Consider the following 72,089-nt stretch of genomic DNA (forward strand, 5'->3'; position numbering starts at 1 on the left):
TATCCCCCCAGCACTCTGACCCCTCTACACCCCAGATATCCCCCCAGCACTCTGACCCCTCTACACCCCAGGTGTCCCCCCCACCACTCTGACCCCTCTACACCCCAGATATCCCCCCAGCACTCTGACCCCTCTACACCCCAGATATCCCCCCAGCACTCTGACCCCTCTACACCCCAGATATCCCCCCAGCACTCTGACCCCTCTACACCCCAGATATCCCCCCAGCACTCTGACCCCTCTACACACCAGATATCCCCCCAGCACTCTGACCCCTCTACACACCAGATATCCCCCCAGCACTCTGACCCCTCTACACGCCAGATATCCCCCCAGCACTCTGACCCCTCTACATTCCAGATATCCCCCCAGCACTCTGACCTCTCTACACCCCAGATATCCCTCCAGCACTCTGACCCCTCTACACCCCTGATGTCCCCCCAGCACTCTGACCCCTCTACACCCCAGATATCCCTCCAGCACTCTGACCCCTCTACACCCCTGATGTCCCCCCAGGTCACTGACCCCTCTACACCCCTGATGTCCCTCCAGCACTCTGACCCCTCTACACTCTAGATATTCCCCCCAGCACTGTAATCATATACCATAAGACACCCCTTGTATTGTGACCCCACTACATCCCTGATACAGCCTACACTGTGGCCTCTCTACATCCCTTCCTTTGAGTCCAGAGCATTCAAGCTGCATGGGGCGGGGTCAGAGCATCCCTGGCGCTCCGGCCCAGCCCCTCCCTGCTGGCTGTGAAATAATAGGCATCATTCTGTACAGCACGGCGCACTGCTGCCAGCCTGCCTCCCCTGTGTATCGATCACTCTCAGTGCCATCATGGGGCCCCCGAATTCGGGGCATCGTGGGCTCAAGGACCTAGCTGCTTTGGGCAAAACTTGCGGCATTTGATGGGGCAAACTTGCGGCATTTCATGGGGCAAACTGGCTGCATTTCATGGGGCAAACTGGTGGCAATTGATGGGCAAAGTGGCTGCGTTTGATGGGCACAGTGGTGGCAATTGATGGGCACAGTAGCTGCATTTGATGTGCCCAGTGGCTGCAATTAATGTTTTTTTTTTTCAGTTTGTTTGCGCCCCCCCCCCAAAAAAAATTGAGCACCAGCCTCCACTGTCCAACCCACTTAGTGGCAGAGTCACCAGAGGGCTCCTGTGCAAATGGGCTGTTAACACACCACAATGGAACCTAGCAACATAGGTGGAGCTACTAGACAAGTTTACTCAAATTGGGAAGTCTTTGAGAAAACCGGGGAAGCCAATTTATTACGAATGGGCTGCCAACACATTACAATGGAACATAGTGGGTGGAGCTACTTAGTGAGTTTACCCAAATTGGGAAGTTTTTGAAAAAACTGGATAAGCTTAATTATTATGAATGAGCTGCCAACACACCAGAATGTAACACTGGAACATAGGTGGAGCTACTGTGCGAGTTTACCCAAACTGGGAAGTTTTTGAAAAAACTGGGGAAGCTCATTTATTATGAATGAGCTGCCATCACACCAGAATGTAACATTGGAACATAGGTGGAGCTACTGTGCGAGTTTACCCAAATTGGGAAGTTTGTGAAAAAACTGGGGAATCCAATTTATTATGAATGGGCTGCCAACACATTACAATGGAACATAGTGGGTGGAGCTACTTAGTGAGCTTACCCAAATTGGGAAGCCTTTGAGAAAATGCAAGAAGCCCATTTATTATGAATGGACTGCTAACACACCACAATGGAACCTAGGAACATAGCTGGAGCTACTATGCAAGTTTACTCGAATCTGGAAGTCTTTGAGAAAACTAGGGAAGCCAATTTATTATGAATGGGCTGCTAACACACCACGATAAAACAGGAACATAGGCGGAGCGTGAATGAGTGTGAGTTTACCCAAATCGGGAAGGCTTTGAGAAAACCGGGGAAGCCCACTTTTTATGAATGGGCTGCCAATGCAACACAATGGATGACAAAAACCTACATGACAGTACTGTGTGTGCGTTGTGGTTCTCCTGTAAAATATATTGAGGTGCCATTCACAATGAGTTGCACCACAACGCACTATATAAAGCAGGGATATCGCCAGGGCTGGACTGGGACAGAAATTTGGCCCTGGACTTCATCCAGACTGGCCCACTTTGACAGGTCTCTCCCATGGCGGCCGGACAACTCCCGCACCCCCCCCCGGCCACCCAAGCCCCCTCTCCCCCTTCACTAGCCACTAGCCGTTCAACTTTATTAGAGTAGAACGGCTGGTACTGGTACTCTTATAGGCAGTACCAGTGGGGAAGCTAGACATTATTTCACCCGGGGCAAAAAATCAGTTCTGTGCCCCCCTTATGGGACAAGATTAGGCAGAAGTGAGAAACTCCCAGGCCATAGCTGTTGAGTCAGCTGTCTGTCCCCTCCCCCCATGCTCCTCTGTAGTCCCCCCTGCTCCTCTGGTCCTCCCCCTGCTTCTTTGTTACCCCCCAGGTGAGCGCTGCAGGGGGGGAGAGACAGAGGAGCGGAGGGGGGCGGCAGTCCGCTGTCACTGAAGCTGGCCCACTGAGCCATCGGCCCACCCGGAAACTCCCTGTAGTCCCAATGGCCAGTCCATCCCTGAATATCACCATGTTTTGTAGCAAAGGACATTTAGGCCCAGATTCTCGTAGAATCGCGCAAAACTGTGCGGGCGTAAAGTATCTCATTTACGTTACGCCGCCGCAAGTTTTACAGGCAAGTGCTTTATTCACAAAGCACTTGCGTGTAAAGTTGCGGCGGCGTAGCGTTAATCACCCGGCGCAAGCCCGCCTAATTTAAATTAGGCCGGTAGGGGGCGAGTAGTATTTAAATTAAGCGCGTTCCCGCGCCGAACGTACTGCGCGTGCGCCCTCCATAAAATATCCCAGGGTGCATTGCTCCAAATGACGTCGCAAGGACGTCATTGGTTTCGACGTGAACGTAAATGGCGTCCAGCCCCATTCACGGACGACTTACGCAAACGACGTAAATTTTTAAATTTCGACGCGGGAACGACGGCCATACTTAACATTGGTTGCCCCTCATACAGCAGGGGCAACTTTACGCCGGGCAAACCTAACGTAAACGTCGTGACTTCACTGCGTCGACCGCGCGTACGTTCGGGAATTTGCGTATCTAGCTAATTTAAAGCGCTGCGCAAATTGTTGGCGCTATATAAATCCTGTATAATAATAATAATAATAATTTGCATACTCGACGGGGAAACCGACGGAGGCGACACCTAGCGGACAAAAAAAAAATTGCATTTAAGATCCGACGGCGTAAGAGCCTTACGCCTGTAGTATCTAATGGATATCTATGCGTAACTGATGCATAGATACGACGGCCCAGATTAGGACTTACGACGGCGTACATGGCGTTGCGCCGTCGTTAGCCCTTTGAGAATCTGGGCCTAACATTTTAGCACATGTGCCGTTAGGAACCGTCATCGATCGTTACCTAATAGCTTGAGAAACATGCATGCTTAATCAACCCCCCCCCCCACCCAAACGCCATCGTCCGTTTCATAAGAGCGTTTCACCCCCGAGACCTACCAGCTTGACTTACACATAGATTTTTCCCTTATTGGCTTAATACTTCTCCTAACCAGATATTACAGATTGACTGAGGCAGCTGCTCACATCGCGGCACACGCCGTTTAGACACCGAACAGAAAAATGGAAGAAAAAAGCACAAAAAAAAAAAAAAAGCACTTTCTTATTGTACCTGAAACACTACGATATGTACTAAATATTATGACTAGTCTGAGCCCTGAAATAATTGATTCACCCACACAGCCGTTTAAGTCGGAGCGCTGTGCGTTTTACAAATTCTATAATCTTTTAGAAATTCTTTCACTGCCGAAAAAGATTGTTGCTGGCCTTAAATTCATTACGGTGATTGAATCTTCTTGAATAGAGATCTGTTTAAAAAAAAAAAAAAACGGCGAGCCTGCGAGTCAAACGAAGGCGCGATAGGTTAAGAGCTTGTCTAGGGTGGCATAATTCAACACTTCACTGCCAAAACAACCACATCTTATTCTGACCTTCATAGGATACAAAAAGACGCGAGTGAGAAGATGGGATTTTTTTTTCTCCCTTTAAGCGCTGTCAGATTTTTTTTTTTTATTTTAATACCCAATATCAGGAGCTCCGTGAATTCCTAATTAAATAGCCAATTAATAATGTAGACTCGGAAAGTGGGGGGAAAAAAAAGCTATTTTTTTTTTGTTACAAAGACTAAATTATAATTAGAGCAAGGGTAGGCTAGCTTGTCTTTGTATCCGCACTTTATGGAGGAGAGATATTTAAATATATTGCAATAGCTCGGCCATCAATCACAGTTATGGCTTAAAACATTCAGAGTTTTCCTTTGGCTGTTTGTATAGGTGAACGGGGTGGACTGAATGACAAAGCTGCTAAAAAGCGGCGGCTCAAAGGGGACCTGTCACCTGGTTTGATACTAATTACAAAATGTTCTAGTAGACGTTGTTTTGCAAAATTATTATTTTTGGAATAACTGCTTTTTTGCAGAAGAAAAAGCTGAGAGCCATTGTAATACTCTCAAGTAGTTGGCAACTGTCCCAGATTGACCGGGACAGTCCCACATCTTGGTCCTCTGTCCCGTTGATGTTGTGTAATACTCTGCAATAGATGCCAACTGTCCCAGATTGACCGGGACATTCCCACATCTTTGTCCTCTGTCCTGTTGATGCTGTGTAATACGCTCCAATAGATGCCAACTGTCCCAGATTTGCCAGGACAGTCCCACATCTTGGTCCTCTGTCCCGTTGATGCTGTTTAATACTCTCAAATAGATGGCAACTGTCTCAGATTGACCGGGACAGTCCAGCATCTTGGTCCTCTTTCCCGTTGATACTGTGTAATACGCTCCAATAGATGGCAACTGTCACAGATTTGCCAGGACAGTCCCACATCTAGGTCCTCTGTCCCGTTGATGCTGTGTAATACTCTCCAGTCTCCAATAGATGCCGACTGTGCCAAATTGACCGGGACATTCCCACATCTTGGTCCTCTGTCCCGTTGATGCTGTGTAATACTCTCCAGTCTCCAATAGATGCCGACTGTGCCAGATTGGCCGGGACAGTCCCACGTCTTGGTCCTCTGTCCTGTTGATGCTGTGTAATATGCTCCAATAGATGCCGACTGTCCCAGATTGGCCGGGACAGTCCCACATCTTGGTCCTCTGTCCCGTTGATGCTGTGTAATACTCTCCAATAGATGCCGACTGTCCCAGATTGACCGGGACATTCCCACATCTTGGTCCTCTGTCCCGTTGATGCTGTGTAATACTCTCCAATAGATGCCAACTGTCCCAGATTGACCAGGACAGTCCCACATCTTGGTCCTCTGTCCTGTTGATGCTGTGTACTGCGCTCCAATAGATGCCAACTGTCCCAGATTGACCGGGACATTCCCACATCTTGGTCCTCTGTCCCGTTGATGCTGTGTAATACGCTCCAATAGATGCCGACTGTCCCAGATTGACCGGGACAGTCCCACATCTTGGTCCTCTGTCCCGTTGATGTTGTGTAATACTCTCCAGCAGATGCCAACTGTCCCGGATTGGCCAGGACAGTCCCACATCTTGGTCCTCTGTCCCGTTGATGCTGTGTAATAATCTCCAATAGATGCCAACTGTCCCAGATTGGCAAGGACAGTCTCACATCTTAGTCCTCTGTCCTGTTGATGCTGTGTAATACTCTCCAGCAGATGCCAACTGTCCCAGATTGTCTGTTACAGTCCCGCATCTTGGTCCTCTGTCCCCGTTGATTCTGTGTCCTGGGATCAAAGCATCACTATTATTTGAGTTACTGCACAAGTAGAAACTCATAAAGGCTTTGATTTTTGAGACCAGGCCCACGAGTAGGTAGTCCTCACATACACTATATTGCAAAAAGTATTGGGATGGCAGTCCCACATCTTGGTCCTCTGTCCTGTTGATGCTGTGTAATACGCTCCAATAGATGCCAACTGTCCCAGATTGACCGGGACATTCCCACATCTTGGTCCTCTGTCCCGTTGATGTTGTGTAATACTCTCCGGCAGATGCCAACTGTCCCGGATTGGCCGGGACAGTCCCGCATCTTGGTCCTCTGTCCTGTTGATGCTATGTAATAATCTCCAATAGATGCCAACTGTCCCAGATTGGCAAGGACAGTCCCACATCTTAGTCCTCTGTCCTGTTGATGCTGTGTAATACTCTCAGGCAGATGCCAACTGTCCCGGATTGTCTGTTACAGTCCCGCATCTTGGTCCTCTGTCCCCGTTGATTCTGTGTCCTGGGCCATGTCCTGGGATCAAAGCATCACTATTATTTGAGTTACTGCACAAGTAGAAACTCATAAAAGCTTTGATTTTGTGGACCAGGCCCACGAGTAGCTAGTCCTCACATACACTATATTGCCAAAAGTATTGGGACGCCTGTCTTTACACGCACATGAACTTTAATGACATCCCAGTCTTAGTCCGTAGGGTTCAATATTGAGTTGGCCCCGCCCTTTGCAGCTATAACACCTTCAACTCTTCTGGGAAGGCCGTCCACAAGGTTTAGGAGTGTGTCTATGGGAAAGTTTGACCATTCTTCCAGAAGCGCATTTGTTACAAAGCCTAAATTATAATTAGAGCAAGGGTAGGCTAGCTTGTCTTTGTATCCGCGCTTTATGGAGGAGATATATTTAAATATATTGCAATAGCTCGGCCATCAATCACAGTTATGGCTTAAAACATTCAGAGCTTTTCCTTTGGCTGTTTGTATAGGTGAACGGGGTGGACTGAATGACAAAGCTGGCAAAAGGAGCCGGCTCAAAGGGGACCTGTCACCTGGTTTGATACTAATTACAAAACGTTCTAGTAGACATTGTTTTGCAAAATTATTATTTTTGGAATAACTGCTTTTTGCAGAAGAAAAACCTGAGAGCCATTGTAATACTCTCAAGTAGATGCCAACTGTCCGGGCTTGGCCATGACAGTCCCACATCTTGGTTCTCTGTCCCGTTGATGCTGTGTAATACTCTTCAGCAGATGCCAACCGTCCCGGATTGGCCGGGGCAGTCCCATGTCTTGGTCCTCTGTCCTGTTGATGCTGGGTAATACGCTGTCAGATGCCAACTGTCCCTGATTGCATTGCATGAATGTATGTTATTATTGCCAGCTGCCGCTGGTCTATTCAAGGTGGCCGGACATTGAGCGCCGACCACCTGAATAACGGCAGCTGGTTGGCTGTGCGGAAGTGCCTATCAGAGCCAGCCCTCCGGCTCCCGGATATCTTATCCAGGGAACGTACGGGGTGCGTTCCTTGGATAAGACTGACAGCCGTCTCAGCCAATCAGGTTCGCCGATTCTGGTTATCGGTAACCTGATTGGCTGAAGCGTCACCAAGGCGGGAGAAGACATCGAGGGACGTCGAAGGATTAAGGTAAGTGCATTTTACAGGGCACAGAGGCGACAAAAAGGGCACAGTGGCATCAATGGTCACAGTAGTGACAATGGGCACAGTGGCATCAATGGGCACAGTGGCATCAATGGGCACAGTAGTGACATCAATGGGCACAGTGGCGACAATTAAAGGGCACAGTGGTGACAATTGGCACAGTGGCGACAATTGAGGGGCCTAGTGGTGACAATCGGCACAGCGGCGACAATTGAGGGGCACAGTGGCTGCGTTTGATGGCATGGCACAGTGGTGACAATTGATGCCACAGTGGCTGCATTTGATGGGCACAGTGAGGCTGCAACTGTATGTCAATTTTATACTAAAGACCTGTATCGGGTCATGCGGCCCAACTCTTTTTATCTGTGTATTGAATTAGCCCCTTCATAGCTCAGCAAATAACCCCCACCCCCCCGCCCCCGTCTTATACCCGTGAATTGCCATTGCTGTACAGCCAATTATTAGCACGCCGCGCACAGACAGAAATAAGGTCATATTCTGGTTGCTTTTGCAATAGTGTATTTTGTAATGCGAGTTGCCTTGGTTAGCAAATCAATGACACTGCCTTCTGCTTCTTAGTAAAATATTAGATTATTGATTTGAATTCCTCGCCGTTTAATGGTTATTCAGAAGTGGCTGCCTTCAAACTATTCCCAATCTTTGATTAAAATAAATAGCACATCCCGGAGAATTTTACTGCAGTGCTGTTAAATCTGCATCGAGCTAGAAATGGAATTGTCTGCGCAGAACGGAGGGTCGTTGGGCTTTGTTATGGGGGGGGGGGGGGGGACGGACGACATGGAAATATAGATGTAGATAGGCCTATAAAGGACCGAAGCGTAGATATTTCAACTTTATTCAGAAAAATAAATTATCTTAAAGCAGATGAAATCCCGCTAAAATCTCTTCTAAGCTTCTAAATATGTTGATGTAACTTCAAATATTTTTGTTTCCATTATTTCATATTAATTTAACCACTTCGATACCGGGGGGCACTTATACACCTTCCTGCCCAGACCAATTTTCAGCTATCAGCGCTGTTGCACTTTGAATGACAATTGCGCGGTCGTGCTACACTGTACCCAAACTACATTTTATCATTTTGTACCCACAAATAGAGCTTTCTTTTGGTGGTATTTGATCACCTCTGGGATTTTTATTTCCTGCAAAAAAAAAAATTAAAAAATGACCGAAAATTTAGAAAAAAAAAAGGTATTTTTTTTGTTTCTGTTATAAAACATAAGTATGTTTTCTCCTTCACTGATGGGCACTGATGGTACTGCACTGACGGTCACTGATAAGGCAGCACTGATGGGCACCGATGAGGTGGCACTGAAGTGGTGGCATTGATGGGCACTGATGATGGGCACTAATATGCGGCACTGATAGGCGGCACGGATGGGCACTGATAGGCGGTATGGATGGGCATGGATAGGTGGCATGGATGGGCACGGATAGGTGGCACGGATGGGCACGGATGGGCACAGATAGGTGGCACGGATGAGCACGGATAGGCAGCACGGATGGGCACTGATAGGCGGCACGGATGGGCACTGATAGGCAGCATGGATGGGCACTGATAGGTGGCACGGATGAGCATAGATGGGCACTGATAGGTGGCACTAACGTATGTGTTGTACTAATGGATGCCAATCAGTGCCAAACAATGCCTGCCAATCAGTGATGCCCATTGTGGACACTGATTGGCATCCATTGTGGGCGCTGATTGGCATTCATTATTTGTGATTGTCATCCCTGGTGGTCTAGGGTGGCATACCTGTGTTTTGCATCCCTGGTGGTCCAGTGGCATCCCTGGTGGTCCAGTGTGGGCATCCTCGGGGGGGCTGTGCTGATAATCGATCAGCACAAACCCCTTCTGTCAGAGGAGCAGCCGATCGGCACCCAGATTAGGGGGCCGGATGCATTGATAGGGGGGGAGCCACGCCCCTTATTTGCGGGCCGCCGCTGCATCTGCGTTTCCCTTACCTGAGTGTACTCACTTGCTCAGGGGCAGGACAGAGAAGAGAGGGAGGGGGAAAGGCACTTGGTGGTTGTGGTTCTTGGTTAAGGGGGAGCATAGGTGTGTGCAACCCAGGCAACAGGGGGAATCTGCGCCACACTGGGTGAATAGGGTGTGCCCAGGCACGCCTAAGTTGGAGGGGGTTGCAGCACAGTCTGAGTAATGTGTCCGGGTTTCAGACAGTCTGATACCAGGACACATGATTCAAAACCCGGATTGTCTGGGTGAATCCCGGACACGTGTCAAGCCTAGTGAGAGGTGATAAATACCATGCATGTAACTAACATGGAAAAATATATCTGATGCTAGGTCTACTTTAATGACTGTTGAAATAAGCAAATATCCATAGACATACAATATTTATCCACATATATCATCCCCGTCCTTGCATATAAAAAGACTGTGAGCTCAGACATACCTGATTTCTGTAGACATCTGATAGATTCATCCATTTTTTTTTTTTTTTGGTGTTCATTCCTTTGCATCAAAAGTCTGTTCTCTCTTCAGCTCCTGCGATCGGAGAGTTTGCTCCTGTGGGATGAGCACAAAGCCACTTCTTAAAAAACTTTAGAATCCTGAGAAATAAACAGAAATTCCAGGTTTTTTTTTCCTGCATCATCTCTCAGTTTCTGCTCTGTGCTAAAATACAAATTTGTATTATTTAGTTTAAATCTCAGCTCAAAGATCATTAGCCCCCAAATCCAGTGCCTTAAGGTAACCCATAGGCTGCCTATTAGGGAGATCAAGCCAGCCCACCTCGTTGTGCCGACACCTACATGTGTGAACATGTTGGTGCAGGGGTGTAACTACGGGGGCCGTAGGGGTTGTGTAACGGTCACCACCGTTTACAACCTTCCATCACATCCAAGACAGCTTATCGACACTCCAACCAACAGGACCCGATCCATCCCATTTGCCCAGAATCAAGACGAGACACGCAGCTCTGTACTTGTTCCAAATGTAATGACAACTTTAATGGTACACTTAGCTTGCTTATATGCAGTACACAAGTTACAGAAATCACAGGAACAATCAAACTGTCCCCACCCACACATCACACCTTGGGGGGCTTCAATCACATTCTTTGAGCTAATTACTAAACATTCTAGACATGTCGGCGCCGGCTTATAATTATCATGATCTAATCACTGCACATTCCTTCATTAACAGAACTCAAACAAAACACCATCACACAATGATCTCCTCCTTCCAATCCACATCCCCAGACAGACGCTCTATCTCCGACAAGTACATTCCACACATAAACAGTATTTAGCATACATAATTAGAGGTCTGGGAGCAGACCTGGATTAACACCTTTACACAAGGACAATGAAATGTCTTCCAGGCCCTGACTCAATTAGCATGTCACTAGTCAGGGCTAATCATAGAATGAGTCACTATTGACTGGTTGAGTCACAATTAACCAACATCTTGCAGTATCTCAAAATCCTGCAATATGAACTATCAGTGATGTCCTCTGTCCTGTAATTTAGGACATAATTTCTCAGTCACCCTATGGCCCTATCGGACATAAGGTACACACCTGTACACAGTTTAGCAGGGCCAGTGACAGCTGGTGTGAGGAACGGGACAGCGAAGGCCTCAAGGTGTAGACAGGATGATATCACCCGGTCTCCATAGTGCGAGCGAGAGGCCCTGGAGATAGAGGCCGCGGGAAAGGAGAGCGGCAAGCCAAGATGCCAGGAACAAGACGCCAGGAACAGTGGGCACAGCATCCCAGGCGCCTCCCAGAGCCTGGAACCCCTGGACTCCTTAAACCTCCTTGCCAGCTGCTGGCCATCATGGACATTCTACTGGCATGCAAGGTACCATACTGAGCATGCATTGCACACACCACTGGGACATAGGGGCACTAGAAAGAGGGACTGCAGACAGGGCTAGGGGTCTCTCTCTCTCACCCCCCTCTCACCCCCCATCATCCCCCTCTGTCACCCCACTCTGTCTCTCTCTCTCACCCCCAACATGTATGCAGTCTCTTGGGCCATGTATGCAGCTTCTGATCATCTCTTGTGCCATGTCTGTAGTCTTTTACAGTCTCTTGTGCCATGTATGCAGTCTCTGTCTCCTGTACCATGTCCACAGTCTCTGACTGTCTCCCGTATTATGTCTGCAGTCTCTGACCATCTCCTGTACTACCTCTGCAGTCTCTGATCCTCTCCTGTACTCCTGTACTACCTCTACAGTCTCTGACCATCTCCTGTACTACCTCTACAGTCTCTGATCCTCTCCTGTACTACCTCTACAGTCTCTGACCATCTCCTGTACTACCTCTGCAGTAGATAATGTGATAATGACTTTATCAAAAAGGAGCCAAGCATGGGTGACCTTAAAATGATGCCCCCCCAAAGAAATAAATTTTGAGGATGCCCATGGAACCAATGCCCTTAATTTTCCTCCTGCAGCCACACAAAGCCTGCTTTTCTCCTACCCCTCCCACAGGCATTTAGAGGCGGCAGGAGGAAAACGGAGAGGATTGGCTCCTCTGTATGCCGCCTCCACCATCCCTCCTATGCAGGTTACTTGTACCTGCTGAAAATCAATAAATAAAATGGTAAAAAATAATAATAATAATAATAGCAAGCGTTCCCCAAGACCTGAATATTATTTTAGAGTCTCTTCTGGGGTAAAAAAAGGTTGAGAAAGACTGGTTTAGGGAATCTGAAGTGACATCATCACTAGGGTTTGAATGCTTACTGTGTGAAAAGTCAGATATGATCAGGATCAATGAATCAATGAATTGGCAATGAACAATAGCTCATTATTGGCCAGATTCAGGTAGAGATACGCTGGCGTAACTCAGAATCTGCGCCGTCGTATATTTAAGTGTATTCTTAAATTGAGATACGCTTAAATGTTTCTAAGATACGACCGCCGGCGCCGTCGTATCTTAGCTGTCTATTTACGCTGGCCGCTAGGGGCGTGTACGCTGATTTACGCCTAGAATGCGTAAATCAGCGAGATACGCCTATTCACGAACGTACGCTTGCCCGTCGCAGTAAAGATACGCCGTTTACGTAAGGCATTTTTAGGCATAAAGATAAACCACCAAAAAGATGGCCCAGCCAATGTTAAGTATGGACGTCGGAACCGCGTCAAATTTTTTAATTTTTACGTCGTGTGCGTAAGTCGTCCGTGAATGGGGCTGGCCGTAATTTTACGTACACCTCGAAAGCAATAAATCTTTGCGGCGTAATTTGGAGCATGCGCACTGGGTTACGTCCACGGACGGTGAATGCGCCGTTTGTTCAAAACTTCATTTACGTGGGATCATGCTTAATTTACATAAAACACGCCCACTTCTTCCACATTTGAATTAGGCGCGCTTACGCCGGCACATTTACACTACGCCGCCGTAACTTAGGACGCAAGTTGTTTGTGAATACTGTACTTGCCTCTCTAACTTACGGCGGCGTAGCGTATATGAGATACGCTACGCCTGCCTAAAGTTACGCACGTCTACCTGAATCTGGCTATATGATTGTTTGTTTAGAGCACTTTCTGGTGCAACAGGGGTTTGTTTAGAGTGGACTTTCTTAAAGCAGTATTGAATCCAAATACAACTTTATTATTTTGCTGTTTACCAATCCATAGATGTGGTAGCTACTCTAGTTTTCTTTTATAGGGCTTTTCCCCCCTTTATCTTCACCTGGTGATTCAGCCAGTAACAAGTCTTATAAAAAAAACGATGGCAGTTGTTTATGATACAAAATGCTTCAGCAGACCAAATGGAATTCAACTAAAGTCCACTTTGAGGTATTATTTTAGTGCCAAAGTTATGTTTCCAAGTAAGGGGCAGTACGTTTTTGCAGTGCTTTATTTTTCAGGACATAAGGTGGAACAATATAACTTTAACTTGTTTGCGGCACTGGAAACCGGACTCCAAAAACTTCCATCTCACCGGACTCTCTCATTCTTACTATTGCAGAATTCCAAGGTGTTGCAAACCTCAAAACTGGTTTACAAAGAGACCTGAGATCGGGGTCTACGGGGTTTACAAAGAGACCTGAGATCTTGGTCTACCAGGGTTAACAAGAGGAGACATGAGATCTGATCTACCAGGTTTACAAAGAGACCTTAGATCTGATCTACCAGGTTTACAAAGAGACCTTAGATCTTTGTCTACCGGGTTTACAAAGGTACCTGAGATCTGGGTCTACCGGGTTTACAAAGGTACCTGAGATCTGGGTCTACCAGGTTTACAAAGAGACCTGAGATCCGGGTCTACCCGGTTTACAAAGTGACCTGAGATCCCGGTCTACCCAGTTTAAAAAGAGCCCTGAGATCCGGGTCTACTTAGTTTACAAAGAGACCTGAGAACCATGTCTACCCAGTTTACAAAGAGACCTGAGATCTGGGTCTACCAGGTTTACAAAGAGCCCTGAGATCCGGGTCTACTTAGTTTACAAAGAGACCTGAGATCTGGGTCTACAAGGTTTACCAATAGACCTGGGTCTAGCAGGTTTACAAAGAGCCCTAAAATCCGGGTTTACTTAGTTTACAAAGAGACCTGAGATCTGGGTCTACAAGGTTTACCAATAGACCTGGGTCTAGCAGGTTTACAAAGGTACCTGAGATCTAGGTCTACCAGGTTTTTTAAGAGACCTGAGATCCAAGTCTACCTGCTTTACAAAGAGACATGAGATCTTGGTCTACCTGGTTTACAAAGGGACCAGAGATCTGGGTCTACTCAGTTTACAAAGAGACTTGAGAACCATGTCTACCCAGTTTACAAAGAGACCTAAGATCTGGGTCTACAAGGTTTACAAAGAGACCTGAGATCTGGGTCTACCAGTTTACAAAGGAACCTAAGATCCAGGTCTACCCAGTTTAAAAAAGAGACCTGGGATCTGGGTCTACTCAGTTTACAAAGAGACCTGAGATCTGGGTCTACTCAGTTTACAAAGAGACCTGAGATCTGGGTCTACAAGGTTTACCAAGAGACCTGAGAGCTGGGTTTACAAGGTTTACAAAGAGACCTGAGATCTGGGTCTACCAGGTTTACAAAGAGATCTGAGATCCAGGTCTACCCAGTTTACAAAGAGACCTGAGATCTGGGTCTACTCAGTTTACAAAGAGACCTGAGAACCATGTCTACCTGGTTTACAAAGAGACTTGAGATCTGGGTCTACCAGGTTTACAAAGAGATCTGAGATCCAGGTCTACAAGGTTTACCAAGAGACCTGAGACCTGGGTCTAGCAGGTTTACAAAGGTACCTGAGATCTGGGTCTACCAGTTTTTTTAAGAGACCTGAGATCTAAGTCTACCTGCTTTACAAAGAGACCTGAGATCTGGGTCTACCTGCTTTACAAAGAGACCTGAGATCTGGGTCTACCTGGTTTACAAAGGGACCAGAGATCTGGGTCTACTCAGTTTACAAAGAGACCTGAGAACCATTTCTACCCAGTTTACAAAGAGACCTAAGATCTGGGTCTACAAGGTTTACAAAGAGACCCGAGATCCGGGTCTACCAGTTTACAAAGGAACCTAAGATCCAGGTCTACCCAGTTTAAAAAAGAGACCTGAGAACTGGGTCTCCTCAGTTTACAAAGAGACCTGAGATCTGGGTCTACAAGGTTTACCAAGAGACCTGAGATCTGGGTCTACCAGGTTTACAAAGATATGTGAGATTAAGGTCTACCCAGTTGAAAAAGAGACCTGAGATCCGGATCTACTCAGTTTACAAAGAGACCTGAGAACCATGTCTACTAAGTTTACAAAGAGACTTGAGATCTGGGTCTACGAGGTTTACCAAGAGACCTGAGACCTGGGTCTAGCAGGTTTACAAAGGTACCTGAGATCTGGGTCTACCAGGTTTATTAAGAGACCTGAGAATGATACTTGGTTCTGTATTCTCTAAAATGGGTGGAGGTCGGTAGGAGGTGGAACCAGGGAACGGTGCTCAGGGGCGGGTAGGGAGCAGAAACAAAGAGTGAAGGTCAGAGTTCCTGCACCTACTCTCTGAGAAATAATGCCCTGATTACTATTCAAGCACAGGTCTCAGTTTGGACGTTATTCTGCTCAGCTGTCATTGGTGGCAGTGATGGGATGGGGGGTAGGTGTTCCTACAGTGGGAAGAGACATTAGCCAATAGACTTGCGGGGTCTGCCCTCGCCCACTAGCCCAAATATTGTACAAACAGTAATGCTTATCCAGCAAATGCAAAAATAAGCGTTTAGGCTTACTATAGCCTTTTCAGATCCGAAGGCGGCGTGGATCTACGGGCGAAATCCGCCACCCATCTGAAAGAGGCCTCCGGGAATGATTTATACCCCATTTCCATCCTACTAGAAAGAAATTGGCAACACAAAAGTCTCGCTGAAGTGACATCATGATTCAAAAAGAGAGTTTTGCTTTCAAAGAAAAACGTTTTGCCCTCGCCTCGAGTGCCGAGATTGTCTGCAATTCTTCCATCGGCGGCACGGGGGAAGCTGATTGGGCAGATAGATTGCTCTGTTTAAAGGTAGCTGGGAGCCTTGCCAGCCGCTCAGTCATAAGGCAGTAAAAGAATTTTAAAATCAATAGACTGCTGCACCAAAGTCAATAAAGATTATGCAGGAGCAGACTAATACCAGGCAGCGGATAGTGATGTGAAAGAGGCGAGACATTGGCATTCTGAACTGCGAGGAACTAACGGGGCAGCTGGTCAGGTTTGAATTATGGCAGCGGAGCTCCGGGAGCGCCGGGGCGCCGGATACAGAGGCGGCAGGGGCAGCGGACGCTTTCTACGAAGCTGGGCTGCCTAAAGCTAACCACACACACACATTACCCTATTTTCTTTATTTTGTTTTGTCAAGCGATGCCAATACAAATCATTAGGTGCCCAGTGACTGGTCCAATCCCTGAATTACTACACATTTGTATTTTGCATGCTAATGTGCGCTGCAATAAAGCAGACAATTCCTATTTTAATGGATATGCACTATTTTTTTTTCTGACGCAGCGGACCACAATACACAGCAGCCCCTGGTTTGGAGGGGGGGGAGATGTGGGCTAAGGTCCCCCCAGAATTTAGATGCACCCCCCCTCAGGTCTCTGAGAGTACATTCATGGATCAGTGAGCCAGTCTGATTGGGCCAATTGTTTTACGACTGTATTCTGATGGGTACACTTAATGTGAGGGAGGAGTCTTAAGGGGACAGTTGATGTAATGAGGCACTCTGATAGGAACAGTTGAAGTAAGAGGGGCTCTGCTGGGGACTGTTAATGTAAGGGGGGACTCTGATGGGGACAGTTGATATAAGGATCACTCTGATGGGGACAGTTGGTGTAAGGGGGCACTCTGATGGGGACAGTTGATGTAAGGGAGCACTCTGATGGGGACAGTTGATGTAAACGGGCACTCTGCTGGGGACAGTTGATGTAAGGAGCATGGGCGTCCGCTGCTTTACCGATAACGTGGCCAGCTGGCAGTGTGAAATAGCTTTTGAAATAATTCAGGTTCACTCCATGCCCATATAAATAAAGCCTAGAGAATGTACAGACCCTTTCAGCACAGATGGAGCCCCCCTTCAGCACAGACCCCCCCATTCTGCACAGACACCTCCATTCCACACAGACGCCTCCATTCAGCACAGACCCCCCTTCAGCACAGATGGACCCCCTTCAGCACAGATGGACCCCCTTCAGCACAGATTTCCCCCCCCCCTTCAGCACAGATGGACCCCCCATTCAGCACAAATCCCCCCTTCAGCACACACGGACCCCCCTCCCCTCATCCCATTCAGTACCTCAGATCAGCCATCAGCGCGGCACAGGCACAGCAGGTTCCCTCCCCCTGTGTACACATAAACACTGGAGGGGAGGCGGCTTCACTCTGCTTGCTGTGCCTGTGTGACATCCGGCCCGGGACCGCTCAGACAGCCCGTGGCTGCGAGACTCTTCAACACCTTCTTGATTTTCCAGGGGGGGGTCAATTGCCCCCCCTTGCCCTATGGAGCGGACGCCCATGGTAAGGAGCACTCTGATGGGGACAGTTGATGTAAGGGGGCACTCTGCTGGGGACAGTTGATGTAAGGAGCACTCGGATGGGGACAGTTTTTTTCGCTTTGCTAACACACAGCTGAGTGAACAGCAAACGCCCAGCATGGCGCCCGCTGATAACTGCTCTAATCAGGTGCTTCCAAAAAACACTCCTGCCGGTGAAATTCAGGTGCCCGACACCAGAAAATGGGCCGGGCACCTGAATAGGGGGTGTCAGCAGCGACCATAGATAGATTCATGCAATACATCAATCTATCTGTGATGGTAGAGCTGTGCCAGGAGAGAAGGGGCACCGCTCCTGCACCCTTTATGGACGCACCGCCACTGAGCCCTCCAGATGTGAGATATAAATAATTAGATTAATGTAGGGCTAGGTTTACACGTTGCATTTGGGGGGGGCAGTAAAAACACAACCGCCTCCAAATTTCAATCCAGCGGGTTCACTTTAAGAGCACGCCAGGCCTTTTCTCGCACTCCACCTTCTCGCTGATCCAAGGACTCCATGAAAGTCCTTGATGTGTGATGAAGCTTTTCTTCTGTTCCTGCTGGAAGAAGGAAGTACCTCATTGCCACGTTGCTAAGTGTATCCTTAATTATACCCAAGTGACCAAATAGAGATGAGGTCATCGCGGCTCAGTAATTAGAGGGGATGTTTAGTCATCTGATAAGCCCAGGTGTTTAATTCCACTCAAGCTGAGAGTAGGAGGGCGCGCTGGGAGCAGCGAGGCGAAAACGCCATGACCATCGATGACATTGGGGGGTTCTTTTCACCCTCTCGGTGAACGCTGGTCGCTATAGGCAGCTGCTTAAAGAGAGGCACCACCCGAAATGAAGTTGGGTTTTGGGTGGCCACTAGAGGCTTGAAACCCCCCCCCCCCCCCCCCCCATATCTGGATTCTTGCATCTAGTGACCCCAATGGAGAATTCCAAGGGAGTGGTATTCTCAAGTTACCAAAAGAAACACAGAAACATAGAACATTGACAGAAGAAAAAAGACCAAATGGTCCATCAAGTCTGCCCTGTATATATATATATTATATACCGTATATACTCGAGTATAAGCCGACCCGAATATAAGCCGAGGCACCTAATTTTACCACAAAAAAATGGGAAAATGTATTGACTCGAGTGTAAGCCTAGGGTGTCCATCTGCATGCCTCACTGTGCCTCACTTTGCCTCACTGTGTCCATGTTAATGCCTCACTGTGCCCATGCCTAACTGTGCTCATGCCTCACTGTGCCCATGCCTCACTGTGTCCATGCCTCACTATGCCCATGCCTCACTGTGCCCATGCCTCACTGTGCCCATGCCTAACTGTGCCTCACTGTGCCCATGCCTCACTGTGTCCATGCCTCACTGTGCCCATTCCTAGACTGATGTTTAACATTGGAGTCTATGGAAGGGGTGCCCGGCTTTGAAAAATCAGTGCTCCCCAGCCATAGGTCCCCCAGACAACAAACTTTCCACACTTGTATAGGAAGAGTGGGGCTATATGTGTGCCAAGGTTGGGGTCCAGGGGACCTACGGTCGGCCGGTACCGGGTCCCCAAATTTACCAGAGAAATTACCGTTTAACATGGGAGTCTATGGAAGGGGTGCCCGACTTTGAAAAATCGGTGCTCCCCGGCTGTAGGTCCCCCGGACAGTGGCGGCTGGTGCTCAAAATTTTTGGGGGGCGCAAACGAAAAAAAAACAAAAAACAATTGCAGCCTCACTGTGCCCATCAGATGCAGCCACTGTGCCATCAATTGTCACCACTGTGCCATGCCATCAAACGCAGCCACTGTGCCATCAATTGTCAGCACTGTGCCATGCCATCAAACGCAGCCACTGTGCCATGCCATCAAACGCAGCCACTGTGCCATCAATAGTCACCACTGTGCCATGCCATCAAACGCAGCCACTGTGCCATGCCATCAAACGCAGCCACTGTGCCATCAATTGTCAACACTGTGCCATGCCATCAAACGCAGCCACTGTGCCACACCATCAAACGCAGCCACTGTGCCCATTAATTGTCACCACTGTGCCATGCCATCAAACGCAGTCACTGTGCTATGCCATCAAATGCAGCCACTGTGCCAATTGTCGCCACTGTGCCCTTTAATTGTCACCACTGTGCCCTTTAATTGATGCCACTGTGCCAATTGATGCCACTGTGCCCATTGTCGCCACTGTGCCCATTGATGCCACTGTGCCCATTGTCGCCACTGTGCCCATTGATGCCACTGTGCCAATTTATGCCACTGTCCCCATTGTCGCCACTGTGCCAATTGATGCCACTGTCCCCATTGTCGCCACTGTGCCAATTGATGCCGCTGTGCCCTGTAAAATACCCCCCCCCCCCCCGCCCGGCACTTACCTTTCTTGGGTCGGCCATCCTCCTTCCACGTCCCTCGATGTCTTCTCCCGCCTTCAATGACACTTCAGCCAATCAGGTTACCGGTAACCAGAACCGGTGAACCCGATTGGCTGAGACGCCTGTAAGTCTTATCCAAGGAACGCACCCCCTGTACGTCCCCTGGATAAGCATCCGGAAGTCTGAGGGCTGTACTCAGAAAGCCTATCAGAGTTTTTTTTTAAAACACAGATTTTTCCATACTGTCCCTTGTTTTACTGAGGCTGGCAACCCTGATGGGGCCCCCTAGTGGCATGGAGGCCCTCGGGCAGTGCCCGATTGCCGGAATGGTCAGTCCGCCCCTGCCCATCATTTGAATGTTGTAGCTGACATCGAGACTCATCAGACCAGGCAACGTTTTTCCAATCTCCTATTGTCCAATTTTGTGTGCCAATTGTAGCCTCAGTTTCCTGTTCTTAGCTGACAGGAGTGGCATCCGGTGTGGTCTTCTGCTGCTGTAGCCCATCTGCTTCAAGGTTCGATGTGTTGTGCGCTCAGAGATAGTCTTCTGCATACCTTGGATGTAACGAGTGGTTATTTGAGTTACTGTTGCCTTTCTACCATATCTGCCCATTCTCCTCTGACATTAACAAGGCATTTTCCTCTACACAACCGCCTCTCACTGGAAATTTTCTTTTTCGGACCATTCGAGATGGTTGTGTGAGGAAGCTTTTGAAAAACTCAGACCAGCCCGTCTGCACTGCATGCAGAAGATTTTTTAGCCTAATGCAGGGAATGCATTAAGGTAAAAAGAAAAAAAAGAAAAACCTTCTGCCTTTAGAACTACTGAAGTCATTTTTGTTCTTTAAGTTTTAAAGTAGAGAGGGATTAGAACACCTGTCAGGCTTTTATCGATCGTCATTTATTAATGCCTAAGAGAGCTGCACAGCCAACGGAGACAATGTACCAATCCATAAACAGCACATCTGGATTTTACTGGGGGTTGTATCCCTGTTTGGAAGGGGGGGGGGAGAGAGAGATATAAGGAAGAAAAGGAAGGGAGGGAGGGAAATTAAGGAAGAAAGGAAATGAAAGAAAGGGAAGAAAGGAAGGAAAGGAACAGTAAGGGAAGAAGGAAAGGAAAGGGAAGGAAAGAAAAAAGAGGAGAAAGGAAAGGAAAGGAAAGGAAAGGAAGAAAGGATCGGAAAGGGAAGAAGGAAAGAAAGGAAGAGAAGGAAAGGAAAGGATGAAAGGGAAGGGAAAAGAAGGAACAGGAAGGAGTGGAAAGAATGGGAAGTGAAGGGAGGGGAAGGAAAGGAAGGAGAAAAAGAAAGAAAGGGGGGTAGAATTAAAGGGGGGGACGACAGTAAGAAAGAGGATGGGGGTGGGGGTAGAAAGAAAGTAAGAAAGAGAGAGAGAGAAAAAAAAGGAAGAAATGGGGGGGGGGAAGGAAGAGGGGTGAAGAAAGGGGAAGAAAAAAAGGAAAGAAAAGAAAGGGGGAGAAAGAAGTTACGTCGGTCGGATGAAGCCTATTTTCAGGCGTATCTTAGTTTCAGAGTCCGGCGCATAGATACGACGGCACATATTTGCACTTACACGGCGTATCTGGAGATACGTCGGCGTAAGTGCTTTGTGAATCCGGGCCTTAGTCTTTTAGAAAAGAAACAATAAAAGAACACGGTTCCACTCTAAAGTCACTTCCATCGCTATAAATACAGACAAAGACTGTTAACCAAACACAAGAAATGGCAGTTGTGTGTGGCAGTTGTGCGTGGCAGTTGTGCGTGGCAGTTGTGCGTGGCAGTTGTGTGTGGCAGTTGTGTGTGGCAGTTGTGTGTGGCAGTTGTGTGTGGCAGTTGTGTGTGGCAGTTGTGTGTGATAGTTGTATGTGGCAGTTGTGTGTGGCAGTTGTGTATGGCAGTTGTGTGTGGCAGTTGTGTGTGACAGTTGTGTGTGGCAGTTGTGTGTGATAGTTGTGTGTAGCAGTTGTGTGTGGCAGTTGTGTGTGGCAGTTGTGTGTGATAGTTGTGTGTGGCAGTTGTGTGTGGCAGTTGTGTATGGCAGTTGTGTGTGGCAGTTGTGTGTGGCAGTTGTGTGTGACAGTTGTGTGTGGCAGTTGTGTGTGATAGTTGTGTGTAGCAGTTGTGTGTGGCAATTGTGTGTGGCAGTTGTGTGTGGCAGTTGTGTGTGGCAGTTGTGTATGGCAGTTGTGTATGGTAGTTGTGTATGGCAGTTGTGTATGGCAGTTGTGTGTGGCAGTTGTGTGCGGCAGTTGTGTGTGGCAGTTGTGTGTGGCAGTTGTGTATGGCAGTTGTGTGTGGCAGTTGTGTGAAGGTGACGCTCTCACCTTAAGCAGATTGTTTGATATATTCGAATCCATTGGAGGGGGTGACACCAGAATAAATCTTATTTGTGTAATGATAAAACAGCGTGTTTATTGCTCGGCCTGTTTATGTTGATCAGCTGTTAGAGAAAGCATCTTAGTGATTTTAATAATTATGTAGGAAGCCAGGCACTGATGAGCGGGTCTCGCTGACCCGGCATCGGGGATATTACTTTGTCACAACAAAGAGGCTGAATTATCTCCCGAGCAACGGCGGGAAAGGTCGCAGGTATTGTTTGATGTTGGATATGGAAATGTGTTTATAGCGCAGCACAAATGGCATGTAATAAAGCAGAAGGGGGAGACACACAGATGTTTAGAGCTTAGAGGGAGCCGTGTAAACAGAAGAGAGGTGGGGGGAGCCGGGCTCAATCCTAGGTGGATTGGGGAGAGACGACCAATCACATTTGCTTTTAATAATAAATATATTTCATGTCAATTCTACCAAGATTCTGGTTTTATAAAAAAATATATATATTTTAATTACCTTTTTTGATACATTTTACTATTCTTTGTGCAGCGGAGGACACCATTTTGAATAATTGAAGTCTGAAAAATAGCGAGGGTGTCAATATTTATGTAGTTAACCAGAACAGTTTGTAACCACAAAGAAAAGAGTGAGATGGAAGAGCAGAAGAGATATTCTTACAGTGTAGGAGTTTAAAGCAGAGGTAAGTAACCCACCGATCGAGGGCATGTGATGGGTAGATCGTGACCGAGGACACCGTGTGACCAGCTTCTGACCCCTTTACCACCTTTCAGGCCTCAAATCAGAGCTGCATTATGAATGCTCTGCATTGCAACTGAACTCTGCATTACTACTTACCCCTGCATGCTACATTACTACTGACCTCTGCACTCTACATTACTACTGAACTCTGCATTACTACTAACCCTTGCACTCTGCATTACTACTTAACTTTACATTTCTACTGCCCTCTATATTATAACTAACCTCTGTACTCTGCATTACTATTGAACTCTGACTTGTGCATAGCGAACTCCTCTTTAAGCACTCCTCACATCTTACATGCCACATATTTTTTTTTGGGGGGGGGGGGGGAGTGGGTACTCTCTTTTTAGATGGACTTCCTGTCCCACTTCCTCCTTCCATTTCTCGGCCACCTAGGCAACTCCTCCTTTCCCCCTAGGCGGCTACTCCCTCCCAGCAATCTTCTGGGACACGTCACAGGACCCGGAAAAAAATTAAATCAAAACTCTGGCCTCTTCGAAGACTCCCTGATGACCCAGCCCCTTGTGATGTCATCAATCCAACATGTCCCGGTCGGTAACGCCACAAGGGACAGAGTCATCCGCTGTTTAGGGCACATGGCCTTGTATAGTCCAGGAAGGGGGGGGTGCTCGCTTGTCCCTCCCCCTTTCCTGGCATGCCAGGCTGCATGCTCGGATAAGGGTCTGGTATGAATTTTGGGGGGGACCCCCACAATGTTTTTTATTTTATTTCGGCATGGGGTTCCCCTTAAAAACCATACTAGACCCAAAGAGGCCTGGTGGATTTTTTTCCCCCAGACTTTTCTATTGCCGGTGTTCTGTCAAATTAGCCAACTCGTCCGAAACTCCAACCACCTCACTTCCAGCTTCTTTAAACCAGCAGTAAATGGAGACTTCAACAAACTTCTGTTTGGAAACTAAACCGGCAACCGAATACTGTCCGCTGCATGATATTATGAGCAGAGATTTTTATTTGTTTCGATACTAACCAACAAAATGGGCGCTTCTGAGGCGGCGACAACTTTGTCTTTGTTAGCCGCTGTAGTGTCAAAGCAGAAAAATCTTCCTGTACCAGACTGTATTCGGTTGCTGGCGTTATGTCCAAACAGCAATTCGTCTAAATCTACAACTACTGGTGCTTTAAAGAAACTGGACGTGAGGTGGTTGGAGTTTCTGACAAGTTGGCTAATTTGCCAGAACACCTGCATTGTTTTGTTTACATTTCAGGTCTTAATTGGGATGCCCGCTGACAGCTGATGAGTCATTGGTTGTTAAGTATGAGGCGGCTGGCTTCCCGCTCCTTAACAACCAGCTATTCTTCAAACAGGATTAGAATCGGTCGATTATTTTTCGACCAATCCACATTTGAATCGTTGCGAAAAATTGGCATAGGACACACCCCTTGCCACGCTCCCTTAAAGGAGAATTGTACAAAAAAAAAGATTGGTTAAATCCACAAGTGCTTATTTTTACCACTACTATTCCATTATATTGGCTTTTGGAATTTTCAAATGCAGCAATTTAGAAATCAGATGAAAGGTTTAGTGCTGAGAAACACTTTTTGATAGATAAAAAGTGCATTTTATATACAACTGTATAGATCAGACCAACATGAGGGACAAATGAGGAGGAATGAGGGACATTGCTCCAAATCAGGGACAGTCCCACAAAATCAGGGACAGTTGGGAGCTATGATGTCGACCAAGGCGAAGGCAGAGAGCAACTGAGCTGGAAGGCTTAGGGCTCTTTCACACGGGCGGACCGTATGTCCGCTTTTTCATCCATCCGTGTAGGTATGAAAAAGGGACATACATTGGTCCCTATGAGATCGCGGGGTGTCAGAGGATGAACATCCGCTGACACCCGATCTTACCCGGTGCCACAATCCTTTGATTCTGCAGACGGAGGAAAACCCTATTTTTCCATCCGTCTGCAGATCGATGAACACATCCGATCCCCCCATAGAGGAGAGCGGAGAAAAGACAGGGCGGTCATCCGGCAGCTTAGCGGGGATCAACGGAGCGATCCCCACTGAGCAAGCGGAGGTTCATGGGGCAGATCATCACTGATCCGCCCCGTGTGAAAGAGACCTTAAATAGGCAGGACTAACGAGCAGGATCATCAACAGGTGAGTCACTGTGGAGAGATAGGGGCTGGCAATTAGCCGACAGCTGAGCGGCCAGCTCAGAGAAGTAAGGGCTCTTTCACACAGGCGGCCCGTTCAGGTCCACCTGCCAGTTTTTTAGGCGGACCTGAACGGGCGCTCCGTGCTCCTCTATGGAGCCGCGGATGTCAGCGGTGACATGCCCGCTGACATCCGACCCGCTCCGATCCACCAAAGTGTGACGGAGGAAAAACCTACTTTTCCATCCGTCTGGCGGATCGGATCGGGTGAACACGGACATATGGTCCGTGTTCATCCGATCCCCCCATAGAGGAGAGCGGAGAAAAGACAGGGCGGTCCCTGCACAGTGTCTGCCCTGTCATCCGCCGGCTCAGCGGGGATCAACGGCGCGATCCCCGCTGAGCAAGCGGAAGTTCACGGGACGGGTCATTACTGATCCGCCCCGTGTGAAAGGGGCCTAACAGACACTCTCAGCTTAGACAACTGCAGCCAGCAACTCCGCCGGGAAGCCATAGTCCAGTCTGAATAACGTGTCCGGTTTCAGGCAGTCTGAAACCCGTACACGTGATTCCAAATCCGAACTGTCTGGGTGAATCCTGGACAGGTGGCAACCCTAATCCCAGCACCCCTAGTGGTGCCTGAACTACGTTCCCCCCCTCGTTCCCTCTGAAGAAAAGTCCTGGTTTTCTATAATGAATAATTGCCTTATAATTCGGAGAAAGAATCTCGGAGTGCGCACCCACACACCAGTCCCAAAATAAGGCCATAGCCTGTTCGGATGGCTTTGCCATCTGCAGCTTGTTCTCCAGTCTCTCCGCGTGACATTGGCTGTCCTTGACGTGGTGGCATACATGTCACATGTCTATCATATCACTTTATCTCCTCGCCCTGCCAACCGACTCCTTCTATTCCCTCTCGCCCCGCTCCGGCCAGGCTGGCTCTCTCTCTCTCTCTCTCCATTTGTTCAGATTGACATATTTCCACGATTCTATTTCAGCTGGACATATGTCGGAATGCCATTTTTTTTTTTTTTTTCATTCCTGCGCCAAATTATTAGGCTTGCTAAAAGATATTGAAACATGACCCGTTAAATTCAAATAAATGTTAATTATAACTCGACACTTTTTTTCTTTTTTTTTTTAAAGATATAAATTATATTGAAATGCCGGAGAAGTAATATAATGTTCCCGGATCAGTAATAAGAAGCGCAAATTAAAATTAATAATCCATTTATCGTGATTGTTTTGTGCAGTTGCCTCTGGGCGCAAAGATGCTCATTCCCCACTTTATAAATAAGAAAGTACCTAGAGCAGATTGGGAGACGAGTGATTTAACCGCTCAGAAAAAAAAGAAATGCATCGGGCGAGGGCCTGGGCTATCAGAAGGAGGATTTTCGACTTAAAATAAAAGTTTAATAAACGCGGATAGCGAGGCGTAATGGATTTTGCTGGGGCGGCCTATTTAGGAGGCCGGTTTTTCGGCTCTTGACGGCGTCGATTTTTTAGATTAGTGTCGCGAAACGTCGGTGGCCGTGTCACGTCATGACAGATGACCCCTAAGGGGACCATCCGGGAAAACATGAAAATTTTACATTGCTACTCAGTCAGGGGACGTGGCCTACCGGCTGACTGGCTCTTATTTTCATAGAGACATTCGTCATGTGCGGCGGCGGCTGAGGGAGACCTTACCCATTTGTTGGCTGAGATATGGCCCAGTATGGCCAGTTCACCAGCCGCTGATATACTGGTCATCCTGCTGGGTCCCTATTTATTAAAACAATTTTTTGCTCCTTTTTTATTTTACTTTCAATATTTCTTTATTGTGTAGCACTACCCCCGAAGGAGCTGCTGGTTTATTTTGGGCGGCATGTTACCTCTATTTCTCCGCCATCTAGGGTACTGGATGAGAGCTGACGTAAAGTCAATTAGGTAGATTCACACACAATAGCCTAAACTTGCGGCGGCGTAGCTTAGCGTGTTTAGGCTACGCCGCCGTAAGTTAGCTAGGCAAGTACATGATTCTCAATGCACTTGCCTGCTATGTTACGGCCGCGTAGCCTAAAGCGGGCGGGCGTAAGGGCGCCAAATTCAAATGTGTGTTAGGGGGGCATGTTGTATGCTAATTGTGCTTGACCTTACGTTTTTTACGTTTTTTTTATCTGTGAATGCGCCGGGCGCCTACATTTCCCATTGTGCATTGCGGCTAAGTACGCCGTACGGGCCTATTGATTTCGACGTGGATGTAAACGACGTAAATCGATATTCGCGGACGACTTACGCAAACGACGTAAAAAAATTCTAATTTCGACGCGGGAACAGCGGCCATACTTGACATTACTATTCCACTAGGGCCTAGCTCTAACTTTAAGCGCCCTATCTCTTCCGTAAACGGCATAAAAGTACTGCGTCGGCCGGGCGTATGTTCGTGAATCGGCGTATCTCCTCATTTACATATTCTACGTTCGTGAATCGGCGTATCTCCTCATTTACATATTCTATTGCCACCTAGCGGCAATCCGAAATATTGCAACCTACAATAGGACGAATGGACGTCGCGCTGGACGTCATATGCCCCCCCCCTGCCCCCCTGTATGGACAGGACACCACCTTTCAGGAGGCTGGGGGGGGGGGGGGCGGACAAGCACAAAAAGGACCTCAAAAAGGAATTGGGTGGGAGTTTTAACTGAATTGATTTAAAACGAAATAAAAAGTTACAACATTGGCCCAGATTCAAGAAGCTATTGCGCCCGCGCAACCATAGGTTGCGCGACGCAATAGCTGTTTTGCTCCCGCGTAGCGAATGCCCCTGATTCAGGAACATCGCTACGCGGACTGCAGCCTAGGATATGACAGACATAAGCCTCCTTATGCCTTCATATATCAGGCTGCATTCTTGCGTTGTCCGCTAGGGGGCGCGGCTATTGTGATCGGCGTATAGTATGCAAATTGCATACTACCACCGATTCACAAAAGTTGCGCGGGCCCTGCGCACGCAAGGTACGGAGTTTCCGTACGGCGACTTTAGCGCAAGGTTGCTCCTGCTAATAGCAGGGGCAGCCAATGCTAAAGTATAGCCGCCCTTCCCGCTCGTGAAATTTAAATTTCACGTCGTTTACGTAAGTGATTCGTGAATGGCGCTGGACGCCATTCACGTTCACTTAGAAGCAAATGACGTCCTTGCGACGTCATTTGCCGCAATGCACGTCGGGAAAGTTTCCCGACGGAGCATGCGCTGTTCGCTCGGCGCGGGAGCGCGCCTAATTTAAATGATTCCCGCCCCCGGCGGGATCATTTACATTAGGCGCCCTTACGCCGGGCTAATTAGCATAGCGCCCGCGCAATTTACGGAGCTACTGCTCCGTGAATCGCGGGCAAATCGAAATATTTGCGTGGGCGCAGAGCAAAAATCGTTGCCCTTTGCCCACGCAAATATTGCACGGATCTACCTGAATCTGGGCCAATATTACTATTTACAATACTCACTAACCAGTCTCCTGTTTGCTTTCCCTGTATAAAATAAGAGCCGGCTTGCCATTGGATGACGACAGCTAGTCTGTTTGCTGTCGCTGCGCTCCGTCTATCTCTGTACATCTCACTTTATTTGCTCAGCTCTCAATCATCCCCAGCGCTTAACGTTAAACGATAAACCATAGAACCCCCCCCACATACATCATCAGTATTATTACCAAACAACACCCCCCCGCACACACACTATCTATTATTCATTAAGTGTAACCAATATATAATTTAAAACAGTGTTTTTTTTTTTTTTTTTCTCCACGTCAAATAAAGTTGCGGTCAGCACATTCTGCGCATATAACTAATATCTATAGCATCTTTGCAATAGTCAGCGTGATTTAAATATGCATTTACAGCTCTCGCAGTATATATGAGCCGGGTCTCGATATCCAATATTCAACCACTACAAATTTTATGCTGACATCAATGGCAAACTATTAAAGACAGTATTTCATTATTGCGTTTTCATCCCGAAATGTTATTTACAACGCGAACGCGGCCTAAGCAAGAGATATTAAAGGCAGAGCTATTTAAATGAGGCGCTGCCGCCGCCTTTTAACAATACGTCTGTCAGGGCTTCCAGATTGTATTTAAAGATTTTATCGAGAATTTTTTTTTTTTTTTTTTTTTTTTTTTTTTTTTTTTTTTATATATTTTTTTTTTTTTTTTTTTTTTGCGTCGCGAGGTTATGTTTTGTCCATGAAATATGCATTTCATATCTCTTTCATTTCATTAACATAATTTAATTTGTACTTTGCATTTTGTGCATAATACATATTTGATTTACAAAACAAATATTTCCATTACGAAATGAATTTCATGCAGGCAAAAAAGCAGAACCGAATGATGTATTGGGAGGAAAATAAGAAGAAATGGAATGCATTTTCTCAGTCTATTAAAAAATCTATGGCATTGACAGAAAGAGCACTCACAGCTACATTTAAAAAATAGCACATATGTCAATGTATTAACAAATAGAAGAAGAGTGTGTGGGGGGGGGGGGGGGGGGGAGGAATACAAATACGCGGCCCGGATCAAGCCAAGAATCTCTTTATTTTAATTAAATTGAGTTAAATGTCCCCACTACAATTTCATTTTTATTTTCGGGACGTCGGAGTAACTCATGCCACTGCCGATAGGTAGGACGGGGAGGTAATATAGAAAGTGATTTGACCTTAGAAGGCTCTATAAATTATGTCCGATGGCTTTGGAGCTGCAAAAACATTTATTTTAATGGTTGTCCTGAAAGTTTAAGAGGAAACATGTCCGTTTCTGAACGGGAGAAAATGGTTTGTTAGGGAAAGTCATGTACAGAAGAAAAAAAAAAAAAATTGGGGAGATGTTGCACATGGCCACCATTTTCATAAAAAAAAAAATCATATCAAGAGTAATACCTAACCTGGCCTACTAACTACTGTACACTTTCTTTATATTTATGTAGTCAGAGGCGGCTCTTTAAAGCGGGGGTTCACCCGAAAAAAAAAAAAAATTAACATTAGATTGAGGCTAATTACAGGAAGCAGAATCGGGTGTTTTTTTTTAAAATCAATGCAGTACTTACCGTTTTAGAGATAGATGTTCTCCACCGCTTCCGGGTATGGTCTTCGGGACTGGGCGTTCCTATTTGATTGACAGGCTTCCGACGGTCGCATACATCCGTGTCACGAGTAGCCGAAAGAAGCCGAACGTCGGTGCGGCTCTATACGGTGCCTGCTCACCGACGTTCGACTACTTTCGGAAAATCGTGACGCGATGTATGCGACGGTCGGAAGGCTGTCAATCAAATAGAAACGCCCAGTCCCGCAGCCCATACCCGGAAGAGGTGGAGAACATCACCCGATTCTGCTTCCCGTAATTAGCTTCAATCTAATGTTAAAAATTGATTTTTTTGGGTGAACCTCCACTTTAATTAGGCGGTCAATGACGTCACAAGGGGGCGGGTTCAGCAGGTGACATCACCGGGTGGCCCCCGCCCCTTGGTTATTAAAGAGCAGGATCTGGGGGCCACCTTGTTAAAGGAGGCTTTCAGATTCCGATAAGCCCCCTGCCTGCAGACCCCTACAACCACCGGCCAGGGTTGTGGGGAAGAGGCTCTTGTCCTTGAATTATTTCTCCCATCTTGGGTGTGAGTGGGGCCCCATGTCAAGTTTTCCCTAAGGCCTCACAAAGCCTGGAGCCGCCTCTGCATGTAGTACCCAAGGTCTGGTCTTGCTGCTATATGCTGCCCATATACTCTCTGGTCTATAGCTCTGAGGCCCCGTACACACGACTGAATTTCTCGGCAGAATTCAGCCAGAAACTCGATCGGAGCCGTATTCTGCCGAGAAACCCGGCCGTGTATACACTTTTGGCCGAGGAAACCGATGAGGAACTCGTCGAGCCAAATAGAGAACATGTTCTCTATTTCCTCGTTAGTCAATGGGGAAACTTGGCTCGCCAAGTCCCTCGGCGGCTTCACAAGGAACTCGACGAGCAAAACGATGTGTTTTGCCCGTCGAGTTTCTCGGACGTGTGTACGGGGCCTGAGGCTGACTATACATTCCTAGGTGTCTAGTGTTTGCCTATATTCTCCCTGGAGTTCAGTATGTACAGCCGTGGCCAAAAGTTTTGAGAATGACACAAATATACATTTTCACAAAATCTGCTGCTTCAGTGTTTTTTGATCTTCTTGTCAGATGTTACTATGGCATACTGAAGTATAATTACAAGCATTTCATAAATGTGAAAGGCTTTTATTAACAATGACATGAAGTTTATACAAAGAGTCAATATTTGCAGTGTTGACCCTTCTTTTTTAAGACCTCTGCAATTCCCCCCGGCATGCTGTCAATCAACTTCTGGGCCACATACTGGCCGCCCATTCTTACATCATGCTTGGAGTTTGTCAGAATGCGTGGTGTTTTTTTTTTGTTCATCCGCCTCTTGAGAATTGACTACGGCCCGGATTCACATACATTGGCGCATATTTATGCCGACGTCGCGCAGAGAGGCAAGCACAGAATTCACAAAGCACTTGCCTCCCAAACTGCGCTGGGCTCCCTCGGCGTAAGCCGTCGTAGGTGGAAGTGGGCGTGAGCCATGCTAATGAGGCGTGACCCCATGCAAACGATGGGCCGAGTGCCATACAAGTACTTAAAACAAACGGCGCATGCGCCGTCCCGTGGATGTATCCCAGTGCGCATGCTCAGAATCACGTCGGAACTACTCCCTAAGAAAGGACGGATCACTGCCCACCAGGGCTCAAGTCCTGCGGGAACGCTTGGGAACGGAGTTCCTGCACTTTTTTCACAGCAGGAACTCAGTTCCCTTTGCAGGACTAGAGCAGCCGAGCTGCCCGAGCCAATCCTTCACTAAGCGGCAATGTCCAGCTCGAGCCACTGTCAGGGGCAGGCCAACCTTAGTAATCCTTTATGTTACTGCCCGCTTCCTGTATATGGATTAATTGGGTAGTGTGCGGGTATTCCGTCACTTCCTCGATGCCACAATGTCTCCTGGGAGCTTTTGTCATTGTTCCCAGGAGACATTGCGGAGGTCTGCCGCGAGTTATCGCTGGATTTAGAAAGAACTTGCTGTTTACTAAACATGCGGTTTAGTAATTATACATATGAGCGTATCATTTTTTTTTTTGGTGGGGGGTTGGATCTTGGGTGGAAGTTCCCACACTTTTTTCCCCAGGACTTGACCCCTGCTGCCTACGACGTGAACGTAACCTACGCCCATCCCTATTCACGTACTACGTAAAATACATGTATGGGGAATAACTTTACGCCGGACGTGCGACTTACGCAAACCGCGTATATTATGCGCCGGGCGCAAGTACGTTCGTGAATCGACGTATCTCCCTCATTACCATATTTGAATAGGGAATCAGTTCGAGCGCCACTTGCGGCCAGCGTAAATGTGCGCCCACCATACGCCGGCGTTGGAAAGTTACGTCGGTGGGATGAAGCCTATTTTCAGGCCTATCTTATTTTATGGGCACGGCGCATAGATACGACGGTGCATATTTACACTTACGCGGCGTATCTCGAGATACGTCGGCGTAAGTGCTTTGTGAATCCGGGCCTCCAAGTTCTCAATGGGATTAAGGTCTGGGGAGTTAGCTGGCCATGGACAAAAATTGTCCAAGTTTTGTTCCCTAAGCCACTTAGTTATCACTTTTTCCTTATGGCAAGGTGCTCCATCATGCTGGAAAAGGCATTGGTCCTCACCAAACTGGTCTTGGATGGTTGGGAGAAGTTGCTCTCAGAAGATGTTTTTGTACCATTCCTTATCAAGGCGGTGTTCTTAGGCAAGATTGTGAGCCCCCCACTCCCTTGGCCAACCCCACACATGAATGGTCTCAGGATGCTTTACTGTTGGCATGACACAGGACTGATAGTAGTGTTCACCTTTTCTTCCCCTGACAAGGTTTTTTTTCAGGGTGTCCCAAACAATTGGAAAGGGGATTCATTAGAGAACATTACTTTACCCCCCCCCCCCCCAGTCCTCAGCAGTCCAATCCCTGTACCTTTTGTAGAATATCAGTCTGTCCCGGATGTTTTCCCTGAGAGAAGTGGCTTCTTTGCTGCCCTTCTTGACACCAGGCCGTCCCCCAAAAGTCTTCTCCTCACTGTGCATGCCGATTCACTCACACCTGCCTGCTGCCATCCCTGAGCTATCCTGTGGTCTATCACATAAAATCCCAATAAAATATAAAATAAGCCGAGTTTTTCAGCACATTTTTGCTGAAAATGCCCCCCTCGGCTTATACTCGAGTCACCTTTTTGCGCCTGATCTCCCGGACTTTGGGGACCCGGTACCGGCCAGCACACATGTAGCCCCACTCAAAGTTTGTTGTCCGGGGGACCTACAGCCGGGGAGCACCGATTTTTCAAAGCAGGGCACCCCTTCCATAGACTCTCATGTTAAATGGTAATTTCTCCGGTGAATTTGGGGACCCGGTACCAGCCGGTCGTAGGTCCCCTGGACCCAGAACTTGGCACATATGTAGCTCCATTTCTCCTCTACGGGTATACAACGTTTTTTGTCTGGGGAGCACTGATTTTTCAAATCCAGACACCCCTTCCTTAGACTTCCATGTTAAACGTCAGTCTAGTCATGGACACAGTGAGGCATGGGCATAGTGAGGCATGGGCACAGTGAGGCATGGACACAGTGAGGCATGGGCATAGTAAGGCATGGGCACAGTGAGGCATGGACACAGTGAGGCATGGACACAGTGAGGAACGGACACAGTGAGGCATAGGCACAGTGAGGCATGGGCACAGTGAGGCATGGGCACAGTGAGGCATGGACACAGTGAGGCATGGGCACAGTGAGGCATGGACACAGTGAGGCATGCACATGGACAAATTATTGACTGGGAGGATCCGCTCTACCATTTATGTTCTTGAGTACTAGGCCTGTGGCAGAGGTCTCATCACTAATCCTAATTCTAATAGAGCCAAGTCGGTGGCAGAGACTTGTTCCTTCCAGAAGTTCTAAGTGGCGCTCTGGCTGCCAGGCCTGTGAGAGGGACCTGTCCAGGGGCACTTTACCCACTTCGGCTGAAGTGGCGACGAAGTAAAAGTTGCTATTGGAAGCAGGACTGCTTCTGTTTATCCATAGGCCTGAATCTGCAAGTTCTCCAACCTGCTTCTATCTACCTCAGTTTGACTGTTGGTCATGTTGGACCAGTAATAAAGCACAGAAAACTTCACCCTGCTATCTGGACATTCCGTTATTGCTTTCCACCATCATCATCATCCCTAGACACATCACAGAGGTAACATAATTATGCCGATCCCAAATCTAACCAGCGGCTCCTGAGGGGGTAGCGCTACACATGCAATGCATGTGTAGCGCCCCCCTGGGTCTACTGGGAGCAAGGAGGTACCTCCATAGGCAGGGAGCGAGCTCACATTCACCCCAGAGTCCATGGATATAATGGGAAGTTAGAACAGAATTTGGGCACCAGTCACTTATACATTTTCAATGCTTTAACCACTTGCCGACCGCCGCACGCAGATGCACGTCGACACAATGGCACGGGCAGGCACATTAGAGTACCTGTATGTCCCTTTAAATTTGCCGCCCAGCGGGCACGCGTGCGCCCGCCGCGTGCCTCGTGAACGTGCTCGCGGGTGCCGGGAATGCGATGGCCCGCGATTGCGGTCGGCAAAGGCAGAACAGGGGGATGCCTTTGTAATGATGGCTGTTCCCCTTGATCGGGAACGGTCATCAGTGACGTGTCATGTGTAGCCACGCCCCCTAACTGTAAGAATCACTCCCTAGTACTGACTTAACCCCTGCAGCGCCACCTAGTGGTTAACCCCTTCACTGCCATGGTAATTTTTACCGTAATCAGTGCATTTTTATAACACTGTTCACTGTACACATGCATTTGAGAAAAGTGGACAAAGTCCCTGGAAACGCGTCATGCACACCCCCTCTCCCAACATCCACCAGGCATTTTGATAGCTGTCATCCTTGTGTGCAGCTTAGAATGCCGCCACTAATATCCAAACTTTGAGATGGCTGGCACCCTGTTATCTTCGGTCTCTGTTTGCTTGGTGATGCCTACAGCCTCACACTGATCACAGCTGCTTGGTCTCAGGTGTTCCCTATCCATGCTGTTCCATGCTAACTTCAATCTAAAGCCCCGTACACACGGTCGGACTTTTGCCCAACCAACTTCAAAATCCGGCACTTTTCGTATTTGTCCGACCGTGTGTACGTTCCATCGGACCAACTTTTTTGGCTTCAATCGGACAAAAAGTTGGGTCTGTGAACGGACCAACTTTCTGTTCCGAAAAGTCCGATTGTGCAAAGTGCGACCGTGTGTACAGCAAACCATCGGACTTTTGGAAAAAGTACAAATGCGCATGCTCAGAACCAATGTTAAACTCAACCAACAATAGCAGAAGTTAACCAAAGGGTGGCGGTAAAGAGCAAGTAAAACCACGTGATGTTGGGAAAGTGTTAGAAAAGTTTGCAGAAAAGTCCGAGCGTGTGTATGCTATGGGTGTGATCGGACAAATCAATTAAGACAAAAATCCAAGGGAAATTTTGTTGGATGTCCTACCGTGTGTATGAGCCTTAAGTGTGCTGCTAACTTTAATAAAATGTTTTTTTATTTGATACTGACCTCAGCGCCCTGCTGTTTGTTTTCTTCTACATTGGAGTGATCCTACCCAGATCTTCTGCGGGAGATGCAGAGGTTTCCGTCTCGGTTCCTTTCTCCGGTTCAGCCATCCATCCATCCAGTTGCCTCATCTATTCCTTTTCCTTGTTGATGGTCTACAGATACAGATGAATGAATGGACCAAGGGACTCTGCACTTCTCCTAGGAACGTCGTATGTACTGCGTACTTGTACACTCGTGCATTAAGAGCGCACGGCGCCGCCCCCTCTCTCCAGCCACCCCCTCTATGGATAGATTCATTACGTGAATCTAATAGGCGTCACAAACGGTGACCTGCGAGCGCCATGCTTGGCGCTTGCAGTTCACTCAGCTGAATGAATATTCGCTTTCCTAACACTGAACCGCCTCTCCGCCAATCAGGTGCTCAGGTCTGTTACCTGTCACCTGATTGTCAGGGAACCCTACTGCGCATTGCGCGAGGCCCACTCCTCACTCCTATTAGCCCGGCGGCAAGGGGAGGAGAAGGAGAGAGCCCCACGGTGACGTCGCGGCCGGACTCCCGGAACCTGTGGTTTCAGCCAATCAGGTGCTTGGGTCTGTTACCTGTCACCTGATTGGCTGAAACCACAGGTCCCGGGAGTCCAGCCGCGGCCGTGACGTCACCGTGGGGCTCCCTCCTCCTCCTCCCCTTGCCGCTGGGCTATTAGGAGAGAGGAGCGGGCCTCGCGCAATGCGCAGTAGGGTTCCCTGCGTGAAGCCGAAAGGCTACACTGGCGGCTTCCCTTACCCGCAATGGCGACGGCAGCACCCAACAGCTGATGGGAAACATCAGCTGCGGCGCCGACATCAAGGAACTGCAGGACAGATAAGTCTCTATTTATTAAAAGCCAGCAGCTGCAATATGTGTAGCTGCTGGCTTTAAAAAAAAAAAATTCCCCCGGAACACCCCTTTAAGTGGTTAAAGGGGATGTAAAGGTACCATTTTTTCCCCATAAATAGCTTCCTTTACCTTAGTGCAGTCCTCCTTCACTTACCTCATCCTTCAATTTTGCTTTTAAATGACCTTATTTCTTCTGAGAAATCCTCACTTCCTGTTCTTCTGTCTGTAACTCCACACAGTAATGCAAGGCTTTCTCCCTGGTGTGGAGTGTGGTGCTCGCCCCCTCCCTTGGACTACAGGAGAGTCAGGACGCTCTCTACGTTGCAGATAGAGAAAGGAGCTGTGTGTTAGTGGGCGTTAGTGGGACTCCAAGATGAAAAACAGTAGAGCCCAGTACCCCTTGCAGGCCACCCCCAGGAATGGCGCTGTCACACAATGCGCCCGTCACTTTCATTCTTACAAACTCTTCAAGCTTTTAAAAATGGCTGCTAACGCGTTCCATCCAACTGCATGGCTTCTATCAAGCTGAAGGCCTATGGGGAATACTTCGCTACTTGACGCTTATGACTCCATTGGCTCATTGAGCGTTAAACAAAATATCTGTATTATTATCAAAGCATCATTTATAATGAAAATGACTGATTTGGGATAAGAAAATATTTTGGCAGCCTCCTATCATTAGACTGCCCATCTGTAAGCTTACCGAAAGGTGCGTTTTAAAAAGACTTTCATACGCTTTAATGGTTTTTCTTTCTTTTGCCTCAACGTAACTTAGCAGATGTTCTTAGAGCAGAAAAAAAAAGTTAGTACAAAAGACATCCAGATGCGAAATTCTAAGACCTATGTTAATTTTTTTTTATTTATTTTTTTACTTTTGTTTCTTTTTCTTTCTTTTTATTTTTTTTTTTTCTTTAAGTGAGCAAATTATTCATTGCAGCTTGAAATTATTAATCATCAGCACTGGTGATTTCTTAAATAGCTAAGGATTATTTAGAAGTAGTAATCAACGTATTAAATTAAACATATTTGACACCAAAGATACTCATTTAGAATAACAATGGGAAGAGACGTCTACAAAGGAAGGATTTGAAAAAAATAAAATAAAAATGTGAATGTTGTCGATGACAAACATTTCATTTATGGAAAAAAAAAAATGGAACTGAGAACAGCCTTTTCTAAACGCTTCTCTCAAATATTTTTTATTTTTTTCCGCTTTTGTTTTTCTTTTTTTTTTATTGAAACAAACGTCCATCTGTTAAAAAAAAAAAGCTCATCTTTGGTCTATTATTTTTTTTAATATGAATCAAGATTCTCTATGAATAGCGTATATTCTTATAAAACAACTTTTATATTCAACCAAACAGTACAATTCATCTCGATAGGAATTTAGTAATCTTCATCCGTTATGTTAATTTTAAAACAAGAAAAAAAAAAAAGGAATAAATTGACCCTGCGAAGACAGGGGCCTAGATTCACGTACGGCCGATCTACGTGGCGCGGGCGTAGCGTACCGTATTTACGCTACGCCGCCGCAACTTAGAGAGGCAAGTGCTGTATTCACAAAGCACTTGCCTCCTAAGTTACGGCGGCGTAGCGTAAATGGGCCGGCATAAGCGCGCCTAATTCAAAGTAGGCTGTAGGGGGCGTGTTGTATTTAAATGAGGCTTGTCCCCATGTAGATGCATGGCCGAACGAACGGCGCATGTGCGCATGCTCAGTATCACATCGTATTTACGCCCAAAGATACGTCGGCTCAATGCCTGTGATGTGAACGGAATTTACGCACAGCCCTAATCGCGTACGACTTACGCAAACCACGTAAAAAGATATGCTTGTTCCGACGTCCATATTTTGCATGGGATGCGCCACCTAGAGACCAGCTTTATCTTTACGCCGGCGTATCTCTAACGTAAACGGCGTAACTAATTGCAACGGGCGCGCGTACTTTCGTGAATCAGCGTATCTAGTAATTTGCATATTCTACGCCAAACTCAACGGAAGCGCCACCTAGCGACCAGCGTAAATATGCACCCTAAGATACGACGGCGTAGGAGACTTACGCCGCTCGTATCTTAGCCTAATTTAAGCGTATCTGGTTTCCAGAATATTTTTAAATTTACGACAGCGTAGATTCAGAGTTACAACGGCGTATCTACTGATACCCCGGCGTAACTGTACCTGAATCCACCTAAGGAACTTTTTCTTCTTTTATTTTTTTTAAACAAAGGGAAACTTTTATTTTATTTTATTTTTTATTATTATTTTATTTTCTAAAACCAACATACAGGCCAACAATTCATTTATGGAAAAAAAAAGAGGAACTGAGAACAGCCTTTTATAAACGCTTCTCTCAAATATTTTTTATTTTTTTTCCGCTTTTGTTTTTCTTTTTTTTTTATTGAAACAAACATCCATCTGTTAAAAAAAAAAAAAAAAGAAGAAGAAAAAAAATCTTTGGTCTATTATTTTTTTTAATATAAATCAAGATTCTCTATGAATAGCGTACATTCTTATAAAACAACTTTTATATTCAGCCAAACAGTACAATTCATCTCGATAGGAATTTTGTAATCTTCATCCATTATGTTAATTTTTAAACAAGAAAAAAAAAAAAAGGAATAAATTGACCCTGCGAAGACAGGAACTTTTTTTTTTTTTTTTTTTAAACAAAGGGACACTTTTTTTTTGTATTTCTTTTTTATTATTATTTTATTTTCTAAAACCAACTGTAGCGGGATCATGCCATCATAGACTATTGATGGCGATTATTGAAACAAACATCCATCTGTTAAAAAAAAAAAAAGAAGAAGAAAAAAAAATGCTCATCTTTAGTCTATTATATTTTAAATATGAATCAAGATTCTCTATGAATAGCGTACATTCTTATAAAACAACTTTTATATTCAACCAAATTAATCTCGATAGGAATTTAGTAATCTTCATCCGTTATGTTAATTTTTAAACAAGAAAAAAAAGGAATAAATTGACCCTGCGAAGACAGGAACTTTTTCTTCTTTTTTTTTTTTTTTTATAAACAAAAGGGACACTTTTTTTTTTTCTTTATTTTATTATTTTATTTTCTAAAACCAACATACAGGCCAGCCTTGGACTTGCGTTAGTTTATTGTTAGCAGCTGATAACGTTTAATGGAAATAGTACCACGGTGCCAAAGAATTTTAATTATTTCTGTGATAAAGTTATATGTTTCGGCCTTGAAAAAAAAAAAAAAAGAAAAAAAAAAGCGTAGATAATGCTGGGATTCATTATTATTCCCAGTGTGTTTAAACAGACGACGCAGAACGCAAACAAAAGCAGATGAAATTTGAAAAGTATTATCAATACGCTAGATAGCAGATGCCCTTTCCAATCAGAACAAGCATATCTTCCACTGCAACTTTATGCTTGAGTAGCTTATTCATTTCTATTAGAAGGTTGTTCGTTTTCAAAAATATGTAGATGCTATCTAGAAAACCAACCAACCAGCAGGCCTATTTTGCTTGTTTAGCTAAATTTATTATTGCATGCATGGCGGCTGGAGGAGTAGAGGTGCATTAAACTAAAAAAAAAAAAAAATGTAGCTTTTTTTTTTATTATTTTTTTATTTTTTTTATGTCAAGGCCTGTCTCCTCTATGACCTTTGGTGGATATCTACCGTGCTTTTTAAATAGGCTTCAGATAAAAAAAAAAATAATCGAATTTGTGTTATTATTTAAGGCACGACAATGAGCCAATCAAGTAATGGCTTAACTTAAGCACAAGACACTAATTACAAAAAAAAAAAGACATTTTTAGTAGGGTGTGTAAAATTTCTGATTTTCTCCACCATGTAAAAATAGTCGCTTTTTAAAAGGCTGCTTAGTAGCGGAAATGCTTATCCACGGGTTTACAATTTAAATTTATGTACAATGCTAGCAATTGTGTATTTATTATGCTTTGGGTTGAAACGAAGGTCATCTTTAGTGTTTTCTTTTGCTGTAGCTCTCGCAAAAAGTGCTTCGGTGTAGACGGAGTAAAAAAAAAAAATAAAAATCATATTTAGCTTATCGTGGGAAAAATATGGATCACCGCTTCTGAAAATGCTTGTCCCCTGGCCGTTAGCATGACCCCATTGGCTTAATATTTTGGGTCACTGACCTCAGGGCTGCTGATAAGGTAGTACAGCCAGCCCTCCTGTAACGGGCCCATGCCCTATTCGTTTAATTGGGGGACACCTGCTGAGCAGGAGGATTGGTGTCAGCAATAAGACAGTACAGCCGACCCTCCTGTACCGGGCCCATGCCCCATTAGTTCAAGGAGGGCCGGCTCAACAGGTGCCCAGGCCCACACCCCATCAGTCTAAATAGGGGGCCCGGGCACCTGTTGAGCAGGAGGATCGGTGTCAGCAATAAGACAGTACAGCCGGCCCTCCTGTACCGGGCCCATGCCCCATCAGTTCAAGGAGGGCCGGCTCAACAGGTGCCCAGGCCCACACCCCATCAGTCTAAATAGGGGGCCCGGGCACCTGTTGAGCAGGAGGATCGGTGTCAGCAATAAGACAGTACAGCCGGCCCTCCTGCTCAACAGGTGCCCGGGCCCACGCCACAACAGGTGCCCGGGTCCCCCATTTGAACTGATGTGGCATGGGCCTGGGCACCCATTGAGCAGAAGGGTCGGCTGTACTTTCTTATTGCTGACACCAATCCTCCTGCTCAACCGGTGCCTGGGCCCATGCCCCATCAATTCAAATGGGTACACCCTAATCACTCCGTTATCATGACCCCATTGGCTTAATATTTTGGGTCGCTGACCTCAGGGCTGCTGATAAGGTAGTACAGCCAGCCCTCCTGTAACGGGCCCATGCCCCATTCGTTTAATCGGGGGACACCTGCTGAGCAGGAGGATCGGTGCCAGCAATAAGACAGTACAGCCGGCCCTCCTGTACCGGGCCCATGCCCCATTAGTTCAAGGAGGGCCGGCTCAACAGGTGCCCAGGCCCACACCCCATCAGTCTAAATAGGGGGCCCGGGCACCTGTTGAGCAGGAGGATCGGTGTCAGCAATAAGACAGTACAGCCGGCCCTCCTGTACCGGGCCCATGCCCCATTAGTTCAAGGAGGGCCGGCTCAACAGGTGCCCAGGCCCACACCCCATCAGTCTAAATAAGGGGCCCGGGCACCTGTTGAGCAGGAGGATTGGTGTCAGCAATAAGACAGTACAGCCGACCCTCCTGCTCAACAGGTGCCCGGGCCCATGCCACAACAGGTGTCCGGGTCCCCCATTTGAACTGATGAGACGTGGGCCCAGGCACCTGTTGAGCAGGAGGATCGGAGTCAGCAATAAGACAGTACAGCCGGCCCTCCTGTACAGGGCCCATGCCCCATCAGTTCAAGGAGGGCCAGCTCAACAGGTGCCCAGGCCCACACCCCATCAGTCTAAATAGGGGGCCCGGGCACCTGTTGAGCAGGAGGATCGGTATCAGCAATAAGACAGTACAGCTGGCCCTCCTGCTCAACAGGTGCCCGGGCCCATTCCACAACAGGTGCCCGGGTCCCCCATTTGAACTGATGTGGCATGGGCCTGGGCACCCATTGAGCAGGAGGGCCGGCTGTACTGTCTTATTGCTGACACCAATCCTCCTGCTCAACCGGTGCCCGGGCACATGCCCCATCAATTCAAATGGGTACACCCTAATCACTCCGTTATCATGACCCCATTGGCTTAATATTTTGGGTCGCTGACCTCAGGGCTGCTGATAAGGTAGTACAGCCAGTCCTCCTGTACCGGGCCCATGCCCCATTCGTTTAATTGGGGGACACCTGCTGAGCAGGAGGATCGGTATCAGCAATAAGACAGTACAGCCGGCCATCCTGTACCGGGGCCCATGCCCCATTAGTTCAAAGAGGGCCAGGTCAACAGGTGCCCAGGCCCACACCCCATCAGTTTAAATAGGGGGCCCGGGCACCTGCTGAGCAGGAGGATTGGTGTCAGGAATAAGACAGTACAGCCGGCCCTCCTGTAACGGGCCCATGCCCCATTAGTTTAATTGAGGGACACCTGCAGAGCAGGAGGATTGGTGTCAGCAATAAGACAGTACAGCCGGCCCTCCTGTACAGGGCCCATGCCCCATCAGTTCAAGGAGGGCCGGCTCAACAGGTGCCCAGGCCCACACCCCATCAGTTTAAATAGGGGGCACAGGCACCTGTTGAGCAGGAGGATCGGTGTCAGCTATAAGACAGTACAGCCGGCCCTCCTGCTCAACAGGTGCCCGGGCCCCCCTTTTGAACTGATGGGGTGTGGGTCCGGGCACCTGTTGAGCAGGAGGATCGGTATCAGCAATAAGACAGTACAGCCAGCACTCAGCAGCCACTGAAAACTAGGACCCTTGTGTCAGGATGAGGAGCAGCCCATCCCCCGAGCACTGCCAGAAGGAGGGGAGAACTATGGCACTTCGGCGCCCCCCACCTCTGCAGGCGTCGGGGTGCAAAGCACCCTGCCTAGGATCGGCCCTGTGTGCATGCTCTCAAACTTTCCAGCAACAAATGTGTTACGACGGATGACCCGATCGTGTGTACACAGGTCCATCGGACTAAAATCCAAAGTACAAACACGCATGCTCGGAACCAATGCTAAACATCAGACAACAATAGCAGAAGTTGCCCAAAGGGTGGCAGTAAAGAGCTGAAAAAACATGTGGTTTGGTGAATGTTGGCTGAAAAATTAATTTTTTTCCCCGGCTTTCACTCTACTTCCATCAATCCACCAATCATACTCACCTTTACCTGTTTTGTCCATTCACTCTCACTTGAAAGCTCTGTAGAGTACGTTTTTTTTATTCATATTGTTTCATGTATTTGTTCCGGGCCGGATTCATCATTAGGCACAGTTGGCCCACTTAAAGATGGCAGAGGGAAAGAGATGGATTTTCTCCGTATAGCTATTAGCTACAGATTTTTTTTCCATCATCAACAGAAATGTAGCAATTTTATATCCGCTTATTAACAGCAGTAAAACAAGAAATCTTTGAAAAAGCAATGTTGATCATAGGCTTCAGTGATGGGAATCCAGGTCTGTATTTGTTATAATGCCACGTTGTGTAAAGAGGCGATGAGTCTTTTTTACAGGTGTGTGTATGTGTGCGATAGTGTGTGGAAGGCTTAGATCTTTCTGCGGGAATTTGTCCCATCTTAGATTGGGGGCTCAAGTTTGGAGTAACACGGCAAGAGAATCAAATGCAGTAAAACCAGGGGCCCCGGGTACATGGGGGGCCCCCACAATAATCTTGCATTACATCATACTTGCCAACTGTCCCGGATTTGCTGGGACAGTCACACTTTTTACTAAACTGTCCCGATATGGTCGTGTCCCAGGAAGCGTCCCAGAACCTATACTGTGCCCTTCTGACCCCCCCCCTGTACTGTGCCCTCCTGATCCCAGTTTTGTTCCCTCCTGACCCCCCCTGTACTGTGCCCTCCTGATCCCAGTATTGTTCCCTCCTGACCCCCCCTGTACTGTGTCCTCCTGATCCCAGTATTGTTCCCTCCTGACCCCCCCTGTACTGTGCCCTCCTGATCCCAGTATTGTTTCCTTCTGACCCCCCCTGTAATGTGCCCTCCTGATCCCAGTATTGTTCCCTCCTGACCCCCCCCCCTGTACTGTGCGCTTCTGCATCCCCCTCTGTACTGTGCCCTTCTGCATCCCCCCCTGTACTGTGCCCTTCTGCATTCCCCCCTGTACTGTGCCCTTCTGCATTCCCCCCTGTACTGTGCCCTTCTGCATTCCCCCCTGTACTGTGCCCTTCTGCATCCCCCCCTGTACTGTGCCCTTCTGCATTCCCCCTGTACTGTGCCCTTCTGCATTCCCCCTGTACTGTGCCCTTCTGCATTTCCCCCCTGTACTGTGGCCTTCTGCATTCCCCCCTGTACTGTGCCCTTCTGCATCCCCCCCCTGTACTGTGCCCTTCTGCATCCCCCCTGTACTGTGCCCTTCTGCATTCCCCCCTGTACTGTGCCCTTCTGCATTCCCCCCTGTACTGTGCCCTTCTGCATCCCCCCCTGTACTGTGCCCTTCTGCATTCCCCCTGTACTGTGCCCTTCTGCATTTCCCCCCTGTACTGTGCCCTTCTGCATTCCCCCCTGTACTGTGCCCTTCTGCATTCCCCCCTGTACTGTGCCCTTCTGCATTCCCCCCTGTACTGTGCCCTTTGTGTTGACTAGTCTTTGATTTATGGAATGTTTTCCTTTTGTAAAATCGATTTTATTGAAAGTACTAATGAATATATGTATAATTCTATCAACTATTTATACTTTATTTCTTGAAAGTAGGTGTGTAAATTGGGGCAAGCTGGTAGGGGCCCCAGGGCATTACTTTGCCCAGGGGCCCATGATGCTATTAAGATGGCCCTGAGTAAAACCATAGTATTGTATTTCTGATGGGTGGGACCATAGCTGGTGATGGACGGCAACACACCAAGGTGGAAGTAGACACTCCTAGGTGAAAAGGAACAGGAGTCAGGAATAATGCCAAGGAGAATTCCTTTTTGGAGTTTGAAAGTTGAAAAGAAGACATGGCTGTCTTAGCCCACTGGCTTCAACTATAACTAAAACGTTGCATTTGGGTGGACTGACACTTTAACCGCTTGTCGACCACCGCACAACCATTTACTTCGACAGAATGGCACGGGCAGGCAGATTGGCGTACGAACAGGTACATCCCTTTAAATCTGCCAGCCAGCGGGCGCGCACACCGCCGCGTGCCTCGCGAGTGCGTCCGCGGGTCCCGGGAATGTCCCCGGGAGTCCTGCGATTGCAGTCGGCAAGGGCAGAACAGGGGTATGCCTTTGTAAACAAGGCATTCCCCTATTCTGCCTAGTGACACTGTCACTGATGACCGTTCCCCGTGATCGGGAACGGTCATCAGTGACGTGTCACGTGTAGCCACGCCCCCTAACAGCACAAATCACTTCCTAGGGAACACTTAACCCTTGCAGCGCCACCTAGTGGTTAACACCTTTACTGCCAGTGACACTGGTCGCTGTAAAAATTACAATGGTCCCAAAATGGTGTCAAAAATGTCCGATGTGTCCGTCATAAAGTCGCGCTCCCGATAAAAATTGCTGATCGCCGGCATAACTAGTAAAAAAAAAAAATTATTAATAAAAATGCCATAAAACAGTCCCCTATTTTGTAGTTGCTATAACTTTTGCGCAAACCAATCAGTCAATCACGCTTATTGTGATTTTTTCTTACCAAAAATATGTAGAAGAATAAGTATCGGTCTAAACTGTGGAAATTTTTTTTTTTATATATTTTTGGGGGATATTTATTATAGCAAAAATTAAAAAATATTGCTTTTTTTTCAAAAGTGTCGCTCTATTTTTGTTTATAGCGCAAAAAATAAAAAACCGCAGAGGTGAACAATGGCATGGCACAGTGGCTGTGTTTGGCATGGCACAGTGGCGACAATTGATGGGTACAGTGGCGACAATGGCATGGCACAGTGGCGACAATTGATGGTATGGCACAGTGGCGACAATTGATGGGAACAGTGGCGACAATGGCATGGCACAGTGTGGCTGCGTTTGGCATGGCACAGTGGCGACAATTGATGGGCACAGTGGCAACAATGGCATGGCACAGTGGCGACAATTGATGGTATGGCACAGTGGCGACAATTGATGGTATGGCACATTGGCGACAATTGATGGGCACAGTGGCGACAATTGATGGCACAGTGGCTGCGTTTGATGGCATGGCACAGTGGCGACAATTGATGGGAACAGTGGCTGCGTTTGATGGCATGGCACAGTGGCGACAATTTTATGGCACAGCCGCGACAATTTTATGGCACAGTGGCTGCGTTTGATTGGCACAGTGGCTGCGTTTGATGGGCACAGTGGAGGCAATTGATGGGCACAGTGAGGCTGCAATTGATGTTTTTTTTTTTTTCGTTTGTTTGCGCCCCCCCCAAAAAATTTGGAGCACCAGCCGCCACTGCTCCCTACAATAACAAGTGGGCAGAGCTGGGAGCCCGGGTGCAAAGACCACACACACCACCGGGTTTCCCTATAAATTTTACAAGCCGGTGAATTATTCATTTTAAAAAATCTCCTAAAGTAAGCTCTACGAACGTCCCATTATATTTACAGTTGGGAAAAAGTAAGCTGTTATTGCCCCAGAGGATTCTGGTCCGCCTGTAATTTAAACAGCAGAAGCTTGACAACCATCCAGACCCCATCCAAACCATAATCCCCCTGATCCTGTATATTCAGCCTGCCCGGTCATCTGCACTGATATCGTTAGCATGAATAACATTCTCCAATCCTGCGATTTTTCCTTCTTTTTACTGTCCTACGTTCCATTGTTGTGTGTTCTTTTATGAAATATTAAAATCACATAATAAGCTTCTGGAAAAGAGTCTGAAGACAAGGTCACAACATTAAATTTAGACTTGTGTGAAAACCGTTCACCGGATCTACAGAAAGTGTTCGAAAAATGTTTGAATTTACAAAGAAGGGAAAAATTGGCAACATGGCTCTGTAGAAAAATGTACAATGGACCTGGAATCGGATATACACTCCCCGGCCACTTTATCAGATACACCCGTTCAACTGCTTGGTGACGTAGGAAAGACGACTCTCTGAAGCAGGGCCACCATCAGGAATTATGGGGCCCCTTACACAGCTTCAGGCATGGGCCACCTGGAGCAGAGAACCATGGGGAGGGGGGTGCTGCCGCCTGAAATTGAGAAGTGCGGGGGGGCCCTTTACAAAGAAAAGAAATAAAAAAAATATATATATATATAAAAAGGGGGGGGGGGGTAGCCATCCGGGGCCCTGGGGACCTCTGAACCCTTAAATAAAAAGAAAATAAAAGAAATACATAAACAAAAAAAATTAAATAGTCATTTATAAAAAAAAAAAGGGGGGTGGGGTTTGCCACATGGGGCCCTGGGGACCTCTGAGCCCTTTAATAATAAAAATATATATATATATATACATAAAAAATAAAAAATAAATAAAATAATATAAAAAAAATGTATTTAAAAAAAGGGGGGTTGCCATCCGGGGGCCCTGGAGACCTCTGGGCCCTTTAATAATAATAATAATTTTATATATATATATATATATATATATATATATATATATATATATATATATATATATATATATATATATATATATAAAAATAAAAAAATATATTAAAAATAAAAAAATTATAAAAAAAGGGGGGTTGTCATCCGGGGCCCTGTGGACCTCAGGACCCCTAAAAAAAAAATGGCCCTTTAATAAAAAATAAAATAAAAATATATTAAAAAAATATATATATTTTTATAAATAACAAATAAAAAAAAGGGGGATTGCCCCCTAAAAAAAAACGGGTGTTGCCATTCTGGCCCCTGGGGACCTCCGGGCCCCTCACAGGTGTACTGCCTATACCCCCCTGATGGCGACCCTGCTCTGAAGTTCAAACCGAGCATCAGAATGGGGAAGAAATGGGGGTTTTAGTGACTTTGGACGTGGCATGGTTGTTGGTGCCAGACGGGCTGGTCTGAGTATTTCAAAAACTGCTGATCTACTGGGTTTTTCACGCACAACCATCACTTAGGTTTACAGAGAATGGTCCGAAAAAGAGAAAATATCCAGTAAGCGGCAGTTGTGTGGAGGAAAATGCCATGTTGATGTCAGGGGTCAGAGGAGAATGGGCAGACTGGTTCCAGGTGATAGAAAGGCAACAGTAACTCAAATAACCCCTCATTAAAATAAAGGTATGCAGAATACCATCTCTAAACATACAACACATTGAACCTTGAAGCAGATGGGCTACAGCAGCAGAAGACCCCACCGGATGCCACTCCTGTCAGCTAAGAACAGGATACTTTTATTGAGTGGATATTATGTACCTTGTTGAAGGCAAAGATTAGGGCTTCCCTTACACTCTGAGACACTCCAGACATCCCTGAAGTATAGTACAGGGCGGGAGAAGGCACAGAGTGGCACAGGTGCCAGAGGTTCAGCCCACGGAAGCTCCCTTCTGGAGGCAGTCTTGCCTGTGAGGTGCTTCTGGAGATCAAAAGCAAGGTCCCTGGAAAGAGGTAGACTGGAAGGCAGGAGGCCAGGACACTGGAACACGCAGAAGGCTGGAATCGTGGCCTGCAGAGGTGGCCGAGGACACAAACAGCAGGCAAGTAGCAGAAAGAGTCAAGAGCAGGAGGCAAGCAGAGGTCAAACCAGAGGGTCAGCAGAGACATGGTCAGGAGATAGCTGAGATCAAACTGGGAATCAGTGGAGACAAGCCGTGGTCAGAAACCAACCGAGGTCAAAGAATAAGCAGAGACAAGCCGTGGTCAAGAACTAGCTGAGGTCAAAGAATCAGCAGAGACAAGCCGTGGTCAGGAACTAGCTGAGGTAAAAGAATCAGCAGAGACAAGCCGTGGTCACGAACTAGCTGAGGTCAAAGAATAACCAGAAACAAGCCGTGGTCAGGAACTACCTGAGGTCAAAGAATCAGCAGAGACAAGCCGTGGTCAGGAACTAGCTGAGGTCAAAGAATCAGCAGAGACAAGCCGTGGTCAGAAACTAGCCGAGGTCAAAGAATAACCAGAGACAAGCCGTGGTCAGAAACTACTCGAGGTCAAAGAATCAGCAGAGACAAGCCGTGGTCAGAAACTAGCTGAGGTCAAAGAATAATCAGAGACAAGCCGTGGTCAAGAACTAGCCATGGTCAAAGAATCAGCAGAGACAAGCCGTGGTCAGGAACTAGCCATGGTCAAAGAATCAGCAGAGACAAGCCGTTGTCAGAAACTAGCCATGGTCAAAGAATTAGCAGAGACAAGCTGTGGTCAGGGGCTAGCTGAGGTCAATCAGGGAATCAGCAGAGACAAGCCGTGGTCATGAACTAGCCGAAGTCAAACCGGGAATAAGTCATGGTCAGAAACTAGCTGAGATCAAATCATAAATTAGCAGGCCTTTCCGAAGGTTTGCCAAGGTCAGCCGAGCTGTCCTCAGGCCTTTCCGGCCCTTTTCAAGGCTCTCCGGCGCCCCCCACCTCTGGCCACATGCGGTATTGCATGCCATTGAAGTCAATGCGGAACAAATTATGTTCATTTCCATTGACTTCTATGGGGAAACTCGCTTTGATAGGCGAGTACTTTGGATTACGAGCATTCTCCTGGAACGGATTATGCTCGTAATCCGAGGTTTTTCACTGTATATTAAAAAAACCCACTTCAGTTTACCTTTAAATATTAATTTCTTAATGCAATGTGGCTTTGAGTTTGTCCGGCTGTCGTGGCAAGTTCCAGCGTGGTGCGGAAGACGAGAACGGCTCCTCCTGGCTTGGATCGGTATAGGTGGGCCTTTGAAATGACCGCTGCTGCATTACGGTTTTAAATAAATGAGTAACACCTAACTTCTGCTTGAGTGTAACATTTCCATAATAAATCAAAGCCTGGCAACCATTCTGTCCAGCAATTAGAATTAATTATTTGGTTTGCCTTACAACAGGTTCTCCCTTTCTGCTCGGCCTTGAAGGTTTATTAAACAATTCCCTGAGTGACGTTCAAGTTTTCTTTGTCCTTGTGGCTGTTCCTGGGAGAAAATTTAAGATTAGAGTATATAATAATTTCATTAGGTGGGGGGGATGTGGAGAGCACAATCTCACAGATTTTACCATATAATACACTGTAACTCTTTTTATCTCTCTGTTCTTTTGTTTCATGCATTGGTGGTGACAAAGAGCTTGATAAATTAAAGTTTCATTTCCTTGTAGGTTCCTTAAAGAGAACCAGTCCCAACTGAGCTAATGGGAGAATCCAAATTTCCAGTCTTTACCTGAATTAAAAAAATAATAATTAAGATCTACTATTTTCTAGGGAACATCTAGAGCAGGGGAAGGCAACCAGTAGCCCTCCAACTGTTGTGGATCTACATTTCCCGCGAGGCATTGCAAGGCTGGCAGTTACAATTACTCCCAGAGGCATGATGGGACTTGTGGTTCTGCAACAGCTGGAGGGCCCCCAAGGTCGCCTACCCCTGATCTAGAGCAAGCAGCACCCTGAAAATATTGGGCCGGATTCAGCTAGATTTGCGCATTTATTACGGAGGCAATTTTTTTGCGCTGCCCTCGATTCACGGAGCTGAAGCTCTGTAAATTGCGCGGGCGCGCCGGCAAAATGCCCGGCGCAAGTGCGCAATTTAAATGATCCCGTAGGGGGCGGGAATCATTTAAATTAGGCGCGTTCCCGCGCCGATCGCAGAGCGCATGCTCCGTCGGGAAACTTTCCCGACGTGCATTGCGGCAAATGACGTCGCAAGGACGTCATTTGCTTCAAAGTGAACGTGAATGGCGTCCAGCGCCATTCACGAATCACTTACGCAAAGTACGTAAAATTCAAATTTCGCGACGCGGGAACGACGGGTATACGTAACATTGGCTGCCCCTGCTAATAGCAGGGGCAGCCTTACGCAAAAAACGCCGTACGGAAACGACATAAACTGCGTACGCAGGGCTCGCGCAACGTTGTGAATCGGTGTTAGTATGCAATTTGCATACTATACGCTGAGCACAACGGGAACGCCACCTAGCGGCCATCGCAAGAATGCAGCCTAAGATATGAGCCTTATGCCACGAAGATCTTAGGCTGCAGTCGGCGTAATGAGGTTCCTGAATCAGGAGCACTCGTTACGCCGGGGCAAGTAAGCAATTGCGCTGTGTAACCTATGGTTACACAGGCGCAATTGCTTCTTGAATCCACCCCATTATCTTTTGTCTTGCATTATTGTTGAAAAATAGCAATGCCCTCCCTGTAGCTAGAGAATGCTGTACCTTGAGCTTCAAAGCAGTGGCGTCACTATGGGGGTGCCCCCCAAGTATGTTTTTTGTATGTTGTATAGACTCTGACCAGGTCTCTTGGGCTGGAGCACTCCTCCCCCTCTTCATTACCTTACATTAGTGGCCACCAGTGCATAGGAGGAATCCCTTCAGTTCTCCCACATAGAGGAGTTTATCTCCCAAGGTTGAGACACTACGTTCTTTCATTCTATTAACAGGGTAGGACCCACTAGATCGGGGTACTTTGTCGCAGTAAGTGGGCTTAGCACTATATGACCATATAGTGTGACCAAACCCCCGTATTTTTCACTATGTTCAGGTGTTTTTAACTAGCCTTGCAGGATAAATGTCATTTTTGCATGTGTGTGCTATAATCTGTTTTGTAATGTTTTTGGTCTTATAGCATCTTAGATGTATAGCATTTTTAGGGTGTGCCCCCCAAGTATGTTTTTTTACTAATGTAGAAAATTGGGAGAAGATGGACAGCCGCACTCCAAGGGAACTTCAAAAAGTTGTCTTTATTTGATAGAAATGGACACGCAGAACAAAACACAGCCACAGGAAGGGACAGCCAACGCGTTTCACACTATATTAGTGCTTAGTCATGGCTATGTTTTTTTACTATGGGGGTGCAGTCTGTCGAAATGTTTCTCCCCCCCCCCCCCCCCGGAGAGAGCGCCTCTTATCTAGTTCGCCGCCCAGTTTGCTGCCCGGTCTGTTTCCCTCCTGGTTGGCCACAGCTAGGGTTGCCACCTTTTTTTTAAAGCCAAACCCGAAAAAACTTTATGGATGCATGGCTCCTCCTTTAAGGCCCATACACACGATCAGACTTTTTGACAACACAGGTCTGATGGACGTGTTTTATCGGACAATCCGAACGACTTTACGCTCTATCGGACAATTGTTTTTGGTTTTTCAACGGACAAATGTTCGCTGTGCATGCTCTCAAACTTTCCGACAACACAAGTCCATTGGACTAAAGTCCAAAGTACAAACACGCATGCTGCGAACCAATGCTGAACATCAGACAACAATAGCAGAAGTTGCCCAAAGGGTGGCGGTAAAAAGCTGAAAAACCACATTGTAACGGTCACCACCGTTTACGATATTCCCATTCCATCAACCACGACAGCTTATCTGACACTCCAACCATCCAACAGACATCAGACACGATCCAACTCATTTCCTAGAATAATGAGACATACGCTCTGTTTCAAAATGTATGAACTCTTTTAATGGTATCTTAGCTTTCTTATATACAGTACAGGCATGTTAAAGTTAATCACAGGGACAAAGAACTCTCCACCCACACAGCACACAATGGGGGGGCTTCAATACACCTTCTCTTAGACAATGACATCCAGTTGAGCTAATCATTAGTCATGCCCCAGACGTCCCGTCTCCGCAATTAGAGGAGGTAATTACTAAACATTATCCAGACAGCATGGCTCCGCCAAGCTGTTCTCACCTACTTAATAATAAACATTCCTTTACTAAACATAATTGACATGCTAATTCCCTACCCCTGAAAGGAGACATCTGACCTTTAGACTGCTAACTCACAACACCTCTATCATCAATAGACTTTTCACACAAAACAGTATTAGCATTGAAGGAGACACTCTTATTGACCGGTTGGGGGTCAGAATGAAATCACCTGTAATATGTCCAGATCTCCTGCAATACATGAATTAACAGTAATGTCCCATCTCATGTAATTTATAATTATGATTTCTTAGTCACCCTATGCCCAAAAGGGGCACAGGATGACCCTAGACCCAAGAGTCATTAGTGACGCTGGCACAGGAGTACCCCCCATCCTTCAAAAGTCTCTGGGTGTCATGGGTCATTCTGTTACATGCATGATTTGGTGAAAGTTGGCTGAAAAAGTTCTGCAGTGTGTATGCAGAGCAAGTTCACGGCCAACGCCCCTTCAGACAAAAATCCACGGAAAAGTCTGATGGAAGTCCGATCGGGCTTTAGAGTACCCCCATTAGATCAGGGTCCTCCTATATAGACACCCCCACTTAGAGACACCCCTATTAAATTGGAGTTTCCTTATATCCGCATCCCCCCCCAAGGCTACATTCACACCGGAGATTAGGGCTAGTGAGAATAGTAGCTAGGTGTGGCCATCAGCCCCATTCGATATAATAACAGGTCAACGACATCCTCTGCTATTCGCTGCTGTCGGCACAGCAAACGATTACCTAGAAGCTGAGAGCCACAGCAAGAATCTCTGATTCCTTCCGTTAGCTACTATTTGCACTGGCCCTAATTGCCGGTGTGACTGTAGCCTTGGAGATCCCCCATTATATCAGAGTCACCCTATATAAGAACTCCCCCTTAAAGCCCTCTTTAGATCAGAGTGCCCTTTATATCAGCGCCCCCCCCTTAGATACCCCAGTTAGATCGCGGACGCCCTTATTAGATTGCCTTCCATGTGGCAGCCACTACAAGTCAGTAAGCGGGAGCCGGTGTTGGGAGATGGAGTTGGGAGGTGGAGCAGCTCTACAAAGTGCTATTTTCCTTCCACTGTGCACAGTGACAACGTGTGTCATTGGCTGCTAGAATGGCAGCGGTCCCAGCAACCAATGACTGCAAAGGTGAATGAGGCGGGGGAGAAGCAGAAGAAACAGGAATCCTCATTGGGTACACTGTAGTAGAGCATATGTTGCACTCATTGGGCATACCTCAATGATTGGAGTCCAGTGCCCAAACTTGCTCCAGTACTGGCTCCAGCACTCCAGTCCAGATCTGCAGGGCAGATTCACTTGAAATCCCAGGACGACTGGAAGGTATGTGCCTGGGTTTCAGGCACACCAAAACCCAGACACATGATTCAAAGCCTCTTCTGTTCTAGTGAATCCCGGACAGGTTGCAACCCTAGCCACAGTGGAGGGTCAATCAGAAGAGACTAAGGGAGCATCATGGGACATGTAGTCCTGGAAGATTAGCCACAGGGAGCAGGCTACAGCCCCCAGCATGTACTCGGGGGGGGGGGGGGGGGGTGAGCCTGGAACCTAATAAAACAGCTGAGGCAGTGAGTGCTACAGGAGACAGGAAAAAGAAAGAGAGGGCTGTACTGGGGGAAGCCAGAGAGGGAGCCACATTGTACCCAGCAGAGAAAGAGCCACGCTGTACCTGGACCACCAGGGAGAGGGCCACACTGCCCAGCACCACCAGAGAGAGGGCCACGCTGTACCTGCACCACCAGAGAGAGAGCCACACTGCCCAGCACCACAAGAGAGAGCCATGCTGCTGCCCAGCACCACCAGGGATGGAGCCACACTGCCCAGCACCACCAGAGAGAGAGCCACGCTACCCAGCACCACCAGAAAGAGAGCCACGCTACCCAGCACCACCAGAAAGAGATCCACACTACCCAGCACCACCAGAAAGAGAGCCACACTGCCCAGCACCACCAGAAAGAGAGCCACACTGCAGAGCAACACCAGAAAGAGAGCCACACTGCCCAGCACCACCAGAAAGAGAGCCACACTGCCCAGCACCACCAGAAAGAGAGCCACACTGCCCAGCACCACCAGAAAGAGAGCCACGCTACCCAGCACCACCAGAGAGAGAGCCACACTGCCCAGCACCACCATAGAGAGAGAGAGCCACACTGCCCAGCACCACCAGAGAGAGAGCCACGCTACCCAGCACCACCAGAAAGAGAGCCACGCTACCCAGCACCACCAGAAAGAGAGCCACACTATCCAGCACCACCAGAGAGAGAGACACACTGCCCAGCACCACCAGATAAAGAGAGCCACACTGCTCAGCACCACCAGAGAGAAGGCCACGCTGCTGCCCAGCACCACCAAAGAGAGAATGACTAACCCACTGCCAGGGCACAGACATGCTACACTACTGACCAGAGTCAGCCTGGGCAACCCAGAGTGAGCGAACGTCCAGCCGAAGGGATCAATGCTGTCTAAGGAAGGATAGCCCCTCACTTTGCAGAGATTTCCTCTAACTTCCTGTTGCTTCTCTAGGTCACAGGAAGTGAGAGAAATTCTCTCTAATAGGACACAGACAGCAAAAAATGATAAAACTGTAAAAAGTTTGGGCTTTCTGTATACTTTTAAACGAGTCAGCATGGAAAGTTCCTCAAGTTGTGACCATGTGGATTTGCATAAACAAACACAGACAATGCAATAGACAGACGGACGTACAATATTATACAACGCCTATTACCTACTCCATCCGAAAAAAGGACAATTTATTTTTTTGTCGCCTCTTTTATCTCGGAATTCCAGGTTATTTCCTGACAATGAAGAAAGGTTAAACGTCATGGACGGGACTCTTTACAGCAGACATAAAAGTAGCACTTTCAATATCTATTTTCTATTTTACAAGTACAAGAAAACGAGACGGCGTCTCCCCCCCCCCCTTTTTTTCCTTCTCCAACGCACGATCTAACAAGCCGCGGACTTGAAAAATCTACTCAACAGCTTTCAGAATCTCTTCACTGTTAACCTTCCCTTCAGGTTGCCTTTGAACGGAACGCTTTGAGAGTGGCTATATATTTCATTCCGAGATTCACCACCCATGAGGCTTGCGCACGTATAACAGTTGTTGAAAATTTGTGTAGATTAAAACCTGTCTACGGGTAGGTATTAATTTGGATAAGTACTGTAATTTTCCGTCTCCGAATATTGGAGTCCCGTATTACAAAAAATATATATATATCTGTAGCCACTTTGTAAAGGTTCCTAATTGCTTCTTTGTGGCACGGCTCTAATGATTAGTCTCTTTATCCTGTTAACCTAAGGGGTGACTGCTTGTTGGAGTAGCTCGAGAAAGCCTTGGGACCACAGGTCACTTAATTCCTATGTTAATTTCCTTGTGTTGGATGAATCGTTCTCCGTGGGCCTGCTGCTCGGTGAAGGACTTTCGGCACTGTCAAACAAATAAAAAGGAGCTAAATAGAGAGCCAGGATATAAAGCGAAGTGCCGGAGCAAAACTTAAAGCTGAGCTCCAGCTTTACCTTCAGTCTTGAACAGGGCTGGACTGGGACAAAAATTTGGCCCTGGACTTCATCCAGACTGGCCCACTTTGACATGTCTCTCCTATGGCGACAACTCCCGCACCCCCCCCCCCCCCCGGCCACCCAAGCCCCCTCTCCCCCTTCACTAGCCGTTCTACTTTATTAGAGTAGAACGGTTGGTACTGGTACTCTTATAGGCAGTACCAGTGGGGAAGCTAGACATTATTTCACCCGGGGCAAAAAATCAGTTCGGTGCCCCCCCCTTATGGGACAAGATTAGGCAGAAGTGAGAAACTCCCGAGCCATAGCTGTTGAGTCAGCTGTCTGTCCCCTCCCCCATGCTTCTCTGTCGTCGTCCCTGCTCCTCTGGTCCTCCCCCTGATTCTCTGTTCCCCCCAGGGGAGCGCTGCTGGGAGGGAGAGGAGGTGAGCTCTGCGGGGAGGGAGAGACAGAGGAGCGGAGGGGGGCGGCGGTCCGCTGTCACTGAAGCCGGCCCACTGAGCCATCGGCCCACCGGGAAACTCCCTGTAGTCACAATGGCCAGTCCATCCATGGTCTTGAACAGGTGTACGGGTTCCTCTCCTGTACTGACATGGCTTATGCCTCGTACACACGACCGGGATTCCAGACGGGAAAAGATCCGTCGAAAATCCAGGGGGGGGGGCCTGCTCAGTAACTTTTCCCCCGTACACACAAGAGTTTTTTTTCCATCGGGAAAACTCAGATGAGAGCTTTGATCGGGAATCCCGACCGTGTGTATGCTCCATCAGAGTTTTTCCCCATAGGAAAACTGCCAGGAAAAAGTCAGCCGGGAATCCCGGCGGGAAAAAAGAGAACATTTAGGTTGTGCTAGTGCTATGTCCTACACACCTGTTTGATCAATCACTGGGGGGGATGTTTTTCTACCCAATGGGGATTCTACATTGAACGACCATGCGGTGACGGCCAAAGCCATGTCTGGCACAATTCAAACTGGTAAGGCCCCATGTACACGGGACGGTGGTGCAAACTCTTCTGAATGAAGGTTGAAACCAGCGCTTAGAAACGCCCGTTTTGCCGCGTTTGTGTCTAGAAGCGTTTAGTTAAGAAACATCATAGGGACCCTCCCTAAGCTCAAACAGTATTATTAACCACTTAGGCCCCGGTGGCGACGTGGCTCCCAAACAAGGGAGGGGTTAAGTGTGCCTTTGTGTGTGGTGTCAGTGTAGTGTTGGTGCCACTTACTGTGATGTCTTCTCTCCTCTCGTCGGATTGAAAAGCTGACATCACTTCCTCTGCCAGTGTTTACATTACACAGGCAGAGGAAGTCACACGGCGGGGGGTTGCCGGATTGGCTGGGAGCGATCACGAGGGGGCCGACAAAAACGAACAGCCGCCCCCTCATCACGGATCGCTCCCGGAGGTAAAACGCCCGCCGCATGTAGAGGGGGGGTCCCGATCGGACCCCTGACCCGCAAGAAGGTAGGGACATACATGTACGCCCATATGCCTGTATGTGCCATTCTGTGGATGTACATATACATGCGGCGGGCGTTAAGCGGTTAACCATTTCAGCCATTTGTGAGACCAGAGTGAGTAGCAGCAACTGAGAGAGCAGCAGTGTACCCATTTTGAGAAACCCTCAAAACGGTTCAAATAACTGTCACGTCTACCCCAACGCAGGTGGTCAGACACTATAGCTGGCTACTGTGTGCTTCACCCATAGCAGCGCCCTTTCCCTTAAGGCAAACAAACCTACCAGTACTTGGCTGCCCCCAAGACTTATACACAATGCTATAGTGCCTGGCCACCACGCCAGGGCAGATGCGAACTAAGCAAACAAACAGACTACTTGCAGTTAGCAGACAGATAGCATGGTTCTATGACAGTCCAGGTAAAAGGCAAGCTGAGTTCAGGGAAAAGTCAAATATCCGATTCAGGTCATACACAGGGAAATCCAAACTAGCAAAAGAGGGCAGACAAACGGGAGGGCTCGATCAGGAACAACGCAGGTATCACTGTCTCTATCACAAGCACAGAACAGTGTTTGGCCTGCTTATTACAGATGACTGACCATATCAATCACCTTGCAGGTGGACACAGACAGGGAGAATGCAATAGCCAAAACCCAGATGCTGGAATGAGGAGCTGGAGCACTTAAGTGATCCTGACAATAACTTGTAGCAATAGAAAATTACTGAAGGGGTCCTTCAATTGATCATCTAGATCAGAATTTCTCAACCAGGGTTTAATTGGAAACCCTAGGGTTCCTTCAGAGGTTGCTAGGGCTTCCTTGAGCAATGAGCAATTTCTGCTTCTCAGATAAGTTCCCACCAACACCACTGATCTTTTTAGATATCTGTAAGGGGGTAATTCTTTCCAATGACCACAGGTGTAAGGAGCATTCTTCTTACTGACCATCACACTAATGTACCATGAGTTGTAGATATAGTAATATTTAGCAGGAGTTCCCTGAGACCTCAAAGTTATGTCAAGGGTTCCTCTGTGTTGAAAAAGTTGAGAAAAACTGGTGTAGATCAGTGGTCTCCAAACGGCTTGCTTTTATCTGGCCCTTGGGGAACTATTTCATTCACTGACAACAAAGGGGTACAGTTACCCATAATGACACCAACAATTGGGCCTAATGACACCAAAGTTGGGGCACAATTCCACCCAATGACATCAACAATGGGTCCCAATGACGGGGCACAATTCCTACCAAACGCACTAAAGATGGGGCACAATTCCACCCAATGACATCAACAATAAGGCCCAATGACGGGACACAATTCCTATCAAAGACACCAAGGATGGGGCACAATTCCTCCAAATGACATCAACATTGGGGCCCAATGATGAGGCACAATTCCTACCAATGACATCAAAGATGGGGCACAATTCCTCCCAATGATATCAACAACTGGGCCCAATTATGAGGCACAATTCCTACTAATGACACCAAAGATGGGGCACAATTTCTCCAAATGACATCAACAATGAGGCCCAATGATGGGGCACAATTCCTACCAAAGGCAACCAATATGGGGCACAATTCCTCCAAATGACATCAACAATGGGGCCCAAAAATGGGGCACAATTCCTCCCAATGATATCAACAACTGGGCCCAATTATGAGGCACAATTCCTACTAATGACACCAAAGATGGGGCACAATTCCGCCCAATGACATCAACAATGAGGCCCAATGACGGGGCACAATTCCTACCAAAGGCACCAAATATGGGGCACATTTCCTCCATATGACATCAACAATGGAGCCCAATGATGGGGCACAATTCCTACCAATGACACCAAAGATGGGGCACATTTTCTCCCAATTACATCAACAATGTGGCCCAATGACGGGGCACAATTCCTACCAAAGACACCAACGTTTGGGGCACAATTCCTACCAATGACACCAAAGATGGGGCTCAATTTCTCCCAGTGACATCAACAATGTGGCCCAATGAGGGGGGGCAATTCCTACCGAAGACACCAACGATTGGGGCACAATTCCTCCCAATGACACAAGTGATGGGGCACAATTCCTCCAAATGACATCAACAATGGAGCCCAATGATGAGGCACAATTCCTACCAATGACACCAAAGATGGGGCACATTTTCTCCCAATGACATCAACAATGTGGCCCAATAACGGGGCACAATTCCTACCAAAGACACCAACGATTGGGGCACAATTCCCACCAATGACACCAAAGATGGGGCTCAATTTCTCCCAGTGACATCAACAATGTGGCCCAATGACGGGGGACAATTTGAACCGAAGACACCAACGATTGGGGCATAATTGCTCCCAATGACACAAGTGATGGGGCACAATTCCTTTCACTGACACCGAAGATGGGGCATTGGTTTACTCCAACTTATGCCTGGACTTTTTCTACTTCCGATAGCCACAGTGTGGCCCCCATAAAGTCAAATGAACAGTAAAGTGACCCTTTGCTTAGAAAGTTTGGAGACCCCTGGTCTAGATGATGAAGATGTGAGAAGGTCCTGTCCATGGGCTATGATGGATGCTTCCATTCCTGTAATTTTATTGCCTTTGTGAGTATTTTTTTTTTTTAATATAAAGTGGTTCCAACGGCGTCACACGAAACTGAAGCTAACGTGACCCCCACTGACGGCAGTGTAGTGGCCCCACTTTTTTTTTTTAAGTCCCATCTCACCAACAAAATGTCTGGTTATTAATGCCTCAATTAAGGCGAGAAGTCTCTTCTTTTAAGTCGCTAGCAATATTTTGTTCTTCGCCGCGAATCTGGTTCTGGCAAATAGTAAACAATCAGATACTTTCTCATTCTGTTTCAGTCTCCTCCTGGGAGTTATTTTCCAATTTTTATTAACTCGGGTGAGATAAATTGGGCAATACACTACCCCAATATGATTTACTGGAACATAATACGACTCGATCTGTATACGTATTGTCATTCGCCCCTCACATGAGTAACACAATGCTTTACAGGCGCAGTGGGGAACAATGCAAGCGAGCAATAAATATTCAGGATGGAGAGAGATAAGCACATTCACTGATCAATGCTCCAGCTGAAATATCATGAGCACAAGATGAGTTTGCTCTGATCTGTAAGGGTAAAACTTCTGACACAACAGACATACATCTGAAACTTTCCTTTGGGGTTTTCCTACGACGGAGCTCAATTATTCCGAGAGGAATCTGTGAAACTTAAAGCAGGCATGTCCAAAGTCTGGCCAGTTTACGGTCTTTCAGACTTCAGGGGGGCCAGATCCCTACCAGCAACAAAGGACTCCCCAAGCAACAAAAGATCTCCCACCAGCAACAATAGATCCTCACACAAAAACCGATTCCCACCAGTGACAGAAGATCCCCCCCAGCAGCCAGCGTCAATAGACCCTCCAGCACACTCCACACCCCTTGCTGTTGCATACATTCACTACTGGAGGTGCTGGAACTGCGTTCCAGCTGAAAAAAAGCCCTGTAATATATATAGCACTGTATGTGTATATATAAAAATGTTATAAATACTATCAGTGGAGGCTGGTGCTCAAATTTTTTTTTGGGGGGGGGGGGGGGCGCAAACGGAAAAAAAAAAAAAACCTGCAGCCTCACTGTGCCCATCAAATGCAGCCACTGTGCCATCAATTGTCACCACTGTGCCATGCCATCAAACACAGCCACTGTGCCATCAATTCGCACCACTGTGCCATGCCATCAAATGCAGTCACTGTGCCATGCCATCAAACGCAGTCACTGTGCCATGCCATTAAACGCAGCCACTGTGCCATGCCATCAAACACAGCCACTGTGCCATCAATTGTCGCCACTGTGCCATGCCATCAAACGCAGCCACTGTGCCATCAATTATCACCACTGTGCCATGCCATCAAATGCAGTCACTATGCCATCAATTCGCACCACTGTGCCATGCCATCAAACGCAGTCACTGTGCCATGCCATCAAATGCAGTCACTGTGCCATGCCATCGAACACAGTCACTGTGCCATGCCTTGAAACGCAGCCACTGTGCCATGCCATCAAACACAGCCACTGTGCCATCAATTGTCACCACTGTGCCATGCCATCAAACGCAACCACTGTGCCCCACAATTGACACCACTGTGCCCTTTAATTGTCACCACTGTGCCCATTGTTGCCACTGTGCATGTCACTGTGCCCTTTAATTGTTGCCACTGTGCCCATTGTCACCACTCTGCCCTTTGTCACCACTCTGCCCTTTGTCACCACTGTGCCCTTTGTCGCCACTGTGCCCTTTGTCGCCACTGTGCCCATTGATGCCACTGTGCCCTTTATCGCCGCTGTGCCCTGTAAAATGCACTTACCTTACTTCTTCCACGTCCCTCGATGTCTTCTCACACTGTGCCCTTTAATTGTCACCACTGTGCCCATTGTTGCCACTGTGCATGTCACTGTGCCCTTTAATTGTTGCCACTGTGCCCATTGTCACCACTCTGCCCTTTGTCACCACTGTGCCCTTTGTCACCACTCTGCCCTTTGTCACCACTGTGCCCTTTGTCGCCACTGTGCCCTTTGATGCCACTGTGCCCTTTGTCGCCTCTGTGCCCATTGTCGCCGCTGTGCCCTGTAAAATGCACTTACCTTACTTCTTCCACGTCCCTCGATGTCTTCTCCCACCTTGGTGACGCCTCAGCCAATCAGGTTAGTGATAACCAGAATCGGGGAACCTGATTGGCTGAGACGGCCGTCAGTCTTATTCAAGGGACGCACTCCCCATGCGTTCCGAGGAAAAGACATCCGGGAGCAGAGGGCTGTACTCGGAAAGCCTATCAGAGCCGCTGGCTCTGATAGGCACTTCCGCACAGCCAACCAGCTGCCGTTATTCAGGTGGCCGGCGTTCAATTTCCGGCCATCTCTGAATAGACCAGCGGCAGCGGCAACAATAACATAGATTCATGCAATGCATGAATGTATATTATTAGACCCAGTGGCGGGCGAGAGCCAGAGGGGGTGGCGCTCCAGCGCCCTCTATGGATGAACCGCCACTGTATACTATCTATCTATCTGTCTATCTATCTATCTATAATGCCCTGTACACACGATCAGTTCGTCTGATGAAAACGGTCCGTTTTCATCGGACGAACCGATCGTGTGTGGGCCCCATCGTTTTTTTTTTCCCCACCGGTGAAAAAACTTAGAACTTGTTTTAAAATTATCTGATGGTTAAAAAACTGATAGAAAATAAACGATCGTCTGTGGGCAAGTCCATCGGTTAAAAATCCATGCATGCTCGGAAGCATTGAACTTCATTTTTCTCAGCATGTCGTCGTGTTTTACGTCACAGCGTTCTGACACGAACGGATTTTTTAACCTATGGTGTGTAGGCACGACTGATGAAAGTCAGCTTCATCGGATATCCGACGATAAAATCCATCGGTCCGTTTTCATCGGATGAACCGATCGTGTGTACGCGGCATAAGCGTCTTGATGGTTCCCACAAACCAGCAATTATCCCGTCCTCTCTCCATAGACAGGTCCCCTTTAAAGCCGTTGTCTACGGGGCAATCCTCAACGTCTGATAAAGCATTTAGACAGAGGAATTTTTTCGCTCATAAAGACATTAGCAGGAAGCGCATAAAAAAATGACATCTCCGATTTCAATTCTTTCCCAGAAAATAATTACCAGGAAACAGGATAATGATTAAAAGTTGAAATATCTGTTAAAATAATCGCGTCCTTCTATGGCAGGTATTTAAGTGGAGGATACTTTGGCCTGGGAACGGCATAATAGAAGTTAATTATCTTTGCCTATATGGTTACGGGGTCCTTGGGATGTAACGCGTTTGATATTCCGCGCAGACCGCGGTTTCCTTTGAGCAGTGAAGTGTACAGACGCCTTTTTCTTTTTTTTTTTTTTTTCATAAATTGGCTTTCTAATATTTTCAGGCCATAAGCGCAGTCATATTTACTTGGCATGGATCAGATACTAAGACTTGGTCATTGCTTTGCCATCTGGGTCCATGGGTAGTAGGCACCGCTTTGGTCCAAATAAATAATTTGTTTCTCATAATTTATGCAAATTGCTTTTATGCGTCGTTTCCAAACCATCTAAAGAACAATGGAATTGTGTTATACGTTATACCGCCTTTTAAAAATAAAAAAAAATAACAACATACAGCTTTCTGGGGAAAAAAAGAAAGGATTCTTTATATTGAAAGCTGAAATCCAGACCAATACACAGAAGAAATACATTTATTGGTGGCTGTTTTACCTGCCAACGTTTTTTTTTTTATTCTGTCCATACAGTCCTGAGATTTACACAGCTCTGGCACGCAGGACAGCCCTGATGGACAGGGTAGGAGACCTGATTTTTCTTTGCTGCTGTTCTGTACAGCTTATGGGTCTTGCCCCTCCCCCTCCCCCACTGAAAAGGTAGAAGCAGCAGACTGATGAGGTCAGGAATTATGGGGCCCCTTACACAGCTTCAGGCATGGGCCCTGTAACAGAATGACCCATGACACCCAGAGACTTTTGAAGGATGAGGGGTACTCCTGTGCCAGCGTCACTAATGACTCTTGGGTCTAGGGTCATCCTGAGCCCCTTTTGGGCATAGGGTGACTGGGAAATATTAATTATAAATTACATGAGATGGGACATTGAATGATAATTCATGTTTTGCAGGATATCTTGGAATATTACAGTTTGGTTCATGCTGACCCACACCAGGTCAATAGACTCTTGAAAGACATTCCATTGTCCATTGTGTGATGCTAACTAAGTCTGAAGGGTCAGATGTCTCCTTTCAGGGGTAGGGAATTAGCATGTCAATTATGCGTAGTAAAGGAATGTGACTTGTCATGCTGTAGTAATTACCTCCTCTAATTGCGGAGACGGGACGTCTGGGGGATGACTAATGATAAGCTCAACTGGATGTCACTGTCTAAGAGAAGGTTTATTGAAGCCCCCCCCATCTGTGATTAACTTTAACATGCTGTACTGTATATAAGAAAGCTAAGATACCATTAAAAGTATTCATACATTTTGACTCAGAGAACGGAGCTTGTCTCGTCTTTCTGGGGAATTGGTATGGATCGTGTCTGTTGGATGGTTGGAGTGTCAGATAAGCTGTCGTGGTTGATGGAATGGGAATATCGTAAATGGTGGTGACCGTTACAGGCCCCCTGGAGCAGAGAACCGGGGATGAGGGGGGGGGGGGTGCTGCCGCCTCAAATTGAGAAGCCCCGGGGGGGGGGGGTAGTGCAGCCGCTAATTAAGAATTGAGAAGCGGGGTCCGTGAATTGAGAAGCGGGGGTGCCACAAATTGAGGGGGGGGGGGGCCCTGGGGACCTCTGGGCCCCTTACAAAAAAAAAAGGGGGGGTAGCCATCCGGGGCCCTGGAGGGAACCTCTGGGCCCTTTAATAAAAAGAAAAAAAGAAATACAAAAATATATAAAAAAAAACTAAAAATGTTTTTTTATATATATAAAAAAAGGGGGGGGGGGGGGTTGCCATCCGGGCCCCTGGGGACCTCTGGGCCCTTTAATAAAAAGAAAAAAGAAAGAAAAAAATATATATATCATTTTTTTTTTACATTTTTGAACCATGGAGCACATGGTATTACCATTGGGTGGTGGGTCATCTGTCAAGAGAACCTATAATTTAGCCCTGAATTGGAGCTCCATAGAGCACTTTCAGTAGTACATATGGACAGGCGTGCTTGATTGGATACTAAGACTAGTGATTGACCAATCTGTGCACTGGATCTTTGCAATAAAGGGAGGAGGTCACATGTTCTCCCATACCTTAACTGGATATGCCCATGGGTTCCAACAGGCAAATGGAACCATGGAGCACATGGCGTTACCATTGGGTGGTGGATCATCTGTCAAGAGAACCTGTCACTTAGCACTGACTTGGAGCTCCATAGAGCACTTTCAGTAGTACATATGGACAGGCGTGGTTGATTGGATACTAAGGCCTAGATTCACGTACGGCCGTTCTACGTTGCGCGGGCGTATCGTATTTACGCTACGCCGCCGCAACTTAGAGAGGCAAGTGCTGTATTCACAAAGCACTTGCGTCCTAAGTTACGGCGGCGTAGCGTACATGGGCCGGCGTAAGTGCGTGTAATTCAAAGTAGGCTGGTAGGGGGCGTGTTGTATTTAAATGAGGCTTGACCCCATGTAGATGCATGGACGAACGAACGGCACATGCGCGCGCATGCTCAGTATCACATCGTATTTACGCCCAAAGATACGTCGGCTCAATGCCTGTGGCGTGAACGTAACTTACACATAGCCCTATTTGCGTACGACTTACGCAAACGACGTAAAAAGATACGCTTGTTCCGACGTCCATACTTTGCATGGGCTGCGCCTCCTAAAGACCAGCTTTATCTTTACCCCGGCGTATGTCTTACGTAAACGGCGTAACTAATTGCGACGGGCATAGGTAGGTTCGTGAATCGGCGTATCTTGCTCATTTACATATTCGACGCGGAAATCAAGGAAGCGCCACCTAGCGGCCAGCGTAATTATTGCAACCCAAGATACGACGGCGTAGGAGACTTACGCCGCTCGTATCATGGCCAAATCTATGCGTAACTGATTCTATGAATCAGGCGCATAGATACGACGGCGGCCATTCGGACTTACGACGGCGTATCTGGAGATACGCCGTCATAAGTCTTTGTGAATCTGGGCCTAAGACTAGTGATTGGCCAATCTGTGCACTGGATCTTTGCAATAAAGGGAGGAGGTCACATGTTCTCCCATACCTTAACTGGAAATGCCCATGGGTTCCAAGAGGCAAATGGAACCGTGGAGCACATGGCGTTACCATTGGGTGGTGGGTCATCTGTCAAGAGAACCTGTCACTTAGCCCTGACTTGGAGCTCCATAGAGCACTTTCAGTAGTACATATGGACAGGCGTGGATACTCCGAGATTCAGTTTTTACTTTTTTCTTTAAATATGGCTAATAAACTCCTCTGAGACCGGAACGAATTAAAATGGCCAAATGTTGTTGTTTTTTTGCGACCTAGCTCTTCAAAATATATCAACGCTATAGAAAACGTCGAAAAAATAAATAAACACAAAACACATTCAATTCTATTTATAAAATCACAACCTCTGGAGTTGCCGGTCGATCTTTGTTGGGAACATTCTCTGGTTACATCAATGTTGTTCACTCTCTTCCCATTGAAAAGGAATCCCGCGTGCTACCGTTTGTGCGTTTAACCCGATGGCCGGTTCAAGAGCGCCGCTCTTTGTTTCCTCCATCTTGCCTTGGCGCAGAAATCTTTGTGCTTTTGTCGATCATTATTTCACTCAAGGACCCATCAGCATTACAACCGGCTCTCTTCTCAGTCTTGGTATTGTGATACAGTCAAAGCTTTACACATCTATCCAGGAGAGTAAAGGATAAGAGGGGGGGGGAGATGGGCGACGACTTACCAGGTTGATGTTCTTAAGTTAATGAAGCGGTGATCGGCGCCGAACGAGCCGGTTAACAGAACTTGTTTTCTTCTCGGTGACGGGCGTTCATTAATAAATTAAATTAATTAGTTAACTCGCAGGCTGCTCTCCGACGGAAAGGACGCACGTGTAATTTTTAACCACTGTGTAAACACTATTACCATTAACGATTAGGCTCTTCTCGCGCTGGCATCAATCTGCCACGAGTAAGTTATCCTTTTAGTTTTGGTGGCCTGGGAGTCTTTTTGAGAGATGTACGGCCGTAATGGAGACACCAATTTGCATAAATAGAAAAAAAAAAAGAGAAGAGAGCAGAATTCTCAGATATGAATTGCGCACAATGCCCGGCGTTTTCCATGTTGCAGTTCCCAGCAAGAGATACGAATGTGGGATTCGCATTGTTTAACCACTTAAGCCTCAGACCATTATGCAGGTTAAGGACCTTGGGCCAGATTCACAAAGGGGATACGATGGCGTATCTCCAGATACGCCGTCGTATCTCTGTTTCTATCTATGCGACTGATTCATAGAATCAGTTGCGCATAGATATCCATAAGATCCGACAGGTGTAATTGTCTTACACTGTCGGATCTTAGGATGCAGTACCGCGGCCGCCGCTGGGGGGAGTTCGCGTCGTAAACCAGCATCGGGTATGCAATTTAGGAGTTACGGCAGATCCCCGACGGATTTTCGCGTTCGCTACGTCGCCGCTAGTCTAGTTTCCCGTCGCAAAGTTAGTCGTCGTTTTAGGTGCCCTAACTTTAGTCAGCAAAAGTATTGCTGTCTAAAGTATGGCCGTCGTTCCCGCGTCGAAATTTAAAAATGAACGTCGTTTGCGTAAGCCGTCCGGGAATACGGAGGTACGCTACGCGCGTCGCCGTTCGAAAAAATGACGTCACGGCGTGCAAAGCACAACGGGATTTGCGAAACGGAGCATGCGCAGTAGGTCCGGTGCGGGAGCGCGCCTAATTTAAATGGCACACGCCCATTTGAATTGGCCCGCCTTGCGCCGGAGGCCGCGGGCGTAGTTTTCATCGCAAGTGCTTTGTGAATCAGGCACTTGCGATGAAAACTTGCGGCGGTGTAACGTATCTACCATACGTTACGCCGCCGCGATTCTACGTGAATCTGGCCCCTTGCCCCTTTTTGCGATTCGCCACTGCGTTGCTTTAACTGACGATTGCGCGGTCGTGCGACGTGGCTCCCAAACAAAATTGGCGTCCTTTTTTTTCCCACAAATAGAGCTTTCTTTTGGTGGTATTTGACCACCTCTGCGGTTTTTATTTTTTGCGCTATAAACAAAAATAGAGCGACAATTTTGATTTTTTTTTATATTTTTTACTTTTTGCTATAATAAATATCCCCAAAAAAGATATAAATTTTTTTTTCTCTCAGTTTAGGCCGATACGTATTCTTCTACCTATTTTTGGTAAAAAAAATTGCAATAATCGTTTATCGGTTGGTTTGCGCAAAATTTATAGCGTTTACAAAATAGGGGATAGTTTTTTTCCATTTTTATTTTTTTTACTAGTAATGGCAGCGATCAGCGATTTTTTTTCGTGACTGCGACATTATGGCGGACACTTCGGACAATTTTGACACATTTTTGGTTCCGATCGGACCCCCCACCCACGTCTAGGCAGGCACGTACAGGTACGTTGATGTGCCTGTCCGTGCCATTCTGCCGACGTAAATGTACATGAGGAGGTCGGGAAGTGGTTAAGGACCTTGCCCCTTTTTGCGGTTTGGCACTGCGTCGCTTTAACTGTCAATTGCGTCGAGATTCTTGCCTGATTTCCAGACGAGAAACCTGAATGCCTCGTACACCTGAACGGGAATCTCGGCAAGAAGCAGTTTTCTTGCTGTTTTTTTGCCGAGAAACCCGGACGTGTGTACGAGGCCTTACACTGATTTTCTCATCCTTTTTACCCCAGCAGAACCTTTGAAAATAATTTCCAGGTCTTGGCCCTCTTGGGGAACTCCTGCTAAAACCAACTCATCGGGAGGGGCCAGTGGGAAAAATGCCCCTTACATAAGTAGTTAGTGGGAAAAATGGTTTCCTTACAGTGGTGATCAGAATGCAAACCTCTACAGAGAGTTAAAAAAGATGGCATGCTGCTGTCTTTACCACGTGGCACTGGTCCTGAGGGTTTGCAGGCACCATCAAATGGGAGGTTACTTAGCCACGGTACAAGAAACCTCAGGGGTGTCAAACTCAATTTCATTGCAGGCCACATCACCATAATGGTTGCCCTCAAAGGGCTGGTTGTGTCTGTAAGGCCAGATGTCCAGAGCACCGCCCCACCTTACATCAGATGTCAAAAGCCCCCCCACTATTTGACATATGTGCTCTAGAGCAGTGGTCCCCAACCTTTTTGGCACCGGGGACCATCTGCATGGAAGAAAATTGTGCCAAGGTCCGGCGAGGGGGGGATTTATGCACACGCGGGGGGGGGGGGCGATTTTTCCATGGGCAATTTATTGGGGCAATAGCTGGTGTTCTGCTGTTGGCGATTCAATCATCACCGCACCATGGTTGGTATGGTGTCAGAATGATTGAAGCACATTATTTCTTATATTACATTGTAATATAAATGAAATAGTTAAACTCACCATAATACAGAATCAATTAGAGCCCTAAGTGTGTCACTTGCCACGTCGCCTGCCAGTGCCACCAGATGCAGCTTGTCACTTGCCACGCTGCCTGCCACCAGATGAGGAATGCCACTTGCCACGCTGCCTGCCACCAGATGAGGAATACCACTTGCCATGTCACCTGCCAGTGCCACCAGATGAGGAATGCCACTCGCCAAATCAACTGCCAGTGCCACCAGAGTGAAGGCAAGAGAGCGGAGATGCAGGGAGGGCAGTGAGAGATGATGTTCTCTCTCTGCTCCCCACCGCACCTCCGACATTCCGGATGGTGTGAGGGCGGAAGAGCGGTGATGCCAGGTGTGCGGACAGAGATGATGTAATCTCTCTGCTCCAGGCCGCACCTCTGACATTCCGGATGGTGTGATGGCGGAAGAGCGGTGATGCCAGGCAGGCGGAGGGAGATGATGTCATCTCTCTGCTTCCTGCACCTCCGACATTCCGCACGCTGTGAGGGTGGAAGAGCGGTGATGCTAGGCGGGCGGAGAGAGATGAGGTAATCTCTGCTCACCAACCCGCTTCTCTCATCCACCCGCCTGCCTCTCTGATCCACCGGGCTCTCTCACCCGCCGTGGCTCGGCTGCAGAGACGCTACGGCCCGGTAGTGGACCGTGGCCTGGTGGTTGAGGACCCCTGCTCTCGAGGAACCTTAGGATTCCATGGATCCCTAGCTGAGAATGTCTGCCCTAACAAGTTAAAGGGGTGTGGAAGGGAGGGTTGGAAACATTTTTGCCTGGAGTTGCGCTGTAAGGTGCGCAGTACAGACCGCAGAGAGACTTTTATGGCTGGAGCTTTGAACTTCTGGTTTGAAGGGCCTTTGATGAGACCAACTGAAAAACCTTGGGTTGGTTTTAGGTGCCCCTAGAAAACCAGGTTATTAGGGAGGAGAGGTGTACTTAAAGCAGAGGTCCGCCAATATATATATATTTTGTTTTAAAATAAGGACACTTACCTGTCCAGGGAGCCCGCAATGTCGGCTCCCAAAGCCAATCTCTCCCTCGGCTCTCGGGTGCTGCTGCTGCCATCTTCGGTAAGGGAATCAGGAAGTGAAGCCTTCACTTCCTGGTTCCCTACTGCGCATGTTCAAATCGCGCTGCGCGTTCCCACTGTTCCCTGCTGTCTCCTGGGACCCATGTGTCTCCCAGAAGACAGTGGGGGAGGGGGGGGGGGGAGAAGGCAACGGAAGTAGGGTGTCCACATTGCCAAACTACCATTCAGGGACACCCCCCCTTCCCAAAAATCAGCTTGTGCTGTAACGAATCACAGCACAGTGATTGGATACAAGAGGCAGGATTTATGATTTGTCCAATCACAAGCAGGTTGGCGGGGACTGTGCTTCTCCAGGCATTGTCCTCCTAGACAAGTACTGTCAGTGAGTAAAGCGGTGATGTGGCGGCATTTTTGGGGGCATTAGTTTGGCTTGGGGGGTGGCTGTGTCAGTTTCATTCCGGGACACTGTATTGTCTTGGAATGAAGGTGCCTGGGACAGACATGCAAAATGCGGGACTGTCCCGGGCAATCCCGAACACGTCATCACCCTAACCGGAAGGGGCGTAGATACCCACGGGTGGCTCGGGTATCTATGCCCGGAAGTGGAAGCAGAATACCTGTATTAGACAGGTATTTGCTCTCCCCTCCCCCTGAAAGGTGCCAAATGTGACACCAGAGGGGGGGGGGGGGGGGCCTGAAAAGCGGAAGTTCAATTTTTGGGTGAAACTCCGCTTTAAGAAGTTTTAGAATAAATAATAAAGCCCTGATTATGCAGCCCCCTGATTTTCAGTACGACAGGTCCTCTTTTAATTGTGATGGGTTCACTTTAAATTCTTAAATCTATTTCCAGAAACAATTAAATGAGAAGTCCCCTAATCCAACGCGTATATAACATCTCGTTCATTTCCCTCCATCATGCAAATATCTGATCAGACATCGAATTCAACATCAATAACTTTATTGGTACACATAAACCTTCCCCGTCTTGACGCACACAGTCATCTCAACCTCATTTTACAAAACAAAAAGGCGCACATAACTTCTTAGCCTTTGTACACATCTGCAATATTAAAAATGCTAATAAAATTCTGCCATGATAAATAATTAAACAATTGTCATGAATC

This window comes from Rana temporaria, chromosome 11 (genome assembly GCF_905171775.1).
Source record: "Rana temporaria chromosome 11, aRanTem1.1, whole genome shotgun sequence".
Taxonomy (NCBI): domain Eukaryota; kingdom Metazoa; phylum Chordata; class Amphibia; order Anura; family Ranidae; genus Rana; species Rana temporaria.